At 34.4% G+C, this 72,089-nt stretch overlaps 1 pseudogene; it reads left to right on the top strand.

Annotated features, from left to right (window-relative positions):
- The first annotated feature begins 34,170 nt into the window (after positions 1-34,170).
- Positions 34,171-69,217, top strand: LOC139703113 (RNA-splicing ligase RtcB homolog; annotated as a pseudogene).
- The last annotated feature ends 2,872 nt before the right edge of the window (positions 69,218-72,089 follow it).

The following is a 72,089-nucleotide window of genomic DNA, read 5'->3' as shown; positions in this document are numbered from 1 at the left end:
CAATTTTATAAACTTTTTCCTACAGAAACCCCAGGTCTCACAGGACCAAGATTCCTGGGAAAGCTCCCAACCCCACCATGGCCTTAGGTTGGGATAGAAAGAGTTGCCATGGTTAAATCTACCTAGATCTCTTAGGGAACAAAGGGCTTAATCTCTCAGAGGTTTGAAATTGTCAGCCTGCAGCAATTCAACCTGGGTGAAGGAAAATGTGCACTGCCACAGTTTGTCTTTGTCATTTAAGAAAAAAAATAAACAAATATACAAGGAAGATGACCTCCAGAATGACTACTGGGGCCTTTACAAATATTTCTGTGGTAGAAATATTTGTAAAGGCCACATTTCCTGAGGCACAGGCCCACAAGGCACTACAGAGACTCAGACTTAATCATAAGCTAGGAGAAAGCTTCTCTTCCCCCATACCCTACCATTATTATAATAATAAGCCTCAGGAACAGGAACAGTACTTTCTGGCCTTGAGAGCAGCAAGATACAGACTTTATGGAGTAGTATAAAGAAATGCCCCAAAGCTGAGAAGGAAAACCAATAAAATGACATTAGCGGAATTTAAAATTTGTTATACCCATACCCACAACCAATATCAAACACAACTGCTAGCTAAATTAAAAGGTGCCCTTGGACTAAAGGTATATTTAACTCATTATTTAGCACTATATATAACAAATCTGGCTTTAAGCAAAAGTAGAAAAAATATACCAAAAATCAAAAAGAAATTTAAACATAAAACAAACAGATCCAAATTCAGGTATGCCATCAATGTTGTAATGATCAGACTGCATTTAAATAATTATTATTAACATAGTAACTCTATGAATAGTTGGGCAAGAAATTGGTCTACTTCATTTAAGTTACTGAATTTATGGATATAGGATTATTCATAATAGTCTCTTATTATCCTTAATGTTCTAGAATTAGTAGTGATGACCCCTCCTTTATTTCTGATATTGACACTTCGTATTGTTCTTTTTGACCTTGATTCTAAAGTTTAATCAATTTTATTCATCCTTTCTCTGGATGTTTTAAACTTTTTATTTTTCAGTGCGTTTGCTGCAATTTGAATATTATATGGCTGTGCATGTGTATGTGTGTGTGATTTATCCTGCTCACTGTCCTTTGAGCTTCTTGACCTTTGGTTTGATGTTCTCTTTGCATTGTAGGTTGAGAAATTTATGCCACCTATCTTCAAGGTCACTGTTACCCTCCTTACTATGGTCAGGTCTATTCAAGAGAATTTCTGAAAGGAATTTTTCTTGTATGTGACTATGGCTGTTTATTTATTTATTTTTAGCTTTTTTCTGCTTTTTACAATTTCCCTTTGTTACTTTCTCATGGTTACTATCTCCTTCTGATACTAGCCATCTGGCTTGGCATTATGCCCAACTCTACACAGTAAAATCTCATGGAGATATGGGTTAGCAATTCCAACTGGAAATTGAACAAACAAGTAAATGGAGGCAGATAATAAAAGCTAGGTTTCTCACAAAGTAGGAAGTCATAGGTCAGCAAAAAGGGAAGCCAGAATGAGCCATGTTGTTTTGAAGTAGAGCTGGAGACATCAGTATTAATTCATGTTTAACTTAATCCAGATGCAAATTAATAGATAAAGAAATACTTTCAGATATATATACATATATATACATATATTCATACAATGTGTATATATATGTGTGTGTGTGTGTGTGTGTGTAGCCAAGAAATAATGACACCCTAATAGCAACTAATATAACCAGTACCCATATTTTGGTTTCTAATATCACTTTCCAGTTTTGTTGTTGTTGTCTAAAAAAAGATTCTTAAAGAAATTGCTAATTGTAAGGCAGAGGTATAAAATATACCACCCAAGATAAGCCTGGGACTTATTGTAGTGCCAGAAGGTAAGAAAAGACTTATAAATCAAAAGTATTAGATATGCCATAGGGATACAGGAGCTAACTGAAAGAGTACCCAATGACAAAAACTAGAAAATCCTTTTTAAAAAAATACTTTTAGTTGTAGATGGACACAATACCTTGATTTTGTTTATTTAGTTTTTTTTATATGGTGCTAGGGATTGAACCCAGTGCCTCATGCATGCTAGGCAAGCACTGTACCACAACCCCCACCCAAAAAACTAGAAAATCTTGATCAGCTACAGAAATAAATTGGTATCTAGGCATGCTAGAGTAAAACTATAATCCCTGCAACTTGAGAGGCAAAGACAGGAAAATCACAAATTCAAGACCAGTCTTTGAAACTTGGTAAGCCCCTGTCTCAAAAAGGTCTGGGGATGTAGTTCAGTTGTAGAACACCACTGGGTTAGATCCCCAATACCACAAAGAAGAAGAAAGAGAAGGATGGGTAGAGGAGGTAAAGGAAAAAAAGAAATGTTTTAGTCAGCTTTTCTGTTGCTGCAACTAAAAGATCTGAACAAAACAATATTAGGGGAAAAAAGTTAATTTGGGGACTCACGGTTTCAGAGGTCTCAATACTTACAGAGCACTCTCCATTCCTTGGGGCTTGAAGTGAAGTAGTACATCATGGTGGAAGAGTGTGGTGGAGGAAAGCAGCTCGCTTGATGATCAGGAAGCAGAGTGAGAGAGACTCCACTCTCCAGATGCTAAATATCTACTCCATACCCACATCCCCAATTGACCACTTCCTCCAGCCATATCCCACCTGCCTCCAGTCATCACCCAGTTAATCCCATCAGGGATAAATTCACTGATTAAGTTAAGGCTATAGCCCAATCATTTTTTCTCCAAACTTTCTTGCATTGTCTCTTCTTGTGAGCTTTTGGGGGACACCTCACATACAAACCATAATAAGAAAGCAAAGGAAAAGAGATATTGGATTGTAACCCAAAGCATAAGTTCCATAATATCCATAAATTCATATTGATATGAATAAATTATGAAATATGTAAATAAATGGTAGATATACACAATTCACCCATCTAGAAGACTTCTAAATAGTTTATGTAAATACTTTGCCCTCAAAGGTGATGTACCATAACTCCCTATTGTTTTATGTTTGGGCTCTTTCCTTCCAAACAGTACAGTATAAGAAGAAAGAAAAGGACTAACTTTATGGTAAAGAAATCTGACAAAACTACCTACACCCCAGTAATAAGGTCAACATCAACAGTGACAAATCATGTCAACAGTGTGTTTCCTTGGTATGAGGTGAACAAAATGGCACTTTACCTCCACGGGTTTTCTCCCCTAAACTCAAAACCCCTATATAACCATGATAAAAATATCAGAAAAGCCTAAATTGAGTGAATTTCTACAAACTATCTGACAAGCATTTTTCAAAACTGACAAGGTCATAACAAAACAAAGAAATTCTAATAAAATGTCATAAACCAGAGGAGACTAAAGATACATGAAAAAATATAATGTGGTATCCTAGATAAGATCCTGGAATAGTCAAAGGACATTAGGAAAAAAATACTAATGAAACATACATACACTGTGGAGTATATTCAATAGTAATTTTAAATTATTAGTTATAACAGATATAAGATTGTTAACATAGGGGAAACTGGGTGTGGGATATATGAAAACTCTCTGTACTATCTTGGCAACTTATCTGTAAACCAAAGCCTATTATAAAATGAAAAGTTTACTTAACTAAAAAATTAGATAAGTGCTTTAGAGAGAAATAAGTACAGAAATAAGAATGGGGAGTTTAGGATAAGGAATGGTTTGGAAGTTGAGTATGGGTTTCACTTATAAAGTGGCATTTAAGACAACACTTGAAGGGGATGAGAGAATAAGTCTTAGATATTTCTGAGGAAGAGTGCCACAAGCACCATCTGATAGGAAGAATCAATGCAAAGGCCTAAGGCAGGAATGTATCTGGTATTTTTAAAGAATAGCAGGAAAGTCGATTGTAAGTGCAGCCTAGGGACCAAGGAAAGGAGCTGAGCAGGAGAGTAAAATAAGAAGCTAGAAAGGTAATTTGTTATCTTAGTCTGTTTTTCATTACTATAATGAAATACATTAGGCAGGCTAATTTATAAAGAAAAGAAGTTTATTTTGGCTGATGGTTCTGGGGGTGCAAGTTCTAGGGCCTCATCTGCTGATGGCCTTCTTGATGACAGAGCTCCGAAGCAGCATAGAGCATCACATGGAAAGACAAAGGGAATGTGTGCCTCTTTGTCTCTTATAGTCTTTCTTTTATAAAGCTACCATGATTGAATTCTGTGATCTCCACTCAAATGATCTCGTCTAATCTTGCTTACTTTCCAAAGACCCTACTTCTAAAAACTATAATAGGACCAAGTTTCTACTTTTTTGCAGCTCTTGGCAGGGGTGGGTGGAATTAAATTTCTACACATGAAGTCATGAGAGACACTCAAACTCTATCCAAACCATCACAATTGTGGAGGCACAAATGATGTAGTAAGATAGGTCAGTATATGATGGTGGCTTTTACTCTTGTGTGATACTGAGACATTGTTGAGTTATGACAGAGGTAGAAAAATCTGAGTAGTCTTTAATAAAGTTAGTTAATAGAAATGTATCAACATTAACTTCTTAGTGTTGATAAATGTAACATGGATGGATATGTAATATGCTAATATTTTAGAAAACTGAAGACATGGTATGTGGGAACTGTCTTATTATATTTTTTATCTTTATTTATTTATTTATATTTATGTGATACTGAGGCTTGAACCCAGTGCCTCACATGTGCTAGGCAAATGCTCTATGACTGAGTCATAACCCCAGCCCCTGCCTTTCTATCTTTGCAACATTTCTGTAAATGTAAAAATTATTCCAAAATAGGTTTCTTAAGAACACAAATTACATATCAAGAAAGGAGAGAATGATTGTTCCAACCAGAGACTTGGAACCATGACACTTCAGTCCTTAACACACCAAAACACAGGTTTCATATCTCACTGAAGTATGGCCAGAGTCTCATTCTTACAAAATTGTTTTCTGGTCAGCAGTAGAGAGGATCTCTCCTGATAACTCAGATCAAGAGATTTCTAATAATTAGCAGACAGGAGAATTGAATTGTGTCAATCATAAATCAAAATTTTTCAAAAGAGTATTTGAAAGGGAACCAATAACATACATGTGCAAAACTCCTGGCACATGTCTAGGAAGACTTTAGGATCTATCAATGGGGAATGCTTGCCCAGGGGAGAGAAACTTCAAATGCTCTAAGTTAGTTGATACATCATTGCATTTCTTTACTGAATTCATATTCTCTCTAAACATGAAAGGGATGATTTCTCATCACTTGGCATTCCAACCCCTTCATTTGTGGCTATGGAACCCTAACTACATCTTAATTTACATAAGTTGCCTTATATAGAATACTGGGATAATATTGTACTATTTAGTCCAAAGGCAAGAATTTAACATAGATGGTAATTGACAGTTCTTCCAGAATTTCATCCCCTCCATGTCTCAGAAGCATGATTAAGTTGTCATATGGTTGAGGTGTCAAGCTTTTCTGCATTCATTCTGGGCACATTTTCCCCTTAAGGAAGGGCAATTTCCTCTCATGGAATCTCTTCTTTCTTTGCTACATTGGTTAAGTTTTTTATTACTCACCATTTAACATTAACCAAATAAAATAATGCCATTTGCACTAATACATAATTGATACCTATATGTGGAGTATGGGGGAAGAGATATTTTGATCAGAAAAAAAAATCAGATTGCTTCTGTTATGCTTCAATGCCATTCTCATTCCTAGCAGTAAAAAACTTTTTCTGAGAAGATAACTCATCCCACCGAACTCAGTCACATGTAGAATATCATGCAGAAGAGAAGAATTGATTGGTCACTGCATTTTTTTCTACATATTATATCCCTATTAATTTGTCTGGGGGCAAAAATAAATTATCCTAACTTAGAAGTGATGGTTTATGAAGACTGCATGCATTACTTTTATATACTTTTTATGAAAAGGGATACTTATCTTAGAAATATATTCATTTATCCCCCATGTACCTCAAAGGCCCTAAAAGATCTGAATGGTCTTCATATTACTGTCATTGTTTTTTTCAACCTCTATTAATAATTCAAAGTAGCTAAGGGGTGTTTCAGAGACACAGCAATGTATTTCAATAGATACTTCCAAATACCTTATATGGTTGTTTAATATTAATGATGCTTCTACATTGTGTTCTCACCTTTATAAGATGTAATGACCCTGGATCTCTTCCATGGAACATCATTTACTTCATAATAAATGAATGGATGTGAAGCTGGACTAAGTAACCTACATTTTAGATCATCCAATTCATCTTTTATAAGATTAATTTCTTGAAGCAATTTGTAGAATAGAGAAAAATCTAGTATTAATAAAAATAGCCCCTTATATTTTTAATTATATATGATGTTTTCATAAATTAATTTGTCTGAACCTTACAAGAACTCTGAGACACAGTTAAAACAGGTGTGCTATCTCCATTTCCTAGATGAGTCCATTAAGAGAAATGTCCTAAGTACAAACATTAAAAAGGAAGGTAGGAATAACGACAACAAAAAAAAATTGTTGACATTTGATCCAATGATCAATATCAGGCTATAGCACTTTGAAAAGAATTACCCATCCTAACTTTAAAATTGTATCATTTCCTCCTCTCCTAAGGGACACTAGAACAGGATGTAAGATAATTTTGGAATAATGCATCTTCCTATCTCTGTATTAGAAATTACTTTCAATCACATTCACTTGCTTTCATATTTAAAAAGAATTAGAGCCAGGCACAGTGTGGTTTGTGCATATAATTGCAGCTACTAGGGAGGCTGAGGCAAGAGCATTACTTAAGCCCAGGCTGGCATGGTCAACATAGTAATATTTTGTCAAAGAAAGAAAAGAAAGAGAGAAGAAAGAGAAAAATGAACGAACACATAAAACTCACTGTGAAAGTTGATAATACCTTAAAGGATGGACAATTGTCTCCCCATATTACTGTGTTTAGAAGTTATATCCACACAGATACATATATTTTAAATGCCTACAGGGGTCTAGTAGATGATCTAACATTAATATACCTGGAAATTTTGGTGTACTTTGTGTATGCTAAAGAGTACATCACACTTATAAATAATATAGAGGTGAAAATGGGAGATAAGAAGAGGAAGGAGACTCAAAGTGGTGCTCTTTTCCAGGTAGGGTAACTACATACGTAATTGATAATGGAGGATAAAAAGAGGAAGATTAGAAGGAGTACAATACAGAGTCTTTAGTTACATTTCTTTAACTATCTTACTAATCAATTTTTATCTTTCACTATTTAATTTATCCAGCTGTCTCTCCAATCTTGAGTAGAAAACAGGCTTTACCCTATATTTTATACATCCAGGACAAATGACTTCTATATTTAGATTAGCCTGAATAGCTTAAATTTAGTTGTAGAAACCTAACATGCAACAAGTGACAGTGATTCAAATAATTGAACATAAAAAGTCTTGTCATGATCTCTAAATACCACCTTTAAAATAATATGACAGATCCTATTGCTCATCTATTATATATAAAGAATAGTCCTATGCACAATAATAATTATCATCATTGTTGATTTTCAACAATGTTAATTATCAACAGAAAAAGTATAAATTCCTAGTTATTATATCAAGGTTTATAATTAACTGTGCAGAATGAAGTTAAGGTTTATCATCTAACATTTGAAACAGCTAAATCTTAATTTTTGCTATGATATTTGATATGGCTTTAATTTGTACCTACAAGGCAGGGAAAATTCTTATTTTTAATCAACAATAATTGTACATTATAGTGAAAAAAAGGCAACAATCCAAGTAGTTATGGTGATCATTGTAATTTTGTAGCCTTACACGTGAACCAGCGGGAGTGTTATTTAATTAGCTGTATCTGAAATTCCGTTAATGAAAATACTGCTGAAAGATCTGTGAATTTTCATGATAAACGCCCAGTGCAGTTTTAAAAAAAACATTAGGAACAAATGCCTGATCAAAAAAGGCATACATCATTTCCCAAAGTTAAATTAAGGGACATAATATTTCTTAGTAACTGTTGCACTAAAGATAGATTTTAGAGACATCAATAATATTGATTGTCCTTGTAGAAAACCAGTCTGTCTCTACCCATCCCAGAGAACATTACTCAGAACTCTTCTCTGTCCACAGTTCAGAAAAATTCTGTCAAATTTAATAATGGTTCACATTAAGCAATCTTAATCTAGATGTGATATTTATCCAGTTAGTATTTTTTACTTCTTTCAATACAACCTTAAACAATGTCATCTTATGTTTGCCATCTGAATATCATGTATAACTTTCACTGCTTTGGGGATTTGATAATATTTCCAATTACACTCATTGCTGGGCATTCCCTTGAAAACAAATGTTCTCTTCCATGTATTGCTCACTTTTTATTTTCCTCTTCACAGAATATATTTTTGGAAAAATTCTGGATGTTCTTCCTGGTATTCCTCAGTGATTTGTTCATCAAAGGGGGATTTTTTCCTTGTTGCTAAATCCAGCATTTTCATCTCTCTTTCTTAATGTATTTCTCAGCAGCAGTCAGCATCATTAACTACTCTCTTCTTGAAACACTTCCTTGTCTACTCTTCATTACATTACACTTCTTCCTGCTGCCAATGCTATTCCCACTCACACTATTTATGCTAGCTTCTCTGTGTGGTCTCGAACATTCAATCAGTAACCTTCTGTTTTTCTATCTCTAATTAGGCACATCTTATATATTTGAATATTGTTTATGTACTTTTAACTCCTAAAATTGGGTGTCTGTGTTACAGACCTGTTGGTAGGTCACACCCATTTATGAACCTACCAATTTGATATTTCCACTTTGGCAAGCATGCCGCAGGTCATTTCATAAAACAACTGTTGACTTTGCCCTCTACTATACCTGTTTCTCCCTGAGACACTTGAATTTTACTAAATAAATTTTGATACAGAAAAAGGAAATATTACTGTACCAAAGTCCTTGAGTAGGCAGAAAGAGATGAGACTGAAAGTTCACACCTGGGAAGGTTCATCTTTACCAAGACAGCAGTTAGTTTGCAGTGATTCAAAAGAAAACAGAATGTGTGAATAGACATGCAAGTACTGGTAATGGTAGTTAGTGAAAATTATCTTCTTCCACATTCACTAAAATGAGAAGCCAGGTCTTTAACTGAGAGCATGTATGGAGGAAGAGTTGAATATGGTACCAAACACACATCAAGTTCCTGTCCAAACTAGTGAACTTCCTGTGTGGTGATGAGGCATCCTTTCTGGAAACAAAGCATTAATGTAGCACTGTTACTTGTCACATGCAATATTTTTAAATGAATTTTACTGAGGAGCTAAAACACAATACTCCCCAAACCAAAACTTCTTGGAAAGTGTTAGTCTATCAATATATATATATATAAAAAAGATTTGTTGCAAAGACATTCAGCAAGGTTAAAACATATTCCTTTAGGAGATGAATGTTAGGAATCTAGCTCAATAGCTGCAGTTGGAGACCTCACTTAAGATATAGAGGACAGCTGGGCATGGTGGTGCATGCCTGTAATCCCAGTGGCTCTGGAGATTGAAGTGGGAGGATTGCAAATTTAAGCCCCAGCAACTTAGCAAGGCCCAAGAAACTCATGAAGACCCTGCCTTTAAATAAAAATATTTTTAAAAAATGGGCTGGGAATGTGGCTCAGTGGCTAAATTACATTAGGCTCAATCTCCAGTACAAAAAAAAAAGAGGACAAAGGAAATTTGTAGGAAAGCACACAGGCAAATAGCAAGGAATTGTTGAATGACATGAGGAATGGATTCTCAGGGAGTAGAATATTAAGATAGGTGATATTTTCATTGATCAAATAAAAGGCTGTGCTAGCTAGAAAATAAAATCATCAATTGTCAAGCAACAGAGGTATATACTTGATTTGACTTAAAATAGAAGTCCAATAAATTATTCTTGGTTTACTACTGATTGCTCATAAGATTAGCTCAGCATTGTCACAGACTCAACAATCAGATAAAAAATGCACAAAGGTCCTTGGAAATTTCTTCTCAATCTGGGAAGTGTCACTTTTGACAGCTAACTATGGACACTACAAGAAAATTTCCTGTGAGAAGGCAGGTAATCTACCTGCAGTAGCAGTGTGGTTTAGTGGTTAAAATGCCTGTTTTCTATAACTAGACCATGTGGATACAAACTATATTCCATTACTTGCTAGCTATGTAAACTTGGGCAAGTTTAAATTTCCTGTGCTTCAGTTCCTCATCAGGGAAAATGACAATAATAGTATCAACTAAAAGGATTATTTTGATGATTCCATGAGTTAGTATAGGTCATATCTCTGCAGAAAATTTCTGTAATATCATCAGAAATGTGTTCATTATACTTTTTTAAAATATGTGTGTGCATGTGTGTGTGTGTGTGTGTGTGTGTATATATATATATATATATATATATATATATATATATATATATATATCTTATTTCTTTAACCCATTGTACCTAGTTTTGAATCTGAAGCAACTTAAAATGCCTCCTCCCTCATATGATCCTCTATCACTTTTTAGGGGTACATTTTTATTGAATTTATATAACTATACTATGAATTATAACTATTCCCTATATTTAAAAAATAATAATATCCCCTTCCTATTCACTGTTGCTTCCTTCTGGATCCCACATTCAATGCCTGCTGTGGGATATTTGGTCAAGAACTGTGTAATGAATAACTTGTAAAACGTCCTATTTTTAAAAACAATACATGTTTTTCATGTGTTCTGAACTCCAAGCAAAACATTTCCAAAAATTTCATTTATTCTTCTTGTGTCATCATTTCAACCACTCACTGAGTTTCCTTTGAACATATTCCAGTCTTTCTCCCAAAATGTGGTACCCATAACTGAACCCAGCATGCCACATATGGCCTGACAAACACTAAGTATTCTAGAATTATCAATTCCCTTAATGTGGACATTATTCTTCCACAAATGTGACAAAGAATAAAATATATTCCAAAGAATAGCTGATGTGTTAGTATTCCATCACTAATGCATTCTCCCAACAGATGTAGTTTATGTGGAAAAGTATTCATCATTGACACTCAAAATGTGCCACACAACTTCTTTTTTGTTTTAACAAAACCCAAGTCTGACTTGATTTCTAAATATCTACATGCTTTTAATCCACCTTCATAAGGTCACCTAAAGAATGATACAATTGTGATTAACTATTTTGGGGGGAGTGTTGGGGTTTGAATTCAGGGGCACCCAACCACTGAGCCAATTCCCAGCCCAATTTCGTATTTTATTCAGAGACAGGGTCTCACTGAGTTGCTTAGCACCTCTCCATTGCTGAGGCTAGTTTTGAAATCTCGATCCTCCTGGCTCAGCCTCCCAAGTCGCTGGGATTACAGGTGTGAACCACCATTCCCACTGTGTTTAACTATTAAGGTGTCTAAATCTATGAGCTATACCTTTCTTGGGGTTATTTTTTGTAAATAAACACTCAGATAACAATAGCCATATCCCCAGCACTTTTTAGGTATTCATTGAAGCAATTGAACAGCTCATGAGATACACTGGCTAAGATACAACCAATTTTTGTATCAATGTTTATTCTTATGAAACAATTTGACTGAATTTACTTTGGATAAATAGTGTTTGGGTTTTTTTCTTTTTAACATCCCAACATATTTTAAAAGTCAATGAGCATGGAAAGCCTACCCCCAGGTTTCCTTTATAAAATGTGAGAGCCTGGACCAGCAAAAATGAGGCCAAAAAATGTCCTTAGGAGAGTACTAAGTGCAGGCTGAAATAATGCTTTCATAATATAGACAATTTTCTATTAGTATAATTTTGTCACTATTGGAATATTTCCATTGTTTGGTTAAAAGATAGAAAATATTTATATATGACTTGCATGTGTATTTAGATATATACATTTACATATATATATATATATATATATATATATATATATATATATATAAATCAATTTTTATCTGTAAAGAACAAACTCAAAATGTCTTTGAGACTGTCATCTATAATAACAAACCAATTATAATAGAAATCACATTACTTTTCAAACAGGTTTATGAGGCTATTACTGGAATGAAGCCTTAGTGTTAAATTTCCTCTGGACTGAGAAAAATGAAATGACATTACATTCATGAACATTAAGCCAGAATTTTTAAAAGTAGGCATTATAGAAAAAAATATAAAAGAAAATTAAACTATCAATGCCTTTAGCATCCATTTAGGACACTATTCACAGAAAAGTATGATTTTATAATGATTTCGATCATTGTTATGTATGATGCCCTCAAATAAAATGACAGCATTTCCCTTCATATTACTGATGAAGTGATTTGAGCTGCATTTTAGCAACCTTACTTCAACAGGCAGAAAAAAACAAGGTAGGCTGATTCTGGTAATGTGTCATAATGAATGGCACTGACCCCTCTAAATTCAAGAACATGAAAATCCTCAACAAGTGTTAATTTGCAGATTATCTTCATATTAAGAAAAACATAACCCCATTTTCCATAAGTGGAAAAGCAAGTCAAAACCATAATGTAAGCTACAGCTTAACACCATGTTGCTTTAAGATGACATCAGACTCTAAAAACAGGCCCTGGTAGTACAAGGCTCTGTGATAATGTGCACAAAATGAGAGAGGGTGTGGTCTCATGTCTGATATCAATTTCAATTCCTTTAGGCATATACCCAGAATTGGGATTTCTGGATGTGATAATTCCATTTTTATTTCTTTGAAGAACATCCATATATTTTTTCTAAAATGTCTGTACTAGTTCACATTCTCACTAACAGTGTACCAGAGTTTCCTTTTCTCTACATTCATGCCAAAATTTGTTCTCATTCACCCATTTTTTTCCAGTACTAGGAATGGAATCCAGGGACATTATACCACTGAACCATACCCCCAGCCTTGTTTATTTATTTATTTATTTATTTATTTATTTTGAGACAGGGTCTTGCTAAGTTTTCCAGGCTGACCTCAAACTTGCAATCCTCCTGAGTCAATGTGATGATAGGCATGCACAAATGTGCTCAGCTTCATCTTTGTGGTGATAGTCATTTTAATACATGTGAAGTGGTATTTCATTGTGGTTTTAATTTGCATTTCCCATACAGTTAGAAATGTTGAGCATTTATAAACCTATTAGCCATTTGTATATATTTAATCAGGTTGTTTCTTGCTATTAAGTTGAATTATTGCCCAGACCAATATCATGGAGAATTTGTCCTGTTGTCTTATAGTAGCTTTAAAGTTTCAGCATATGTATTTAAGTCTTTAATGCATCTTGATTGTTTTATTTGATGTTTGTATACAGTATGGGATAAGGGTCAAAATTCATTCTTCTGTAAGCGAATTTCAGTTTTCCCAACATTTAATGAAGAGATTGTCCTTTCCCCATTGTGTGTTTTTGACACTTTTGTCAAAAACCAATTGACTGTAAATGTGAATTCAGTTTTCTCTTTCTGTCCCATTTCATCAGTCGATGTGTATGTTTTGATGCCAGTATCATGTTGTTTGTATTATGTAACTTTTTAATATATTTTTAAATCAGAGATTGTTATATCTCTGGCTTTGTTTTTTGTTCAAGATCGTCTATACTACTTGGGATCTTTTGCAATTCCATACATATTGTAGGATTTTTTTTTCTAATTCTGTGAAAAATGCCATTATAATATTCATATAGATGACAATGGATCTGAAGATCACTTTGTGTTAGTATAAGCATATTAACGATATTTATTCTCCCAAGCTATGAAGGCAAAGATCTAAACAAAGATCTATCATATTTTTTAAAAGCTATAATAGTTATAAAAAAGTAGTTAAAATAAATTTAACAAAAGTTATGCAAGGTCCTTTTAGAAGACTTTTACAAAGGTCCTCTAAATTACAAAGCTTATTATTAAAATAATTAAAAAGTTTATTAAAGAAAATCTAAATGAGTAGACTGAATATATTAACTATCCCCACATTATTTTATATTTTTAATTTAATTTCCATCAAAATTTCATCTGGTATGAAAGAATGGTGCAATATTTATTCATCTTATCAATGTTATTTCACCATTCCCATATAAAATGTAAGAATATGTTTAAGGTGTGAATTTAACAATCAATCAGTCAGTACCACCACTTACAGTGAAATTTCAATAAAGTTGTCTAATCTCTCTGTACTTCAATTTAATTATTTATAAAATGAATATATTTATCTCATAAGGTTATTGGGAAGATTGAGATAGCACATATAAATTACTTACAAGAGTGCTGTCCTACTTCAGATAAAGCATTAATTTCCAGGATATATAAAGAATTTTTAAAATTAACACACACACAAAAAAAAATAACCCAATCAATAAATAGGCTAAGGAACTGAACAGACACTTCATAGAAGAAATGCAAATGGTCAACTAATATATGAAAAACTGCTTAACATCTCTAGCAAATAGAGAAATGCAGACCAAAACTATTTCACTCCAGTCAAAATGGCTGAATACAAGAATACAAGCAATAATAAATGTTGGTGAGGATGTAGGGGAAAAGGTTCACTTATACATTGCTGGTGGGACTGCAAATTGGTGCAACCACTAAGGAATGCAGGATGGAGATTCCTCAGAAAACATGGAATGGAACCACCATTTCACCCAGTTATCCCACTTCTAGGTTTATACCCAAAGGACTTAAAATCAGCATACTACAGTGACATTGGCCACATCAATGTTTATATCAGCTCAATTCACAATAGCTAAACTGTGGAACCCAAACTAGGTGCCCTTCAATAGATGAATGGAGAAAGAAAATGTGGTACATATACACAATGAAATATTACTCAGCCCTAAAGTAGAATGAAATTGTGGCATGTGCCAGTAAATGTATGGAGCTGGAGAATATAATGCTAAACAAAATAAGTCAATCCTAAAGAACCAAAGGTCAAATGTTTTCTCTGATATGTGGATGCTAATTCACAATAAGGTAGGGGATGGGGAATAGAGGTACTTTGGATTATTCAGAATGGAGTGAATGGAGGGGAGGGCCTAAGTATAGTAGAATGAATTGGACATTATTACTCTATGTGCATACATGATTACATGACCAGTGTAACTCTACACCATGTACAACCAGAAGAATGAGAAATTATACTCCATTTACATGTGATGTGTCAAAATGCATTCTACTGGGCTGGGGTTGTGGCTCAGCAGTAGAGCACTTGCCTAGCACACGCAAGGCCCTGGATTCTATCCTCAGCACCACATAAAAATAAATAAGTAAAATAAAGGTATTGTGTCCAACTACAACTAAAAAATAAATATTAAAAAAATGTAGGCTGAGGCTGTAGCTCAGTGGTAAAGTGCTTGCCTTGCATGTGTGAGGCACTGGGTTCAATTCTCAGCACCACATAAAAATAAATAAAGATACTTTGTATTCATCTACCACTAAGTAAATATTTTTTAAAAATGCATTCTACTGTCATGTATAACCAATTAGAACAGGTTTTTAAAATTAAAAAATAAATAGGAAGAGTGCTGTCCTACAAATCTTCTGTTTGCTCCCCAGATCTGCTTTGTATCCTTTTATATCCTTCTTTGTATCCCAGGAAGCTATTCTTTATGGACTGAATTCATAGCCTTCCCAGTCCTCAGGCTTTAAGCTGGGTTCAGTAAATGAGAGGCATTAGCGAGAGACTGGAGAAGAGAAGAAACATAACAAGAGAATACTGATTTCCCTGGCTCCTCATCCTCAGTACCTACCCCTATCCTTCAAAGACTCCCATAGATTTCTTGCCTCCATCCATGGGAACACACAGATCTGTTCCAAAAAAAGTGTATCCAGACCTTTCAGGCCCTGAGGGATAATAGATCCCTACTGTTTCTAGCTCAAAGCAATTGCACTATCAGAAGTTTTTTTTTTTTTGCCCAAAGTATGTCCATACCTTGCAATCACCCCTTTTCCAAAGCAATAGAAAATGTATATAACAGACAATATTTTTTAAAATATCATTGACAATATTTAAATGGAACTTAGGAAGAAATCTAATAAAAAATATCAGACCAAATGTAGAAGTTAATAAAAGTGCATTTATATAGACACCAGAGGAGCTAATACTTTTAGATAGATATATTAAGCATAGATATATTAAGTATAGGTATATTAAATGCATATATGGAAAGACCATGTGTTTTAAATATGTCCAACTTTCCAGAATTAATCTAACTTCAATGCATTTCTACAAAAATTATTTTGCAGGAATTGAGAAATTCATCCAAAAATGCATATGGAAATTTAAAGTTGCCATAATAGCAAAATAATTTTGGAAAATATCTAGGAATACATTGTACTAGATGATAAGATGTGTAAGTATATAATATTGTTTTTAGTTTACACATAAAAACTATGCCTATTTATGGAGTACTATGTTATGATTTGATACATTTATATGTTGTGTGATGTTCAAAGCAGGTTAATCATATCTAACCCCTCAAACATTTTTTATTCTTTTGTGGCAAAAAAGTATATAATAATTTTTTTAAATCTGAGGTTGACAGTAACTTAGGGACAATCAATATAATAATGGCATGAAATAGATTTTATAAGTAAATATTCATGCATTGCCACATATGCATACACACTGATATCTTATTAGAAGGGAGGGTATATTACAGATGCATGGGGGGAAGAATATGCTACTCAATTTTAGGAAGGACACCAATGCATTCAGCCAGTCATATGGAAGACATTTTTTTACTGTGTGTACTACACTGATCAAATATGGATTGAGAGCTGGTACGAAAAACAACTTAAAATATTAGAAGAAAATATAGAAAACACATTAATGACTTGGGATTAGTAGAAGACAAAACAAAGAAATTGAGAATAAAAAATTATAAATTTATGTTCAGCAAAATTAAAATCTTACTCCAAAAGATGCTATAAAGTTAAAATATAAGCCTTGGAATATGGAGTGATACTAGTTCTAACGAATTTAGTATTTATATACAGAATGAAGACATATACATTTATACATATATACATATGTACATGTGTATATGCATTATTATTTTTAAAATAGCATTGACAATATTTAAACACACACACACACACACACACACATAGTTTGCTCTCTATAGTCATGGATTCCATATCCATAGGTTCTGTATCTTTAGATTCAGTTGACTGCAGATTAATAATTTGAGAAAAAAATTAGTCTGTACCTATAATATGCAGATTTCTTTCTTGTCCTATTCTCTAAACAACACAGTAAAATGACTATTCTTTTAGATATTATATGTAATCTAAAGAAAATTTAAAGTATACAGAAGGATGTGCATAAGTTATAAGCAAATACCCACACTATTTTGTATTAGGGACTTGAACATCTGAAGATTTTGGTATCTATGTGGGGTCTTGTAACAAATCCCTCATGGATACCAAGGATTAGCTGTATACAGCATACTGAAAATATATATGAAAGACTTGGTATCATTATATACCCATTTGATCCAAATCTACTTAAAGAATCTGATTTTAACAAGTGTTGCCAGGAAAACACCATAATAGAAATTTCCATACACTATTGGTGAGAATATAAAATAGTTGTTCCATAAAATTTATGGTTCAAATGTGGGGAAGATCTTTTTTCTCTCTGCTGAGCCATAAAGCAAAGACTAAGTTCTTATGGGCAATAAATAAAAGTTTCATAATTCCAAGATGTAGAAATAAATCAGAAATGTTTATACATAAATTTTTTGTAAGTTGTTGCTCAAGATAATATTAGGTCTCATCTGCTCCAGCATTTCAGCCTTCTTTTTATAAGGTTTCTTCCCTTTAGTTGTTTTAAAAGTGTAAGTGTGAATAGTAGAGTTAAGATTTCACTTTAAAAATTATATCACCTGACTCATACATTTAATGAGGCAAAAACATAAAGTCCCATTAAATGTTGTGGACACATACAATTTAAAATAGTAATACACAAGTCAGATGAGAATGTAATTAGGTCCTAAAACAAGATAATTCCTTAAACCTGCTTTCTATCTACAAAATTATTCTGCCTCTCAACATTGATATGATGGTAGTAATTTTATAAGCCTGATTGAAAAACCAATCTGAATTTTAAAGAAATGTCCATTACTTTTCTTTTAGCTCCAAAGTATAGTACATAAATTGAAAATATTCACTTGTCAAAGATACCATTTCCCATTTTCAGTTTTTTTTCTAAATTCAATCCTGAAAGTCATTCTCTGTGTGGGATATCATAGCAGGCCTGATAGTGTGCAGCCTCTGTCATCCACAGAAATAAAAGATTTCAAACTTGACAAAGCAACTCACTGGCACAGAAGGCATTTCCCCAAACTCTAAGACTCTCCCATAAATAGTATCATTTAAATACTATTTTAAATAAATTTCAATATCTAGCACTCTAGGATAATATTTTCACCTGCTTTTATTTCCCTATGCTCAGTAACAAATTACTGAAAAGCAATAAAATCAATGAAATCCACTGTATTCCACTTACCCAGCTTGAACAAATTCATAAGTCAGTAAGAGATTTTCAGATGTCAAGTGGTTTGGCAAAGCTTTTAAAAAGTTCAAACAGAACAGGGGAAGATAGAGTAAAAATGTAAAATCACTCTTTACTCTTCACAGTAACAACTTTTAGCATCTCAGTCAAATATTTAAGATAGTCAAGAGTTTTGCAATGAACATCATTAAAATCACCTATGCATCATTAAGTACACTGCTAGTGAGTGATTTTTAAGGTGGATATTCAGAATTGGAATTGCTAGATCAATACATACACATTTAAAACTTTAGGGAATTTTACCAACATCCCCTACAAGTGCTGTACCAACATAAAACAACAGTGTGTGATAATCAGCACATCCTTGCCTCTTTGGCCACATTGCCAATCTTTAATAATTCATCACTGTGTAACAAGCAAACGTGAATATGCATTCCTGGTCTTACCTGTGATCCTGAACATCTTTCTAGAGGAGTGTAGGTCCTTTAAGATCTTCTGCTGATCTCTTCCTGCTCATATTCTGAAACATATTTATCATTAATCCCTATGGAATTGATTTGAATTGGATTATATTCAGTGTAATTGAACACATTTCTCAATATATTGCAACTATCTTTATTAAATATGTTGCAAATATTTTCCACTTTACAAGTAATTTTTAACTTGCTATTTGCTTATATTGTCATATTTTAGATATTAACACCTTAACAGAGATAAGATTTTCTCCCATTCAATAAGGTGTCCTTCATTTTGCTGTTTCAAAGGAAACAAACCTTTTTAGTTTGATGTAATCCCATTTATTTATTTTTGACTTTTTATTGCTAATGTTTTTGGTGTTCTATCCACAAAAATCATTGCCAAGACCAATATCAAGGATCTTACTCCCTGTTACTTCAAGGAGTTTTATAAGTTTCAGGTTGCACATTGAAGTCTTCTAGACTAGTTGCTTGTATATTCAGCTTTCCCATCACTTTGACCTATGTTTGAATGATTTATTTTATCTCAGAAAAAAAAATATTTTATCTAAGTTTTCACATCTTGTTGTAGTAGAAAATTATAATACCTCCTTTATATTTCACCATGAGTCATTTTTCATCCTGGGTGCTTGTGTGCTCGCTCTCTCTCTCTCTCTCTCTCTCTCTCTCTCTCTCTCTCTCCCCTCCCTCCCTCCCTCTCTCCCTCTCTCTCCTTTCCATCTCTGCTCTCAAAATAAGTGTAAATTAACTATTCTAACAATCTTTCTGAAACTTCTAGAGGAAGAAAATCTTGGTTCCCTTATCAATTTTTATTTCAATAATGGACTTATTTATCTTCCCACTATTTGATTTTTCCTTTTCTTTCTGCTTCATATGTTTTTATATATTTGGAATATATTTTAATATGTGTTTGTATATCTTTAAAAATGCATGTATCTGAGGCCGTTTTCCCTCTTTGATTTATTCCAAAGTTTTGACACGAATTATTCCACTTTTCCTCATTTTCACATGGTTTATTGCTTCAATTATCATTAATTTTAACTCTTATCATTTACTTTATCATTCTTTTCACTATTATTATTAACCTTTATAAAGGATAGTTTAGAGTTTAGAAACATCCTATTTTCATTTTTATTGTATTACATTTAGTGAACATAACTTACAGAGGTTTTTCTTTTTCCTTTTTTATAGTATATTCTTAAATTGTTTTGAGTTATTCATATAGAGTTGATTTTTCCAAGCATGTTTGAAAACATTTTATTCCCAGCACTCATCCTTCCTACTCATACTATTCAAACTTCCCACACTGTTAGTTATTATGGTGTATTTTCTCTGTTGTTTTAAAATACATGTTGATATCCTACTAAGATGGTACATTGGTTAATTTATCCTTAAAATGATTATTCATATTTTGCCTTAAGTATTTTAAAGACAAATTATTAGGGATGAAACAATTCAAAGAATTTTTATCAACAAATAATTGTGTCTACTTAATGCATTCATCATGAATTCTATCTTGCCTAAGATCAATATTATACTTATTCATCTTTTTGTAAGAAATTGTAAATATTGTGATTCTTTTATATTTTCTAAATTTAATTTTTTCTGTTTTAAGTTCTCTGTGTCAAAATTCTTATATTCTATTTTCTTTTTCTAGTACTCATTTATAAAATTCCTTGTAATTTTTTGCGGGGAGGGGTACCAGGGATTGAACCCAGGGGTGCTTAACCTTTGAGTCATGCCCCCTGATCTTTTTATTTTGAGACAGGGTGTTGCTAAGTTGTTCTTACGTTTTAGATATTAGGTATCCCCAAAATCTCATGTGTGAGACAATGCAAGAAGGTTTAGAGGTAAAATGATTGGATTATGAGAACCTTAACCCAATCAGTGAATCAATTCCCTGATAGGGATTAACTGAGTGACAACTGAAGGCAGATAATTGTGGCTGGAGGAGGTGGGTCAATAGGGGCAGGCCTTTGGGGTATATATTTTGTATCTGGCGAGTGGAGCCTCTTTCTGCTTTCTGATCATCATGTGAGCTGCTTTCCTCCACCACACTCTTCTGCCATGATTTTGCCTCACGTTGAGCCCCCCAGGAATGGATCCAGCTGTCTATAATCTGAGACCTCTTAAATCATGAGCCCACAAATAAACTTTTCCTCCTCTAAAATGTTCTGTTCAGGTATTTTAGTCACAGCTGAGAAAAGCTGACTAAAACAGTTGCTTAGCGTCTTACTATGTTGCTGAGGCTGACTTTGAACTCATGATCCTCCTGCCTTGGACTTCTGAGCCTCTGGGATTACAGGCACATGCCACCACTTCTGGTTCATTGTAATTTTTACATTAACATTTTCATTTTAAATTATTAAAGATTTAAATATATAGGGAATTAAATACTAGATTACTATGTGCCTACCAATTCAAGAAACATTAACATGCTTAAAATTTTCTGTATCATTACTTCAAACTAATATCCAAACTCCCATTGTATTTCCAATGTCAAGATAAAATTAATAGCTATATTTTCCTTCTGAAAACAACAGTAGTCATAACATATTCTCACTCTCTCTAATTTCCTCACAAGCAATTCTTATTATTTTTCACAAAGGATTTTTTCCTGATTGTCATTTTTAAACATTATGTATTAATAATTGTTTAACTACAGTGTATATCACACCACTGTTTCATTTTCTATAATTTTGTTCTTTTGGTGAATTTTTTTGAGTTTTGAGTTAGTTCTTACAGAAAAGCTGTACAGATATTAACATTTTTAATATTTATCAAATAAAAATATATATAGAAAAATTGATATATAATTCTGGGTACCAAATCATTTTTTTATTTCTTACATACATGACAATAGTGGAATGCATTACAATCATATTTATCCATTCACAACACCATTTTTTTTTTATCTTAGACTTTGAAAAGTTTGGATCACTGATTTCTAGTTTCTATTGTTAGTGATGAGAAGTCTGATCCAAACTGATATTCACAATTTTACAGGTAGGATTTTACTGTCCCCAACCCTGTTCATGGTTTTGGAATCCTTTTTTTTTCTTAAAGTTCTAAAATTTTTCTAGATTATGTCACTAGTAGTGGTCATTTGTATATTCAACCTTTGACTTTTAAACCATGAAGTTAATTTTCTTTTTTTTCCAGAAATTATGTGTTTGTTTTATTTATTAATATTGTTTCTTGTTTATTTCTGTTTTTTCTTGTTGACAATTGGGTTAGTTTTGCTTTCTGGAATTTATTTTAGTTATATTCCAGAAGTCAAAGGATGATTCTTCATATCTATTTACTTTTTGCCACTGCATTTTTTCATATTTTATGTCTCTTCCTTTTTTCTCATATCATGATGTTTTGGTTTTTACCTTCATATTACTAAATCATTTTCAGTTGTGTCCATTGTATTGATCAGATTCAATCATATTATAATATACATGCACACATGAGAACCTCCTTGACATTTATCCACTTTTTATTGCAGCTTGTTCTTGTATCAATTTCATAAACAAATTTCTCTCAGAACACTAATTGGAAGCTTAAAATTTTTATTCATTTTTTAGAATTTTTATTCTAATTTAAAAATTTTTGTTTGTTTGTTTAGGATCAAGGTCATCTTTTCCTCTTCTTTTATTTCTTTTTTTTTCCCCCAAGCTCCTTATTTTTAATGCTATTGCTTTTCCTCCATACCCAGTGAATCTTGATTTTTCAGTTACTTTTTATGAAGTAAAGGTTAGGTTGGTTGGGGCTGGGGCTGTAGCTCAGTGGTAGAGTGCCTGCCTCTCACATGTGAGGCACTGGGTTTGATCCTCAGCACCACATAAAAATAAATAAATAAAAATATTTTAAAAAAATATTAGGCTGGTAATAGGAGACAACTGATGTGGTTATCCTTTTTGCTGCATAGTTCTGCTTCCCCACCTGTAGTGCTCACTCTAAGGCTGGTGTGCAGAGGCAGAAAATGTAAATAATCAGGTTAAGTTTCTACAGGAGAGGAAGAATAGAGAGCCTCATTTACTAAACCAAGGAGATTTTTTTCCTATGATGTATAAGGTATTTAGTGTATTTACTTCCTGAGAAGTCTTCCATTCCATTTGCTACTTCTCTGTAAGTTTTTTGGGGAGATTCTGTATTATCTCTTTCCCTGCTCTTCTCTTTCAAATTCTACCTAGTAAAGGTCTTCTCTAGAAAATCAATTGATTCTCTTTAGTTCAGTACCTCTCAACTTTGACTCCATATAAGTTAACTAGAAAAATTTAAGGACATTCTAATGCTTAGACATCAATTCAAAACAACTAACTCAGAGTTCTTGGAGAAAAACCCAGGAATCAGTGTCTTTTTAAAATTGAGTGTTTCTAATGAGAAAAAAAAAAAAAAGGTTTAGAATATGAACTAAACTGCTGTACAAGATGAAATAAAAAGGTTTCAATCTATTCCTATTCAGTATGCAATTCTTTAATTTCATAGATATGTGTCCTGGAGAAGTTTCTCCATTATTTTATTTTTAATTTTAATTTTGTATTTTAAAGTATTTATTCTTATTTATATGATTTTTTTTACCCACAGTACCAATTTTAGTATAAAACTCCCTTTTTCATCAATCAATTGCCTCCTTTTTTCCAACTTGTAAGATTTTCTCTAACTTTATGAGCCATGTATCCCACCAGTTTGTGTTTAGTAGCATTCTGTAAGTTTCTGCCACTTTTTTGGTCATTTTTTAAGAAATACTGCATAGGGCTGGGGATGTGGCTCAAGCGGTAGCATGCTCGCCTGGCATGCGTGCGGCCTGGGTTCGATCCTCAGCACCACATACAAACAAAGATGTTGTGTCAGCCGAAAACTAAAAAATAAATATTAAAAAAAATTCTCTCTCTCTCTCTCTCTCTCTCTCTCTCTCTCTCTCTCTCTCTCTCTCTTTAAGAAAAAAAAAAGAAAGAAATACTGCATAGGTTGGGAAGTGTGTGGATATTATAGTTTGCCAAAGTTATCTAATCTCCAATGTTGGCACATTTTATAATTCTTTGTGCATTCTCTGTGCTACCATGAAAATTAAACTATTTTGAAAGTCATCTTCATTTCTAACCTTACAATTGAATTAATTATTCACAAACATATTTGATCTTATTAATAGTTTTGTTATGGAAAAAAATTGTTACCATAACTTATCCACATGGTAAAGGCAGACTTGAATTCAAGAATATAATTTTGACATTTTAAATATTTATTCAAGTTGTCAAGAATTATGCATGCAATTCCTCAATTATGAAGATAACTGAAAAAAAATACAAAAACGTACAGTAAGTCTTCTACTATTTTCAAGTCTTGAAATCTGCCTCTTCTGATGTCCCTTATTTCAAAGGACAGCCCCATGAACCACTCCACTACCAGAGATCTGTGTATCCTTCTCAATAAAAAGTCCCATGATTTCCATAAATAAATTTCAACAAATCCATGATTCTGATTTCTCAAATACTTCTTTTTATTATGGTAAAATATATGTAAGATAAACTTTACCATTTTAACTATTTTTAAGTATACAGTTCAGTTATGTTATCTAAATATTCTTGAATGAAGTTTTGCATCCCAACTACAATGAACCTCTTGTGATGACTTCAAAATCATCTTATTATTCTCTTGCCTGCTTCTTGTTTCCCCATTATTTGTGTGTCACATTGGAACAATACTGTCTTTCATAAAATAATCATCTGATAGAACTTTATTACTCAAATTTCTCCATGTCTCCCCATTTCTTTGGGATTGAGTCAAAAATTTTTAATTTGATTTGCCTGACTTTTCATGATCTGGCTTTACTTACCAGCCTCATCTCTCACTATTTTATAAAACAAACACGATCCAGTTATACTAAATTTCTTTCAGTTACTTGAATTGCCACATTCTTTCTCTTTGGGGTCTTAGCACCACATTCTCATTCTCTTGCCTATCCGCTCTGCTCCTGTCACCATATTTTCTAGCTAAATATTACTCCACCAGGTTTCAGATTATATGTCACTTTTTCAGAGAAATCATTTCTGAGATACTTAAACCAATTCTATATGCTTCTACAGATTTAAATTTTCTCAAGAAGTATTATGGCAGCTAATTTATCTTGAACCCATATTAAAATGTCAATTCTACTAAAGCAGAACCTATTTAGATTATTTAATCTGACAATTACCAGCATCCAATATAGTATTGACACTTAGTAAGGATTCCATAAATATTTCTAGAATGATCAAAAGAATGAGTTAAATGAAGACTAAGATATGTATTGAGCATACCTAATGAGAATTTTTTCTCATTATTTTCATCAAAGGAATAAAACAACTTGCTGAATGTTTTTCATTCTTAGGGACTCTTTAAACCATATCATTAACCTCTAGATAAGGTTAATCGACTTATAGGAAGTTAAAAACATTTTTTTTGTCTTTTTCTTATCTATTTTGTTTCCATTTATCTTAGGATTCTTACTAAATAGCCTATATTTTCTATTTTATCAGGTCCCCTAAAAATTGTGACAGATGTTCCTTTTTGAATAGGGCCATCTCAATATATGTCTGATATCCCACTGTAATTAATCATCTCCCCACTTACTGACAAAATTATCCAAGATTTTATAAATTATATGATTACTTTGCCTATAGAATATTCACATTCTTCTCTTAAATTCTTTCAAAAGAATTGTATTTATATCTCCTGATAGACAACCAAAATTTACATTTTAATGAATACACATTCTGCCCTCTTCTGGGTCTACCCAGAACACCTGCACACAATTTACATATATTTACAGGAAAGAAAATGACCCATCTCAGAAGGTTGGAAAGTAAGGAGATTAATGAAGGTGATTTCTCAGAACTAGTGCATACATAAATTGTTGGAGGTGTTCATCAGTGAAAATTCAATTATAGCCACCACTTCAAAAGGGTCATCTTAGCGTCACCTTCTTGCTTGTCATTGTCTATCATGTTTCTGCTCTGCAGAAAGTTGGTTATATGTTTGTATCACCATTATGACAATATTTTGTCTTTTTAAATCAGTATGCACATATTGGATGCAAAGAAAGTAACAATTTTTCCACCTAAAGAGTTTTGACTTTATAATTTGTTTAATGAAATTGTACATAGAAAAATGAAAACATTGAACCAAACACCTAGTTTGAACTTGTTGATTGCCAATTCATTAGTAACCATGGAAGCTGACCAATGACATGGTTTGTGGAAAACATGCAATGGCTTGGTTTATGCTGCATTCAGTCAACTAGCTGAAAATAGGAACTCTCCCAAGAGGAATTTCTTTTTTACTATGAAGAGTAACTTTAGAAATACAACAAATGCCCACTGACATATAGTTTTTAAGTGGGAACAACCAAACTGATAACTCATGATATCAGATAGTAATAAAATATGGTTTAGGATACAGCCAACCAGATTTACCTCTATTGCAAAGATATGATTTCTCTGCCTAATTTCAACTCCCATTTACCAGAGTATTGAAAACTGTATAGGAGAAAGTGCTCTTTTCACATTGAGCCCATTTTTGTCTTCCACATGTTCATATGATTCAGCTATCCCACTCCTAGGTACATATTCAGAGGAAATTCAATCATGATATCAAAGAGAAACTTGCATTCCTGTGTTGATTGTGGCACTATTTAAAATAGCTAAAATAAGATATCAGTCTGGGAGTCATTCAGCAGATGAATGGATAAAGAAAATAAGCTATCCATACATAAGAGAGTATTATTCAGCCATAAAGAATGAGATCTTGTCATTTGCAACAAAATGGATGGAAATGATGGACATTATGTCAACTGAAATAAATCAAAGAACAACAATCACTACATGTTCTCTGTCATATGTGGAAACTAAAAAATGTTGACCAGAATGCACAATAGTGATTAATAGAGTTTGTACTGAATATAGGAGGAGGGTGGATAAAGAGAGGTGGATTGAACAATGCATGCTAAATGCATGTGTGGAAATATCATACTGAATCTCACTAATAAGTTTTAATACATATTAATCAACAAGAAAATGAAATAATTATCAAGATACTGCACATCCATAAAATGGAATACTATTCAGCTGTAAAAATAACCAATTTCTGATCTACACAGGATAATGAATCTCAAGTGCATTGTGTTAAATGGAAGATACTAGACTGAAAACATAAACATACTTTATAATTCCATTATATAGTAGTTTAGAAAAGAGAAATATTTTCAGATATTTTAAAACACATTTTAAAAGTCAAAAAAGTTTGCAAGGGGTTAGAGGGGGATTGATTGTTTAGTCAGCATATAAGAACTTGTGGGATTGATGGAACTCTTGTATTTTGTTTCTGGTTATTGTTACTCAAATGTATGTATTTTGTCTAATTCTCAGAAATTCACTACAACTATAATTTCTGTTGGCTACAAAACTTAAAAGTGAATAAAATTTAAAAATACACACAAGTTGGTAAAATATTCCAAAGCAAACTGAGCAAAATCTTTCAAAATTCCTTTTCACTAGTTTTTGCTTTCTTATTGGGGAAATTGAAGCAAACACACAAATGTTGAAAAGAAGGCAAAGAAAGCAACTTTATGATAGTTTTTTTTTTTTAAAGGAAAAAATGCACAAGCAGAAATAATGACTGAAATCCCTTATATCCTTTGCCAGCTCTATTTTATTGTGGGGAATCTTCCACTCCAGCATCATTTCCTCTGCACACAGTGGGGAATGACCACCTGTTTATTGTGGACCTCTAGCCCCATCTGTTTCCAGTCTGTCTTTGGGTTCCTCCAAGTTCTGAGTAAACGCCTTCCCTACCCAGTCATGACAATCCCCTTCATCTTCATGTCTTTCTTTGGATGAATTATCCCAACTAGAAGTGGCCCAGCCATGGCTCTGGGAATCAGCTGTTCCTTCCCATCTAACAGGCATGAGAAAGTTCTTTGATCCCCATATAGTCCCTTTGGTAACCTCAGCAGCTGGAGGATGAAGTTTTGGATTAAAAATCAGAGCTTCAGCCCCAGTGCTCCCTCACTGGAGCAGTGGACAGAGACTAAAAGTGCCAGCTTAAGCCTTGGGAAGATGAAATAACAAGCAGACATATTATTCTTTTTTAAAAGAGCAAGAAACTTCTTTCTTTAGTGATCAAATACACATTATTTTCACTTTGAAAATGCTCTTATTGTTTTAAAATATAATTCTACAGAATTTTCTAGGTGGTATTCAAAATGAAGAAAAAATTTAGGTCAGAATCACGTAGACTGAATTTTGCCCAAGATCCCTTCAATAGAAGTTTTTCTTCTGCTGCCCTACTGCTGTCTGGCCACATTGCCTTAATGACAGGAGTGCAAATGAGACACCTGTGATCTGTACCCATCCTGAAATTACTATGTGATGCTCTAAGAGAAGAAATGGTCCTGGCTCTGTCAAATTTTCCCTTCTTTTCTTCTCCCTCGGATTTTTATTGAATGTTAACTCCAGAGGTGAACAGCACTGTGTAATATGGGGTGGGAGGCTGAGTCATATTTTAGTCATACTTCAAAGGACTGAGAAATCACACTACAGTTGCCTTTTCATGTTATGCTTTTGCTTTTGATGAAAGCATTAACCAGTTCCTTTGTGGATAGATTGTATCAATTCATAAATGTAAATTTTTGATTATCAAATTCAGCTCAGTAAAATACTAAGCTTATTTTCTGTCTATAAGGTTCCTTACTTGGAAAAATCTACAACTTTTTGATAGGTAAAGTGAAATAAGGGTTAGCTGAGAATGTGGAAAGTATCTGAGTAGCAACAGAGAGATCATCAATAGTTTTGCATAATATTCCCATTTTGCAATTTTCTTCCACATTTTTTTCAATAGGAAAAATACGGGAAGAAGACTTTCTATCGTGGAAAAGCATGATATTGTTACCATATGTGGAACACTTAAAATTTATGTCTCATCTGGTAAAACATGGCTGAAACATGAATAATGGAAGTGCTTGGAAGAGTTCATGCAAGGAAAGAATGATGGGTTTGTAAATTATGGCCCCACCATCATTTCCCAATTATAAAGATATAGGTAGCCAGGTTTTGGTCTAGGGATCTCTAATATTAATGCCACTCCATATGCTTTTGATGTACATGAAATTTATGAGGAAAAATATCATGTAAACCTTAAATTTTTCATCTCTTCCTCTGCCTAAATTCCATACAGCACCAAGTCTACCAAAAAATGACATGCCAGAAAGACAAGTTATAATCTTGTTATAATGTTAAAACAAGGTATAAACTCTGCTGCACAAATCAGCTATGTAATAATCACCAACAGTTTTTTCAGAACTATGACAATAAGAGCACCCTGCATTTGAATAATAACATCCATATTGGAGGAAAAATGACCCAAAGCTCTTTATTTATAAACCAAACCCATTCCCTGATGTCCATATATATTGACTAATATTAAGAGTTATTAGACCAATCTGGATTCTTCTTTTTTATTGTTCAAGGGGAAAAATAATAGGAAAGAAAATCAGGAATGATTGGAAGCTATTGAAAATTGGTGGCTGCAGTGGGGCGTGTCCTGTGCTTGATGTTTGACATTTCCAAGAAGCACATAATTTTGCAATGGAAGTCTCATGCTTGCCCTCATCCCCACAGTTCTGTGTGTTCATGTGAGATGATGCCACATCTGGCAAGTCCAAATCTTCTCTCCTCGACTAACTGCTGTTTTATTCTGGCTATTTGGAAATATGTTCTTGTTGCTGCAGTGATCTCAGTACGAGTCCTGGAATGTTGATTTTTTTTAGCGTGTGTTCTTTCAAACTGGCCATTTCTTTGGCAGTCTATTTCAGTTAATGTGGTGAGAACGAATTGTGTTATCCAAACAGAGGGAAATAAAATCACAGCTGGGCGTTACCTCAGCAGCAGGCATCTTGTTGTGAGCACCCCCATATTGTCTGGCTGATTGTTCCCTAAATTGCCTAAATGCCTAGAAACTTCTGTCACCAGACATCACTGTGAATTTGGAACTAGTCTGTGACCTCAGAGGTATTTAGAGAGTGGTCTCCACACAGCCCTAAGAGCCTCTGTCCTTGAACTTAACCTTGCCCAGAGCTTCACTTGGTGGAAGAGTTACCTTTATTCTCTTCCCTTAAGAAACAGCGACATTCTCCTCCCTTGCTATTGCAAAAGCACAGATGTGTTGAGTTGTACTTGATTCCTGTGTGTCAGTCATATATACAGCCCTGCAGCCTTGCAGGCGGATTGTGCTGCCTGTGATGAAAGTTTAGTAGCAGAACACCTTGAACCTGGCTTAGGACTTCAGCTTGCCAAGTGCAGTGGAAACAAGTGAAAATCTGGATGGAGTAGGCATGACAGAAAGAAGGGCAGTTCGTCTTGCTAGGGTGGCAAGCCCACTCGTATAACTGATATTTCTATTTTCAAATGTCACCCACCCTCACTCTGGCATATCTTGCTCTGTAACTTGTGCTCCTATTCAAAATGTGTGATGCTCTTGCTCTTCCCTCCCCAGCAAGGGAATGTGCTTGCCATTTAGTCAGCTCACTTACACTGCAGTTATGGAGGGAAAATCTCATGACTTTGACATTGCCACTTTATGCTCTGAAGCTATGTTACCGCATTTCATTCATTAGGGTAAAATAAAATTAAGATATTATTTCAGTGAAGAAAATTCTCCCTATGCATCTCTCTAGATAATAAAAGATTTTTTTTTCAAATCATTTTCTGCAGAAGTATCTGATCACAGAGAATTCTAGATTTTGACTACTTAGAAGAATTCAGGGGCTTCCTGAAGTGACCAATGGTCACTTCCCATTGCCTCTATTTATCCACATTTTTCTAGCCTCCCATATGCCTGGGGCCCAGGATGAGAATAAGAAACGAAGAAGCACTACTTCTTCCCCATCCATTTGGACTCATTTAAAAGAGAACACAAAACCTATATTATTTGAAACGTGTTATGTCCTTCCTTCCCTCTGAGCCCTGTGACCCTCACATCAAAGGAGAAGACAGCTACCCTTCAACCCGCCCTTCTCCTCCTCGTAAGCTTAGAGTGGTTGCCAATCACTTATGTTAGAGTCTGTAAACAAGTCTGGATGGTGCCTGGCATTTTGCCAGAGGGAGTGGTTTGTGAAGTAACTCCAGCGAGCCATTAAGTGTGGAGATTCCTTATTGGTTGACTGCTATATCTAGTTTATGTTAATTGATAAGCTGTGTGGAATGTATAAATACCCTTCCTGTCCTACAATAAATGGCTCCCACTCCTGCTGTATCAATCTACACAAGTTGTTCGTCACCCCCCGGTTATTTTGCTGCAGCCGGACTGCGACAGAGAGTTAAGTCAAGGTTTCTCGGGATCTTTAAACTTTCCAAACCATAATTTTCACTGCTCAACTTTCTTTCTCCTTCTGGAAAGTATTCAGCTTTCTATATTTTATCATTATTGTTCTCCACACATATTTCATGATGTCTGACTTACCTGGAACAGATATCTTTAGCCATTGGTATTCCTGCCAGATCATCCTTCCTTAATTACATCTCTTACAGATGTCAAGGTCTAGCTCAGGTTGACTTTTTATTTCCCCTCATAGTTTAATGAACTACATGATTATTCTAGATACCATGAAGCATCCTCACTGAGAACTCAATGCCACAATGCTCGCTTTTGCTGTTGAATCATTTATTGTTGTCTAAACATTTCATAAACACATACACACACACACACACACACACACACTTTATCTTATTTCCAAAATACATTCTCCACTCATTCATTATTAAAAAAAAAAAAAAAAACAAACTTGTTACACTTCTTCCATGAGTCAGATACTGTGCTAAGAACTAGACACCATACAAAATGCAAAAGGCAGGGTCTTTGATTTTAAGATCAGAAACTAGAAGCAAAAAGTGGGCACAAGGAAAAATAACAGGCGGTCGAAAGTGCTGTGCCAATATGAGTAAGTGTAGAGGCACATGTCATTTCTTAAATTTTTTAACACCAGGGGCTGGGGCTGGGGCTCAGCGGTAGCGCACTTGCCTGGCATATGTGAGGCACTGGGTTTGATTCTCAGCACTACATAAATAAATAAAATAAAGGTCTATCAACAACTAAAAAAAATTTAACACCATTCCATGATGATTACATTTGTTACAAAATTGTAGGCAATCCTTAATTTAAATAATTGCTAATTTTATATGCCACAACTTCTTCAAAATTCATAGCAAATTACATCAAAATTGTTATTCCAAAGTTGTTAGCCTCATTTTTATATCAACCTTTTTTGAACATTCAGATAAATCAATTTTAACACTTCCTCCTCCCATAGAAATGGTCTTTTAGTTTGGTTTTATTCTCAGAGTGGTCCTCAAATTTACTATGCAGCATTATTACCTGGGGAAATTAATAAAGCTAATCTTGAATTTATTAAGGCCATAATGATGAAATCAAGTAATTTTTCTAGTAAGTGAAATCCCTATCTGAAATATTTCTTTCATCACTTTCCTTCATAAAATAATATAATAAACTATTGTAAAACCTGAGCCTCTTTTCCTGAATCATATAGACATGAGTCTGAGAAGCTTAAAGCCAGATTTTAGAACAGTAAATATGACCCTAAAACTAATAACATGAAAATGCAAAACATTTCAGACCTCAGCCAACTAGTAATAGATTCTTATTTTGATAAATTCTGGAACAATGAAAGATGTTTATACATTCTGTTGTTAGTATGAGTAAGATTTTTATGATTTCTCAGTTCAAATCTTCAGCTTTTGAAATATAAGCATGTATTCATTCATGAAGTCTTCATATAATATTTAAACTGAAGTTTTATAAAGGCAAACAAGACTGAAAATTGTCCAGTGCTAGAAATGCCATGTATTAACCATGATGTGCATATATAAACAATAATAAGTAGAATCACTGATTATGGTGCCCTGTTGAGAATGGTATCAGATAACTTTCTAGCAGAAAGCAAATTCCATACCCAGAGTAGGTTAATTGAACAGAGTTAGTGTTATGTTTTGCATGTGAGGTGTCCCCCAAAAGCTCAGGTGTGAGACAATGCAAGAAGGTTCAGAAGAGAATTGATTGGGTTGTGAGAGTCTTAGCATAATCAGTGAATTAATTCCCTCATAGATATTAACTGAGTGGTAACTGAAATGGTAGAGTGTGGCTGGAGGAGGTGGGAATTGGGATATGGCATTTGTATATATATCTGTATCTGGCAAGTGGAGACCTCCCTCCTTGCCCCTTCACCCCCTCCCTCTCCTTCACCCCCTCTTTCTCTTCTTTCTGATCATCATTTGAGCTGGTTCTCTCTACCAACCTCTTCCACCATGATGTCCTGCCTGACCTTGAACCCCTAGGAATGGATCTTGCTATGTATGGATTGAGAACTCTGAAACCATGAGCCTATAAATAAACTTTTCTTCTCTACAGTTGATCTGGTCAAGTCTTTTAGTGGTAGCAGCAAACAAAGTTGACTAAAAAACAGTTAGTGAGCAGAATATATGAGTAGGTTTAAGGAACAAGGAGCATAGTGCTCGTAACAAGGGAGCATAAATAGCAACTAGGTCTGGAGATTCCCAAGTAGTTAGCCACTGGTACCCTAAGAAAACTAATATCTATAGAGAGGGAAAACCCAAAAAGGAACTGAAATCCATAATGGAGGAAAGCAGACATTGCCGAATTTTGACTGGAAGGGAGAGGATCACGGCAATCAATACTGTGATCTCTTATACTAATAAGTATCTCACTTTGCCAGAGAGCAATGGGACCCTATTGATGCAGTTCATTGAGATTATCCTCCCAAAGCATATAACATATTGGAAAAAGAAGGAGAATGGATCTGAAGGAAGAAATGAGGAATATCTAGCATGGTAGCAAACATAAATAAGGTAGTCTTATACACTGCTGCTGGGACTGCTAATTGGTATAACCACTATGAAAAGAAGTATGGAGATTCCTCAGAAAACTTAGACTGGAACCACCATTACACCCAGCTATCCCAGTCCCAGGTTTATACCCAAAGGACTTAAAATCAGTATACTACAGTGACACAACCACATCAATGTTTATAACAGCTCAATCACAATAGCTAAACTATGGAACCAACCTAGGTGCCCTTTGACATATGAGTGGATAAAGAAAATGTGGTGAGGATTCCAAGATGGCGGGCCAGAGGGAAACATCATCCTGTGTCACTCGTGACCCAGATTTCACCTAGTCGGAATACTGCATCTCAGAGAGTATAAGAGGACTCCTATACAGCTGATTTCCATAGAAACCACCAGCACTGTGACCACTGCACAGGACTCAGAGCCTCAGTGTTCAAGTAGAACTCTGGACCCTTGATTCCCGAAACCCTAGCCCACACTAAGGCTTGCAAATGGCTTAGCAGAATCACCTATCAGCACCTCTGCAGAACTCCAGACTGCTCTCCGCTACCATGCAGGTCACTCACCTATGACCTACCCACAGCACAATGCCATCTCCCGGCTCCCCCCACCTCACCAGACACCCTGACAGTGGAACCAGACCAACTCCATCTTGAATAACCTTTCTCACCATATTTGGTGTGGGCAGCTCTCAGATTGGATCTCCATCTGGCCAGGTACCAGGTATCCAACTCCTACCCCCATCCCCCAGCAGCGATAACTGCACAGTGACTGCTCAACACAAAAACTGCTCCACCTGGTGTGAGCCTGGGTGTGAGAGGTCCCGCAGGTGGGAACTGCTAAGTGAGAGGGAATGGGACTAAAATTTGGAACCTAACAGAGTGACCAGGAGCTGGGAAATCTCCAGACAAGAGAGAGAGAGACAATACCAGGCGCTCAAGTCACACGAGTGGTCCCAAAAAAGAGACCTGTGAGGTGGAATCTCCCTGCAGGTACTGGCGGGTGGCACTCCCCACTTCCAGACACTGTACAACAGGACCAGTCTTCCCATCCTGGTTACCTACACCATCCAGAGGGCAGAAACACCAGCTTAAAACAGACAACGCCACCTATTAGATGAGAAGAGAAACAGAAAAGATACAGATCTCTAAAACTAGCAACAACCCTGGATTCTTCTTTGGAGTATTTATTTTTTTCTCTTTCTTTTCTGCCTCTCTATCCTTTGGCCTTCACATCCCCAACATATGTAAAACCGAGAACTTTGCATAAAATAGGATTTTGATGACTGAGTCATCTGAATAATATAATATAGAAGTGTTGTATATGCCCCCCTTTTTCTATTTTTTCTTCTTTTATTTTTCTTTCCCCTTCCAAAGTTTACTATTTTAACATCCTGTACTTTTCTAAATACATATGTGTGTTTGTTTTATGTACTCTACTGCCTTCCCACATTCTTGTCTACCCTAAATTACTTCCTGTCTATTCTCTTGCTACTAACCCTCTTCATTAGATTTCTCTTTCACACTTCCTAAGATTTATTAACTCTATATCCTCACATCCTACCTCCTCAGCATATCGTTCTACACCCCACCCCCAGTTCATTGTCCACCATCAGAAACTGTAAACGATTTTATGAAACTACTGATTATATTTCAGATAATAATTGAATCCAACATCTCTGTACATTGAGACTAAACTGTAAACATCTTAATAAAAACAAATTGTTCATAGGTGGTATATTGTTGATATTGGTATCAGTTAGCATTGTCCTTCCCCACAAAGGAGTGACCTTGGAACCCAAAAAGAGCACTAAAAACCTATAGGGTAGAAACAATAACACCCCAGACCCACAGAGCTGGAAAGGAAGACACACGACACATGAGCAATATGAAAAGACAAGGGAAGAAAGTGCCCCAAACAAAAGAAGACACCATATCGTTAGAATCATTCGCAACCACAGCAGAAAAAATGACAGAGAAAGAATTTAGGATGTACATGGTTAAAATGTTCTGTGAACTCAAGGAAGATATAAGAGAGCAAATAGAGGCAGTGAAAGATCACTTTGACAGGGAGCTACATAAACAAATACAGGAAGCAAAAGATCACCTCAACAGGGAGATAGAGGTGCTAAAAAAGAAACCAGACAGAAATCTTTGAAATGAAAGAAACAACAAACCAGATTAAAAGCTCAAATGAAATCATCACCAACAGAGAAGACCACTTGAAAGATAGGACATCAGACAATGAAGACAAAATATATAATCTTAAAAAGAACATAGCCTACACAGTGATAAAGTTAAGAAATCACAAGCAGAATATTCAAGAAATATGAGATAAAATAAAAAGACCAAATTTAAGAGTTATTGGGATAGACAAAGGCATGGAGGCCCAAACAAAGGAATGAACAATCTATTCAATGAAATGATATCAGAAAACTTTCCAAACAGGAAGAAGGAATTGGAAACCCAAATTCAAGAAGCCTACTGGATGCCAAATATACAAAATCACAACAGATCCATACCACATCACATTATAATAAAAATGCCCAACATACAGAATAAGGAGAGAACTTTAAAAGTCATGAGAAAAAGGAATCAGATTACATATAGAGGAAAACCAATTAGGATAACAGCATATATTACAACAAAGACATTAAAAGCTAGAAGATCCTGGAATAACATATATCAAGCTCTGAAAGAAAATGGGTGCCAACCAAGAATCTTGTATCCAGCAAAATTAAGCTTTAGATTTGAAGATACAATAAAAACATTCCATGATAAACAAAAGTTAAAAGAATTTATAGATAGAAAACTGGCACTACAAAAGATTCTTGGCAAAACATTCCATGAAGAGGAAACAAAAAAACAACAATGAAAATCAGCAGAGGGAGATAGTACCCTAAAGGAAAAGCTAATCAAAGAAGAAAATCAAGTTTAGTTAAATAACAAAAATAAACAAATATGGCTGGAAATACAAACCATGTCTCAATAATAATGCTGAATGTTAATGCCTTAAGTTCACCAACCAAAAGACATAGGCTAGCAGACTGGATTAAAAACAACAGCAATAACAGCAACAATATGCTGCCTACAGGAGACTCATCTGATAGGAAAAGACATACACAGACTGAAGGTGAAAGGTTGGGAAAATCATACCATTCACATGGACTGTGGAAGCAAGCAGGGGTTTCCATCCTCACATCAAATAAAGTAGATTTCAAGCCAAAGTTAATCAAAAGGGATAAAGATAGATATTGCATACTGCTCAAGGGAACCATACACTAACAAGACATAACAATTATACATATATATGCCCCAAACAATGATGTAGCTATGTTCATCAAACAAACTTCTCAAGTCCAGAATCAAATTGACCACAACAAAGTAATCTTTGGTGACTTTAACACACCTCTCTCACCACTGGATAGATCTTCCAAACAAAAGTTGAATAAAGAAACTACAGAGCTCAAAAACACAATTAATAACTTAGACTTAACTGACATATATAGAATTTTCAACTGGCATCAAGTGGATACACTATCTTCTCAGCAGCACATGGATCCTACTCTAAAATAGACCATATACAAAGCAACTCTTAGCAAATACAAAAACATAGAGATGCTACCATGTATTTTATCAGATCATAAAGGAATGAAATTGGAAATCAATGACAAAATAATAAATAAAAATTTCTCCATCACCTGGAATATAAACAATACGCTAATGAATGAACAATGGGTTACAGAAAACATCAAGAAGGAGATTTAAAAATTCTTAGAGGTAAATGAGAACATAGACACAACATATCGAAATCTCTGGGACAGTATAAAAGAAGTTCTAAGAGCAAAGTTCATTGCATGGAGTTCATTCCTTAAAAGAAGAAAAAGCCAACAAATCAATGACCTCACACTACATCTCAAAGCCCTAGAAAAAGAAGAAGAAATCAACAGCAAAACCAGTAGAAGGCAAGAAATAATTAAAATCAGATATGAAATCAAAACAAAAGAAACAATTGAAAAAATTGACAAAACTAAGAGTTGGTTCTTTAAAAAAGTAAATAAAATTGACAGACCCTTAGCTATACTTGCCACAGTCCGGCTGGGCAAAATAACCTGGAAGTGACAAGCAACTTGAAGGTTGAAGTGGGAACTGCTTTATTGCGGGGAAACTCAGCAGGAACTGAACGGGAACTCAAGGTAGCGGGCACCCAAGGTAGCAGGAGCTGCTTTATTGCGGGACAGCCGAGGTATATATACCTAACTGATTACATACAGCTTGACTCAATTAGCATCATCCAGATACGGCAATCAGCCAATAAGGAATCCCCATCATCTTAATGGCTCGGTGGCGTTGCCTCACAACCACTCCTCCTGGCAAACTGCCAGGTGCCATCTTGACTTGATTTGCGGTCCCCAACAACACTCATGAAGAGAAGGAGAGAAAAAACTTAAATTACCAGCATACATGATTAAAAAGGTAATATCACAACAGACACTACAAAAATACAGAGGTTAAATAGAAATTATTTTGAAAACTTATATTCTAATAAAATAGAAGACACTAAAGGCATAAACAAATTTCTTAAGTCATACAATTTGCCCAGATTGAATCAGGAAGATACACACAATTTAAACAGACCAATATCAAGTGATAAAATCAAAGATGCCAACAGAAGCTTACCAACCAAGGAAAGCCCAGGACTCGATGGATACACAGCTGAGTTCTACAAGACCTTTAAAGAAGAACTAATACCAATACTCTACAATTTATTTCAGGAAGTAGAAAAAAGGCAGAACTTCCAAACTCATTCTATGAGGCCAATATCACCCTGATTCCAATACCAGGCAAAGACACACCAAAGAAAGAAACTTTCAGACCAGTATCTCTAATGAACATAGATGAAAAAATTCTCAATAAAATTCTGGCAAATCAAATACAAAAGCATGTCTAAAAGATTGTGCACCATGATCAACTGGGATTCATTCCAGGGATGCAAGTTTGGTTCAACATACACAAATCAGTAAATGTAATTCACTACATAAATACAAATAAGAACAATAATTATATGAACTTCTTAATCAATGCAGAAGAATCCTTTGACAAAATCCAGCACTCATTTCTGCTAAAATCTCTGGAGAAACTAGGGATAGAAAGAACTTACCTCAACATTTTAAAGGCTACATACAACAAACCCAAGACCAACATCATACTGAATGGAGAAAACTAAAAGCATTTATTCTAAAGTAAGGAAACAAGATAAGGACATCTACTCTTACCACTCATATTCAGCATAGTCCCTAACAATCTAGACACAACAATAAAGCAAGAGAAGGAAATTAAAGGGAAATGAATAGGAAAAGAAGAAGTCAAATGATCTGTTTGCTGAAGACATGATCATATACTTAAATCACCAAAAAATTTCCCCCAGAAGACTCTGAGATCTGATAAACAAATTCAACAAAGTAGTAGCATAAAAGATTAACATGAATAAATCACTTCCCTATACTCCAATAATTAATCTACTAAAAAGAAAATTAGAAAAATGATTCCATTCATAATAACCTCACAAATAAAATATTTGGGAATAAATTTAACCAAGTATGTGGAAGATCTCTATAATGAAAATATAAAACAGTGAAGAAAGATATTGAAGAAGACCTTAGAAGATGGAAAAACCTCCTGTATTCTTGAATGGGCAGAATTAATGTTATCTAAGTGGCCATTTTACTAAAAGCATTATATAGATTCAATGCACTCTTCATCAAAATTTCAATGAAATTCTTCACAGAACAAGAGAAAAACAACTTTAGAATACATTTGAAATGATAAAAGATAAAGAATAGTTAAAGCAACCCAATCCTGGGCAATAAGAGTGATGCTGGAGTCATCAGAATACTGATTCTCAAATAATACTAAAGAACTACAGTGACAAAGATAACATAGTATTGATACCAAAACAGACATGAACATCAATAGAACAGAATAGAAGACACAGAGACAAATTCACATAGATAAAGTGATCTGATACTTGACAAAGATACCAAAAAATACATTGGAGAAAAAAATAGCATTTTCAACAAATTATACTGTGAAAACTGGATATCTGCATGTAGACTGAAACTAGATTTCTATCTTATACCTGACACAAAAGTCAACTCAAAATGTATCAAAGAGGGCTGGGGTTGTGGCTCAGTGGCAGAATGCTTACCTAGCATGTGTAAGGCACTGGGTTCAATTCTCAGCACTGCATACAAATAAATAAAAATAAAAGTCAATTGACAACTAAAACAAATGGATCAAAGATCTAGCAACTAGACCAGAAACACTGCAACTACTAGAAGAAAACATAGGCTCAACATTCCAACATATTGGCATAGGCAATGACTTCCTTAACAAGATACCTAAAGTGCAAGAAATTAAAACAAGAATCAGTAAGTGAGATGACATCAAATTAAAAAGATTCTGCACAGCAAAGGAAACAATTAAGAGTATGACTAGAGAGCCTAAAGAATGGAAGCTTATTGTTGCCAGCTACTCTTCCAACAGGGATTAATATCCAGAATACCTAAGGAACTCAAAGAACTTAAAACCAAAAAAAAAAAAATCCTATGTGGGCAAAGAACTAAATAGACATTTCTCAAAAGAAGAAACACAAATGGTCAACAAATATATAAAAATGTGTTCAATATACCTAGCAATCAGAGAAATGTAAATCAAAAACCACTGAGATTTCATCTAACTCCAGTTAGAATGGTGATCACCAAGACCGCAAAGATGTGAGGAAAAAGGTACACTCATACATTCTTGGTAGAATGGCAAATTAGGAAAACCATTCTGGAAATCTGTATGAGGACTCCTCAAAAGACTAGTAATAGAACAACCATATGACTCAGCTATCCCACTCCTTGGTATTTATCAAAAAGAACTAAAATCAGCATACAATAGTAATACAGGCTCATCAATGTTTATAACAGTGCAATTCACAATAGCCAAGTTATGGAACCAGCCCAGGTACCCATTAAGAGATGAATGCATAAAGAAATATCACATATGTAAACAATGGAGTTATATTCAGTCATAAAGAAGAATGAAATCAAGGCATTTGCTGGTAAATGGATGGAACTGGAGAACATCATGTAAGTGAAATAAGTCAGACTCAGAAATTCAAAGATTGAATATTTTCTCCTATATGCAGAATCTAGACCAAAATAAGAAAAGTTGGGGCAGTGTCCCATGAAAGTTGAAGGGAGATCAGTAGACTAGAGGAAGGGAATTAAGCAGGAAGGAGGAGGAACAAGAATAGGTAGAAAAGGTGGAATGAAATTGACCAAACTGTTTATATGAATATACCAAAGTGAATTTCACCTGTATGTATGTATGTATGTGTATGTGTGTGTATCTATATGTATGTGTGTGTATATATATATATATATATATATATATATATATAAACACTAACTTAAAAATCTATAAATAAATGTAAATATGACAAGTAAAGCAAAAGGGGAAAACGGGGAAGGAGTATTGGAGGGAAAGTGTAAGTACTAGGGACTGAAGTGGAGCAAATTATTTTCCATGCATATATAATTATATCAGAAATAAACCACGATTATGTATAACTATAATGCACTAATAAAATATAAAAATACATAAAGCACTTTTAAATAAATCAGTTGTCTTCTTTCTATCTTTATGGGCTCTAGCTGAAGCTTCATTTTGGGGGGATGATGTTTACTAAGTTTACCAAATTATTTACCAAAACTGCTATAGCACTCATTATAGAATGTGCTGAACTTGAATAACTTGCCAAAGTTACTGCTGCTCCAACTTAAAGGTGATTTTCTGTTCCCTCAGGTTCAGTCCTATCCAAATAAATCTCAAAAATCACCTAGATTTCCAGCCCAGCTTCCAAAGAAACTCTTACCTCCCCTTTCATTGACATTAAATTTTCCTAATGGGCATTGACATTGCAAAGTGCTTTAGAATGAAATTTATTAATCATGTCATACAGGGTTATTAAGCCATTCCCAAGTCACTATTAGTGCCTGGTAGAATGAAGACTAATGGTATTTTTTTCTGGTCTTGTGATGGTCCAAATACATAAAGGTCCTTACCACACCTGCTCCAACAAAAATGAACATGTATACACCCTCCCAGAGGATAGTAAGTTCACAGGTGAATTTGACATTGGGTTTGGGCTATCGAAGAGGTCTTGATCCTCAAGTAGCTTTAGACACTACTTGTTTTATAAAAAGAATTTTAGGACTTAGGTTGGATTTGAAAACCCATTACTACCTTATAAGGTAGAAACATAATTTTTATTCAATGCCACCCATGCTTATATTCCTGAGAATTAGCCAAATTTGGTATCTGTCTCCAGGAACAATAGAAAGATAAAGGGCTATCACATCAATGGTCTCTGAACTCATTTGAAAGAGAACATGTCACTATGATAAATGGTTCTTTTATTATGGCCTCTCCTTGATCTTACCATTACTAGCCCAATTAGTCCTCAGGCACTAGAGTGTTAATGAGCAAAAAATCTAGCTTAAAAGCTTGGCTTTAAATCCCTCTTGGAAATTCATTTCTGTTTAAGGCTTACTGTCCATTTAAAACTCTTAGTTGAAGAGAAAGAGAAAACAAGAATATACACAAGATGTGCTCAAAAAATATGTTGATGTTAGTCATAAAAACTTTGAATTCTAAATATTCCCTCTGGTTCAGAAAACCCAGATGCTAGGTCTTCTCATGATTTTCTGAATTTCTTGGAATCTTTGCATGTCTTTAATAATAATACTAATGCAAGATAACACTATTCAAAGCAAGGCTATAACATTGCTATGTTTTGGGCATCTGGACATTTAGAATAACCTAGAAATCAGAAAATGACTCTTATCTGATGACTTATAGTTGTTTCTGAGTGGGAAGGGGGATGGTGGTTTCATTGCATCTCTCTGTGTGGAATACTATGTGCCTTGTAGGGTTCACACTACAGTAGTTCATTGTTTTAGTCAGGTTTTGCATCACTGTGACCAAAATACCGGACAAGAACAACTTCAATGAGGAAAAGTTTGTTTGGGGCTCATAGCTTCAGAGGTCTCAGTCCATAGATGGCCAACTCTATTGCTCTGGGTGCAACATGAGGGAACACATCATGAGGAAGGGCCCAGGAAAGGAAAGCTTCTCATCTTATAGCAGGGTCAGGAAGCAGAGAGGAAGAGCCCACAGGGAAGATGTACCTTTCGAGAGCATACCCCTAGTGACCCATCTCCTCTGTCATGCCCTGCCTGCCTACGGTTACCATTCAGTCAGTCCATTCAACCTAAGGTGGACTTATTAGGTTATAGATATCAGAATCTTGTCACTTCATCTCTAAATCTTCCTGCATTAACAGGAAGCTTTGGGGGAGACACCTAATATCCAAACCATAACACCTATCAAGAGGCCTCCAAATTCCTTTTTATGTTTCACTCCTTCAAAATTAAGGATTTGAAGGAAACCAAAATCGTCATTGAGGGCCCCCTAGAGAGAGTTAAATGATGCAGTATAGTAAAAGTAAAATAATTGTATAATTCAGCATCAGAAAACTGCCATTTTTAGAGACTAAAGGTGTATTCTTGGAGAATTTATCTCCTTTTGCATCAATTTCCTCAAAAAGATTCAGTTAAAACTCTTTACATCTGTCAAAAAGTGATAATTAATAGTAGTAGTAGCCAGTCTAACATACCCTAGTAGTCTTGAGAATTACTACTTTCAAAGCACAGGCACTTGGGGGGAAGTTCTTAAATTATCTATATCTTTCATCCCTTATTTATTAGAGTAAAATACTAATACAAGTACCTTGTCAACTGTATTGAGGATTAAATAATAATGTATGTCATATAAACATATCTAATGGATACTAGATCTTAGGGTCATCGTTGTTATTTCTCTAAAGAACTGACCTAGTCTGGTTTCTGATTTCTTTGAGTAACTTTAGAGCTCAGAGCCTAATCATTAAAGAAAGAAAACTACACACCTGAAAGCAGCCCCAAGCTTCCTGACAAATTGTCAGTTAACATAGAGCCCCCCAGCATTATTACCACATTACCTTCTTTTCTGATCTGAGAGTCACTTTAGAGCTGAATTGCATAATTCTTTTACTGTACCACACTGGCTCAGTTAACTCCCTCTAGGAGGCCCTACACAGGACTATTTTGGTCTTCTCCAAATCCTTAACTTTGAAGGAGTGAAACATAAAAAAGAAAGTACTATTAGTGCTCAGCTATATATTTAAGAAAGGGAAAGGATATAAAGAGGAGCTAACATTAACAGCATCATTTTACAAGTCCCAGAGTCTTCTTGAGGAGTTTAATTCAGTTTATATCCTCTAAATCTGTAACAAGGCTTCAACATTTTTGATAAAACATTCTATTGACCAACTTAAAATAACAGAAAATTCAACATTTTCTTTTTTCAATTTTTAATTTTATTTTTTATTCTAAATTATTATATATGACAGCAGGATGCTGTCAATTACAATTCATATTACACAGAAAGAGCACAGTTTTTTATGTCTCTGGTTGTATACAAAGTATATTTGTACCAATTCGTGTCCTCATACATATACTTAGGGTAATGATGTCCATCTCATTCCACCATATTTTTTACACCCCTCACCCCCTCCTTTCCCCTCCCTCCCCTTTGCCCTATCTAGAGTTTTTCTAATCTTCCCATGCTTCCTCTCCCAACCCCACTATGAATCAGCCTCCTTAAATCAGAGAAAACATTCGGCATTTGTTTTGGGGGGATTGGCTAACATCACTTAGCATTATATTCTCCAACTTCATCCATTTACATGCAAATGTCATGATTTTATTCTCTTTTATTGCTGAGTAATATTCCATTGTGTATATATACCACATTTTTCTTATCCATTCATCTACTGAAGGGCATCTATGTTGGTTCCACAGTTTAGCTATTGTGAATTGTGCTGCAATAAACATTGATGTGGTTGTGTCCCTGTAGTATGCTGTTTCTAAGTCCTTTGGGTGTAGACCAAGGAGTGGGACAGCTGAGTCAAATGGTGGTTCCATTCCAAGTTTTCCAAGAAATCTCCTTACTGCTTTCCATATTGGCTGTACCAATTTGCAGTCCCACCAGCAGTGTATGAGTGTACCTTTTTCCCGCAACCTTGCCAACACTTATTGTTGTTTGTATGCAAAATAGCTGTCATTCTGATTGGAGTGAGATGATATCTTAGAGTAGTTTTGATTTGCATTTCTCTAATTGCTAGTGATGATGAACATTTTTTCATATATTTGTTTATTGATTGTATATCATCTTCTGAGAGGTATATGTTCAGGTCCTTGGCCCATTAATTGATTGGGTTATTTGTTTTTTAGTGCTTAGCTTTTTGAGTTCTTTATATACCCTAAAGATTAATGCTCTATCTGATGTGTGAGGGGTAAAGATTTGCTCCCAAGATGTAGGCTCTCTATTCACCTCACAGATTGTTTCTTTTGCTGAAAAGAAGTTTTTTAGTTTGAATTCATACCATTTATTAATCCTTGATTTTAATGCTTGCACTATAGGTGTCTTATTAAGGAAGTAGCGGCCTAATCCGATATAAAGAAGATTGGGGCCTACTTTTTCTTCTATTAGACACAGGGTCTCTGGTTTAATTCCTAGTCCATGATCCACTTTGGAAAACTCATCATTTTCTATTGTTTTGTTGCCCTCTCTCCTGAAGATCTTGCCTTCTTTACCAATACAACTTGAGTATGAGAGAGCTTATCGTGGTAGATATGTGTTCTTTGATAGACCTGAAGACAGGTGCTTGAAGCAGAAAGAGGTGAAAGCTATATCAGAAAAGGATAATCTTTACCAGTAAATTACAATTTACATCTCATTGACCAGAACTGTGTCCAGTGGGCACCTCTTGTAGCTGCGCACATTGCTACATGGTACTAGTATTATACAATATTAAATATTGTCCTTTCTTTCATGCCAAAATGTTTTTTAACTTCACCCTCTACATTCCCATCCTCAGATGCATAATCAGCCATTTGTATAAAAAACCCCTAGTTTCATTTTTTAAAATCCCTATCAAAACATTAATAGTACAATTGATAGAATTCATTTTATTTTTTACATGTATGTATTGTGAATTAATCACCCTTTCTCTACCCTCTCCCACCTTCCCTCTCTTGCCCATTTGCATGATCCTTTCCCATTCCATCATAGTTCCTCTTCTACTTTCAGGTCACCTTTAAAAAAATTAGTGTCCACATATGAGAGTAAACAAGTGCTACATATCTTTCTGTGTCTGGCTTATTTTACTTATCTTGATGCCTCCAGTTCCATCAATTCTCCTACAGATAGTATTACTCCATTACTATTTGTGAATGAATAATACTCTGTTGTGTTTGTGTCTGTATATGTATATGATATTTTCTTTATCCATTCCTCTGTTGATGAACATCTAGGCTGGTTCCATATCTTTGCTACTGTGTAAATAATGCCACGATAAACATAGATATGCAGGTATTTCTTTTGTATGCTGACTTTATTCCCTTCAATATATACCAAGGAGAATTACACAGTAGTTCTAGTTTTAGTTTTTTAAAAAAAATTCCATACAGTTTTTATATATTAGTTGTGATTGGACACAATACCTTTATTTTATTTATTTATTGCTATGTGGTGCTGAGTATCAAACTTAGCACCTCGCACATGCTAGGTGAGCACTCTACTGCTGAGCCAAACCCCAGCCCCCCCATACAGTTTTTTATAGTAGTACTAATTTGCATTCCCTCCAACAATGTACAAGTGTTCTTTTTCCTTACCAATATTTGGTGGGTTTTTTTTTTTTTTTTGTCATTTTGACAATAGCCCTTATAATTGGAATGAAACATTAAAACTATCAAAATAGTTTTGATTTGCATGTACCTCATGATTAAAGCTATTGAGCATTTTATCATATATTTATCAGTCATTTATATTTTTTTGAGAAATATCTATTCAGATAATTGGCCCAAATCTTTATTGCATTATACATTCTTTTAAGTTTTCTGAGCTCTTTGTATGTTCTGGACCTTAACCCTCTGCCAAATCAATATTTGACAAATATATTCTCCCATTCTGTCAGTTGTCTTTTCACTCTGATGATGGTTTCTTTTGTTGTGCAGAAGTTTTTTTTTTTAATTTGATTTAATCCCAGTTTTGACTCTTGATTTTGTGCTTTGGGAGCCTTATGCAGGAAATCATTGCCTGTGTCAATATCATCAGGTTTGTTTTCTTCTAGTGGTTTCAGAGTTTCTGGTCTTAGATTAAGGTCTTTGATCAATTTGAGTTGATTTTTGTACAGGGTAAGAGATAGGATTCTAGATTCAACCTTCTACATGTGGATATATAGTTTTTCCATCAGCATTTTTTGGAGAGGATGTCCTTTCTTCAGTATGCACTTTTCACAATTTTATTAAAAATCAGTTGGATGAAAATATATGGATTTATTTCTGGGTCCTCTATTCTGTTCCCTTGGTCTACATGTCTGTTTTAATACCAATACTACGTTGTTTTTTCTTACTATATCTCTGTAAGTTTTGTTTGTTTGTTTGTTTGTTTGTTTTTGCAATCAAGTACTTGGGATATAGCTCAGTTGGAAGAACGCTTGCTTCACATGCATAAAGTCCTGGGATCAATCCCCAGTACTGCAACCAAAACAAACAAACAAACAAACAAAAAAAACTGCAGAAAGAAAAATGGTTAAAATGAAATCAAGTACTGCAATGCCTACAGCATTGCTATTTTTACTAAGGATTGCTTTGATTGTCCAAAGCCTTTTGTACGTTTACATACATTTTAGAATTGTTTTTTCTTGTTCTGTAAAGACAGTCATTGGTAGTTTGATAGGGCATGCACCAGAACTAGATTGCTTTGGGAAGTTTAGCCATTTTTACAATGTTAATTCTCTCAATTCTTAAACTTGAGAGGTCATTCCACCTTTTAGTGTCTTATTCAATTTCTTTCATCAGTGTTTATAATTGTCTGCATTGTAGAGGTATTTTACTACCTTAGTTAGGTTTATTCCTAGGTATTTTATTTGGGGGGCTATTGTGAATGGGATTTCTTTCCATATTTCTTAGTGAGTTCATTTTATATACATATATTCCACTATATTATATTATGTATATTAATTTCATATCATGCTATTTTCCTGAATTTGTTTATAAGTTCTAATTGTCTTTTAGTAAAGTCCTTAGGATTTTATCTACAGAGAGAATAATATCTGCAAACAGGGACAATTTGACTTCCTCCTTTCCTGTTTGTATACTTTATTTCCTTCTCTTACTTAATTGCTCTGGCAAAATTTCAAGCACTATATTGATTAAGACTGGAGAAAGTAGACACCCTTGTCTTGTTCTTGACCTTGGGAGAAATGCTTTCACTACTTCCCAATTCAGTATGATGTTGAGTAGGAGTTTGTCTTATATAATATTATCATATTGAGATATGAATCCTCTTTTTTTTGGTACCAGGATCAAACCCAAGGGTGAAGCCACATCCCCAGTCCATTTTTTTTTTTTTTTTTTGAGACAGGATCTCTTTAAGTTGCTCAGAACCTCACTAACTTGTTGGGTCTGGCTTTGAACTTGGAATCTTCCTGACTCAGCCTCCCAAGCCACTAGGATTACAGACATGCATCAGCACTCCATGCTGAGGTATGACTCTTCTATATATAATTTATTTATGGATAGAAATGAATTTTATCAGAGATTTTTCTACTTCTGTTGAGAGATAATGGAATTGTTCTTAATTATATTATGCACTGTATTACATTCATTTTGTATGTTGAACTATCCTTGCATCCCTGGAATGAAACCAACTTCATCATGACATATGATCTTTTTAATGTACTGTAGAATTCAGTTTGCATAGTTTAATTTTCAATTTTTTTTAAGGATATTTGCACTGATGTTCATCAGGGATATTGGTCTATAGTTTCCTTTTGTTGTGGTTGTCATTGTGTCCTTGTCAGGGTTTGGTAGCAGGGTAATGATGACTTCTTACAATGAGTTTGGAAGGGTTCCTTACCTTTATATTTTATTCAGTAATTTGAGGAGCACTGGAATAAGTTCTTCAAAAGTTGAATAAATTCAGGGCTGGGGATGTGGCTCAATTGGTAACGTGCTCACCTGGCATGCTCAGGGCACTGGGTTAGATCCTCAGCACCACATAAAAATAAAATAAAGACGTTGTGTCCACCGAAAACTAAAAAATAAATATTAAAAAATTCTCTCTCTCTCTCTCTCTCTCTCTCAAAAAAAAAAAGTTGAATAAATCCAGCAGTAAATTTATCTGACCTAATATTTTCTTTGTTGGGATACATTACATTATTAAGTCAAACTCATTACTTGGTATTGGTCTAAGTAGTTTTTTATACTCACTAGGTTCAATATTTGTACAGATATTGTTCTAATTTTTCTCTATTTTCCAGTTTATTGGCAAATAGTTTTTCAGAATATTCTGTAATGATCCTTTGAATTTCTGTGGTATCACTTGTAATGTCTCATTTGTCAACTCCAATTTTATTTTGTTCTTTTCTCTCTTCTTTTGGTTAGTTTAGCTAAGGATTTGTCAATTTTGTTTATATTTCAAAGAGTCGATTCTTTGTTTTACTGATTCTTTGTATTATTTTTTTAGTATCTATTTCATTTATTTCTGCTCTGATCTTTATAATTTTTTTCTGCTGTTTTTGTGTTTTATTTGTCCTTGTTTTGTAACACCCTGTGATGCATGAATAATGTTATTTATTTTAAATCTATTTATTTGATGTAGGCATTCATTGCTACAAACTTTCTTTTTGATACTACTTTTGCTGTATTCTAATGGTATTTGTATGATGTATTTTTATTTTCATTTGATTCAAAGAATTTTTAAAATTCCCCCTCTGATTTCTTCAGTAATCAACTGCTCTTTCAAAAACCTATTGTTTGGGGATTGGGATATAGTTCAGTTGGTAGAGTGCTTGCCTTGCATGCACAAGGCTCTGGGTTTAGTCCCTAGCACCAGGGAAAAAAAAAACTGTTGTTCAATTTCCATTCGTTTGTATAAATTGTGCAGTTCCTCCTGCCATTGGTTTCTAGTTTGATTCTATTATGATCAGAAACAATCAGTTGGGGAGGGATACTATTTTAAAATCTGTTACAACATGCTCTATGGCCTAATATATGATCCATTCTAGAAAATTTTGCATGTTCTGATGGAAAGAATGTGTATTCTGCAGATGTTGAATGGAATATTTTGTAGGTGTCTGCTAAGACAATTTGATATGTAGTGTAATTCACTTCTGTTTTATTGTTGATTTTTTTGCCTGGATGATTTATCTATTGGCAAGCACATGATATCAAAGTCACCTACTATTATTTTATTATTTCCTATCTCTCTTTTTTGTCTAGTAGTATCTGTGTTATAAAACTAGGTGTTCCACTCCAATATTAGGTGCATATATATTTATAATTGTTATATCTTCTTGATGATTTTTTTCCTTGACCTTTATATAGTTACTTCTTTGTCACTTCTAACTGATATTGTTACATATAAAGATAGCCACTCTTGCTTTTCACATACTTAGAATATCATTTTCTAGACTTTCACTTTCAGTTGTGTACATGTTTTCAGATGAAGTAATTTTCTTGTTGACAGCATATTTTTGGGCCTTGTTTTTTAATTCATTCAGCCAGTTTGTGTCTTTGAATTTGAAAATTAAGGCCATTTATATTCATAGTTGTTATTGAAAGTTATGTACTTATTCCTGTCACTCTGATGCTTTTCTTCTGGCTGTTTTGAATGTTTCTTGTTCATTTTTTCCTCTCTCAATCATATTTGAAGATTATTTGTTTACAATATTCATCATGTTTGATTTTTTTCTATTTATCCTTTTATGTGCTCTTCCTTTTCTGGGTTATTATTCCCTTAGGCATCTTTTGCAATGCTGGTCATGAATTTCCTTAGTTTATGCTTATCTTGGAAGAATTTTATTTCTTTTTTGATTGTGAAGTATAGCTTTGCTGGGTGCATTAAACTCTGTTAGCAGTTATTTTCTTTCAAGGCTTGAAATTCAACATTTCATGCCCTCCTGTCCTATAGGGTTTCTTATGAGAAATCTCCTGTTAGCCTAATGGGTTTGGTTTTAAATTTGATTTGGTGCTTCTCTCTCAGAGATTTTAATATTCTTTATTTTTCCTATACATTTAGCAATTTAATTTTAATGTGCAGTGGAGAGTTTCTTTCCTGATTATGTTTATTTTGAGTTCTGAATACCTTCTTTATGAGGATGTTCATGTCTTTCCCAAAATTTGGGAAACTTTTATTATTTCATTGAGTAGGTTTTCTATGTCTTCAACCTGTAGCTCTTATCTCTTGCATTTGCTGGTAAGCTGGATTTTTGATCTTTTAATGGTGTCCCAGAGATTTTGTATGTTCTTTCATTTTTTTCTGTATTGCTGTTTGAATGCAATATTTTGAAAGACTTATCTTCAAGTTCTGATATTCTTTTTTCTCCTTGATATAGTCTGTTGATGAGGCTTTGAACTATTTTTGTCTGACTTATTGAGCTTTACATTTCCAGGATTTCTATTTGGTTCTTTTTCAAAATCTGTTTCTTTACTGAACTTCTCAATTATATCCCACATTGTTTCATTTAATTAATTCAACTTTAATCTGTATTCTCCTGAATTTTTTTGAGCTTTCTAAAGATTATTCTTTAAAGTCTTTATCTGGCATTTCATCCACTTTGATATCTTAGCAATGTGTTACTAGAGAAGTATGAATTTTAGAAGGAGTCATGTTACCTTTTTTATTATTATTATTCTGTCTCTATATTGAAATTGGTATATATTTTGGAATGGATGTTTTACCCACTTTTATGTGATAACTTTCTTGATATGCAGCTTTTTCAGGATGATATGCCTTGGGGTATGAGTTTATTATTTTATAATACATTTTTTCCAACTGGAAACCATAGTGTAATCTTTCTATGGCTTCTTTTGTAGTGATTCATGGGCTCAAGCACAAAGAATACTGTATTAGAGTCAGAGAGACCTGCCTTCTCTCTAGGTCTTGAAACAGTAGGAAAACCTGGTATTTCAGGCAGATGTTGTGTAGGCACTAGGGGATGTGATTACTCCTATAACAGAAGTGATAGCCCCTATTAGGTGATGGGGATTTCCACAGGCATTGTTGATTTTAACTGTGTTACATCAAAGTAATTCTGATATTGGCTGCATCAGTTGTGGTGAGGGGTACTAAAATTCTTGTTCTGTGATTAGACACTGGGGCAAATGTAGATGCTTCATGAGAAGATGCCAGGGTCAGAGTCTCCTCAGTGGGACTCATCTCCAGTCTTATCAGTCCTACACGATATAAAAAAGGATGATGGCTGCAATTGATATAGAGTACCCAAGTATAGATGTAATATCAATAACCATTGTGTTATTTTTTCTTTTCTGCAGCTACTGTGGACGTGTACATCTAGGAACAGGACCCAATTCTCTCTAATTGTGTCCAATTGGGGTCAGGTCAGCAGGTGGGAATGTATGAATCCCCTATTCTTTAAGAAACATACACAAGGTTCAAATAGGACTGGATTGTGGTTGCAGTATTCTCAGCTGGGTTGAGAATTTAGGTCAGAGGCAAAACACCTATCCAATCCCTGTTACGTCCTAATCTCAATCCCCAGCACAAAGAAAGAAGAAGAAAAAGTAATAAGGTAATATAAAATAAAGAATTAAAAGTTAAAAACACATTAAAAGGAGAGAACATATTCTAAAATAATAAAAAATAATTTTATAAAATTTAATACAATAAAATAAAAATGTAAAAGTAAGAAAATTATATAATAAAAATATTAAAAAGAAACAAATACCCCCTAGCCAGGGCGCTTAGAAATCCAAATCAGGGTGAATGATTCATGAGTTGTGCTGACCTAAGCTTCAATCTGGGTCTTTTTAGGTTGTGCATATTGGAGGCAATGAGTTGTCTCAGGGTTTTTTTTTTTTATCCCATTTATTTCATTATTAGAACCCACCAGGTATGGGGTTTGTGGGTTGTGGCTATAGTTAGTTAAAATTTCTCTTAACTAGATTTATCCCTGAACAAGTTATGTATGTGAGCAGTGCCAGGCATTTCTTAATGATCAAGTTCAGGCAGAATGTGGGGTGTGCCTGTCTTCTGTTCTGCCTCAACTTTTTAGGCTGCAAGGCTGAGAACAGGGTATATGCAGAAATCATGGAAGGTCCTTCTTACCAGAGGGGTCAAGATGGAATTAAGCCTTGCCAGGCACAATATCTCCACAGTTTTTCAGGTTTTTCACGCTGGAGAGGAACAGATATCTAGGCCACAGGAGATACCGCCAACTGAACAACCTGGGGTATAATGCAAGAATACACCAGGCATATATTCATCTGGAGATTACTAGGCTGTGTCCCTGGAATGGGAAAGATGCCAAAGCCACAACAATTTTCTAGATACCTCCAAGAGCAGAGGCTTAAATGAACCACTTAGCTCTGCACTGTGGTGGGGTCACTGGAGAAACTGCACAATCTGCCACTCTCACACTCTCCAACCTTTTATCTTTAGTCCTGGGCCCCATATGAAACCACATGAGACCAGTCCTGGCCCCATATTTCAGAAGGAAGACTTGCAAAATTCCACAGGATGGTATTCTTTACTACTGTGCATCCAGCCAGTAGTATGCATAAAACTCTCAAGAGGATCTGTGTCAGTGTTTCCTGTGAGCCAAGACTGTCTTGTGGGGCTCACCACTACCCAGTCAATGTAGTGGAGTGTCATGGGGTCCCAGAGATGCTGGGATTTTTAATCCCCAGAGTAACTCAGTCTCACAATAAGATCCTTCTCAAGGTGGCTGCTGGCTATAGCACCTTGAGATTTCACTGAGAAACACCATGAATCCTTCTCTACAATTTATTTGCTTTGGAGACTTCAAGTTTCTCATTTATTTATTCTGTATGTCTCCAGGGTGCTGCCTTTAAACCAAGCTGTGACACTCTTTCACCTTTTATTGCCTTGGGGGTGATAATCCCCCTCCTCCTGGCAGTGCTGTTGGGCACCAGATGCTAGGGTATTTTGTTTTTCTTGCTATGTTTTAATCCTTGTTCTCTGATTTTCACCAGGTCTTGTTGCTGTTGAACTTGTTGCTCACCCACATCTACTCACCTCCACATGCAGTTACCTGTTGTTTTGGTTCTATCTTACGGAAGAGCAGATCCATGGTGGGTGCCTCTGTTTTGCCATGGTTTTACATTTATTTTTTAATTTATTTCTATGCTTCTGTTTCCATACACTGTTTTCTATTTATTTCCTCTCTACCTCTTGCTGTGCTTTCTGTGGCGGCTGTTCTTCAAATTTAGAAGAACATTATAATTAGTCTTCATTTTAGAATTTTGTTTTTCTATGTATTCAGTGAGTTAGGTTGATTCATATTGTATGTCTTCCTGTTTTCAAGCTAACACTTACTGTGTTCTCCTCACATTTTCTTGAGTTCTTCCATTGTGTTCTGTATTGTTCATGCATAACAATAGTTGCTCTTTTAAGAGTTTGTTTCTATTAGTTTTCTATTGGCTTAGTTCTTTTGTAATGTTAAGTTACAGTTTTCATCTGCTTTGTGTAAACCATTTCCAGATGGGTTTTCCTATTATACATCAGAATGTTGCTTCCCTTCATCGTTTATTCTATAGTATACTCATGTTTAGGCAGAGCTTCCTCATTTCCTAATAGTTGCATTTAAATAGAATGGGTTCTTCTGGATTCCTAGTAGGAAGTTGGGGTAGATAATACAGGGTGTGCCAAGACAGCATTCCAAGCTTCAAAGCTCACAGCTCCCTCCTCTGTCTGTATGGTAAACATCTTAAAATATGTCCCTATCTGTAGACTGCTGTGTTCTATCTCTCAGAGCCCAGCCTGGATCAGATAAGATTCCCCTGCCAGCCTGTATCACCTAGATCTCTTCACTTCACAGCCTTTTCTTTCACTGTGATGCATTCTTAGAAGCTGTTTCTTGCTGGCACATTTTGTGATCAGTTGCCTATGTGTTTCTGAAGACTTTTCAAGTCTTGTGACTCTCTTTCTTCCACAGTGATCTTGAGGCGTTCAGCCTCAATTATACTCACAGTGGTTCTTTATCAGATGAGATGCTGTCATTTTGAAGGCAACTATTTGCTGGAGGATACATGAGATCTGTCAGTCATTTAGAACTCCTCTACCTTCCATAGTCCCTTACAAATTCTTCTATGGCTTCACATTTGATGAAATGCTTATGCAACTGGGAGTCTGTTAATATTTTTGATCTTCTAGTTTTACTGAAAAAATATAATTTGAAGTTTTGTTTTTCTTTTATTTCTCCTTTTTTCTTCATATGATCTATGGGAGAAGGGATATATTACAAAATTAGTCACTTTGTTAAAAAAAGAAAACTTTTGACTATAAACTGCTTGGTTATAAAGTCTTATTTCTAAACTTTTGTTAGAAGAATAGGTATCTTTTGCTAAGGACTGCTAAGTGTCAGGTTTAGTGCCATGAACTGTGGATATACTGACTCAATATAACAAACCTGAGGGCTAATTGCTACCATTTTCTCATTTTCACATAGAGTAACTGAGGTCCAGGAAGGTTAATAATTTGCTTAACCTTAAACACAAATGATAAGTAGAAGACATGGGATTAAAAATCAATGTGTTCTATATCCAGAGTCCAAACGTTGATCCCATGAGATGACTTGCCATTTTTTCTACAGAGTCTACTGTTCCAGGATGAAAACTATTTATATAACTTTCCCACTCTGTATACAGTAGGGCATCCGGTCCCAGTTTAACATGCACCAAACATGAACATGATTTATAAACTGTATTGAGTGTGGTACCCTGAGCTTCACATTGAAAATGGAAATCCAATCTCCACTTTTAAATAAGAAGTGATAAATATGTACTAAATTGCAGCAACACTTATAAAAATAAAAGTGAACTCTTTAATATTTTCTTTAAAACTTGACAAAAATGCTAAGCTAAAGGTAAACTTTACAGCAAGTAAGAAAATATTTTGTATATATTTGGCATGTTGAAGTCCTAAGATACTATATTAATTTACATATGGTGTCTACCTTGATAATTTTTACATTTTCATGTGTCAAAATCTTCATAAATTTGTAAGAACATACTGTATTCCAAACAGTTTCATGATTATATGTTTGCATGAATTAAAGACAAAGTGTAGAACTAGCATGTAACAAACATTCAAATATGGCAGATATTTCTAAATTATACATACACATGAAGATGAAGTGTAAAACTGACACTTAAGAAGAACATACATAATTTGTATTAGACACTATTTGCATTTGCTATTGCAAATGCACATATTATTTATATAATGTATTAAAATTACATACAACTATGTTATTTTATGTTTGTGACAGCTGGTTCTTAATCTTCATTTTATAGACAAACATGCTGAGGTTCAAAGGGTTTGAGAAATTTTTGAGAAGTCTTTTATGTCTCAGTGTCAGGATTGGAGATAGAATGCAGGGCTTCCTAATTTGCAGAGTCCTTTCAAATTATTGGGCTGCATTAAAGGCTTAACATTTAAAAGAAATAGAAATTCAATCTTAAAAAAATACAAAATAAAACAAAACAAGGAAAAGTAAATTTGAAGCTAGTTTATACTGAGAAGTTTAACTATCCAGTGAATTCTGAACTTGTGAAAACTAGATTATCATTTTTTTAAACAAAAGCATTTATATGTATTTAGGAAATAGTCACACTGTTCTAAATAATATCCCATCTTTCTCATAATGAGAAACTACAAAAACTACAGGCAGAACTATAATCACACAGTAGTCATACACTGAACATTAATTAAAGTAATGTGCATTGAACACTAATATGTCATAATAGTAAATAATTCACATGATGTATGGAATTATTTTGTATTCTAGCTAATGTATCATTTAAACATGATCAGTACATCAAAATGGCAACACACATTGGTTTTTATTTTCCTTCATGCTATTCAGTGGACTTCAGTGAAGACACTTGAGGTAAGGAAGGTAATCTCCAGCTAACTCTTCTATAGATGTATGATGATAGGTTTTATGGGGCTCTAAGCAATATACAGGATCAAGAACCATTTTATTTTTCCCATTAGTTTAAGAATATAGAACTCCTATTGTTATCACATGGAAGGGAATTGCATTTCTACTGGGGCATTTATGACACCCAGCAGCCTGACTGACTGTTAGCATAGCAGTTCAGAATATACACTACTGCTTTTAAAGTTAATTCACATACAAAAACACCTATTTAAAAGACATTGGGTAGAAAAAAATTAGACTTATATGAAAATATTAAAATTCAGTAGCTTTTTAAAAGTGAATATGTAGGAGAATGGAGGAAAGATGATAGAATAGAAGAGGAACAGAGGAGGTCACATTCCTGGCTGCTCTGTGGCATGAAACCGAGAAAGAAGATAGGCAACTTCTCAGCAAGGTAGATGAACAAAAACAGATGGGGGGACTCTACTGGAATTTAAAACTGGACATTCAAAGCAGATTGGGGACTCAAAAGGTTGACTATAATAAAATAAGGCAGAAATTCCCAGCAACACAGTTGTTGCTGTGGCCAGGCAAGAAGTGCCAGTCAGAGCAGTCCCTCTGTGAGCAAAGTGGAGGGATAAGAGAATTAAAGGAACAAGCATTTTTAGGAGGCCTAAGGTATGTCTAGGTAGAGAGCATGTAGAGATCAAGGACATTGCCCCACTAAACTGAAAGGTGCATTGCACAATATCCTTGTGTGGGAAAGAAGCCACCATCTCTCTGGGCAGCATGCAGAAGACAAAGGAAGGAACCATTTTGCAGCTGTGGCATGGAGGCCAACAACTGAGGGAGCTGATTCCTGGTAAACCTGAGTTGGGCTCAAATTGTAGTCCCAGTAAACACACAGTGGTTAAGTAAACAGAAGAAAATCAAATGTGGAGGGAGGTTTACACAGGGAACAACTAGTCATGGAAATCCAACTAGTCGTAGAAATCTACCTCATCCCCTCAAATCTGGCTGCTTGCAGGACCGACTGGTAGAGACACATCTGGCTGGGAATTTGGAAGGGCAGGGTTGGGAAAGATTGAGTTTGGAGACTGAACCCAAGACCAGGAAGTGTGGGGTCCTCAGTGGCACAGGGAATAAGAATTGGCTTCATCACCACATGAGTAGAACTCAGGGGAAATCCTGGTGTATAGTTTTCCAGCTTGGACTGACAATTACTGGGCCCTGAGGGTGCACTGATTTAGAATCTCCAAATTGGCATTCAGTGAAGAGCCTGGAGCCCACAAAAGCCTAAACCCTGCCTTGAGGAATTCTGCCTATAGGATTACCTTTCTCACTCCAGTAATCCAGAGGGTGGAACATCATGCTCCAGATGACCCCACTTAAACTGCTGAGAAGAGAAGCTGAGAATCATTCAAATACCAGTGAAAATAATTCTTTAACTTTTCATTGAGTTATTCTTCCTTTTATTTTCTCTGTTTAATTGTGACCTTAATGATACTTGGACATTTATACATATTCATATTTTTCCTCTTTTCTAGCATTTTTGAAGCCAGTTATTTTTCATGGATAAGTTTTTGAGGACTAGGATGTTTGACTAAAATATTTTAGTTTCATTTTGTTTTCTTTTAATTTTTAATTTTTTAAAATTTATACTTTATATGTTTTTTCCTCTTCCCTATTTCTCTTAATTCTCTTCCTCTTTTATTCTGCGAAGAGCCAATCACTATTGTTCTCTTTCACTCTTCCTTTAACTTTTTATTTCTATCTTCTCTCCTCCTCCCTCATAATCATCACATCCTATATCACTTCTGATATTTCCCTGTCCACCATTTGAAACTGTAAACCCTTTTGCAAACTTGCTTTTTTTATTGTAGGCAATAACTGATCATATCATTTGTTTATTGATAATTACATTGTAGACATCATAGTAGGAACTATTTGGTTTAATGCTATATATTGTTTGCATTGGTTATTGTTATTATTTGATAAGTCCACAGGATAGAAACTCTACTGCCTCAGATCTATAATGTTAGATGGGTAGACACACATACACACAAAAAAATAAAACATGAAAAAGAAAGGGAGCAAATCACACCAAACAAACCAAGATACTCCAATAACTGAATCCACTGAAGGAGCTTAGAATGTACATAGTTAAACTAATCTGCAAAGTAAAGAACAATATAAAGAGTGAAATCAGAGAAAAAATACAGAAAGTAAGAGATCATTTCAATAAAGAGATAGAGGTTCTTAAAAAAAACAAGCATAAATACTCAAAATGAAGAAATCAATAAACCAAATTAAAAATTTATTTGAAAGCATCACCAACAGACTAGATCACTTGGAAGACAAAATTTCAAGCAATGAAGACAAAATATATAATTATGAAAACAAAATTGACTGTGGAGAAAAGATATTAAGAGACCACAAACAGAAATATGGGATAACCTGAAAAGAACAAATTTAAGATTTATTGGGATAGATAAAGCTTAGAGATACAAGTGAAAGAAATGCACTATATTTCCAATGAAATAATATCAAAAAATTTCCAAACATAAATAATTAATTGGAAAATCAAATATGGGAGGCTTACAGGACCCCAAATATACAAAATTACAACAGCCCACACCAAGGCACATCATTGTGAAAATGCCCAACATACAGAATATGGATTGAATTTTAAAGGCTGCCAGAGAAAAAGAACAGGTAACATTTAGAAGGAAACCAATCTGATCTCAGCTGATCTCTCAACCCAAACTCTACAAACTAGGAGGTCTTGGAATAATATATAACGAGCTCTGAAAAAAAAAAAAAAAAAAAAGAATGTCAGCCAAGAATACTACACCCAACAAAATTAAGCTTAATATTTGAAGGTAAAATAAAAAACCTTCCATGATAAACAAAAGTGAAAAGAATTCACAACTAGAAGCCTACACTATAAAACATATTCAATAAAATATTTCATAAAGAAGGAATGAAAAATAAAAGAGAAAACCAGCAAAGGGAAGAACTACACTAAAAGAACAGTGAATCGATTGAGAAATTAATTCAAATTAAAAACCAGAAATAATTCAAAATGACAGGAAATAAAAAATCATATCTCAATAATAACATTGAATGTAAATGACTTAAACTCATCAATCAAAAGACACGGACTGAATTAAAAAACAAGACGCAACAATATGCTGTCTCCAAGAGACTCACCATGTAGGTAGGCAAGGACATCAATGGACTGAAGGTAAAAGGATGAGAAAAAAAACTATCATTCAGATGAATCTCATAAACAAGCAGGGGTTTCTATCATCATATCAGATAAAGTAGACTTTGAGACAAAGTTAATGAGAAGGGACAAAGAAGGACATTGCATACTGCTTAAGGGAATTATACATAAACAAGACATAACAACAATAAATATTTATGCCCCAAACAATGGAGTATCTACATACATCAAACAAACCTTTCTCAATTTCAAGCAAATAGACCACAACACAAATAATACTGGGTGACTTTAACACAACTCTATCACCACTGGATAGATCCTCCAAACAAAAACTACATAAAGAAGCTATAGAAATAAAGAAACACAATTAATAATTTAGACTTAACATACATATATGGAATATTTCATCCATCAGTGACTGAATACACTTTCTTCTCAGTAGCACATGGATTCTTCTCTAACATAAACCATATCTTAGGCTACAAAACAACTCTTAACTAATACAAAAAATAGAGAAAATACCTTGAATCCTATTAGATTATAATGAAATGAAATTAGAAATTGATGATAAAATAAAAAATAGAAGCTACTCTAACACCCGGAGACTAAATAATATGCTATCAAATGATAAATGGAAAACAGATGAAATTAAAAAAAATACTTAGAGGTAAACAAGAATAGCAACACAACATATCAAAATCTCTGGGACCCTATGAAGGCAATGCCTAGAGAAAAGTTCATTGCAGTTAGCTCATTCATTAAAACAATAGAAAGTCAAAAATAAATAACCTAACATTATATCTCAAAGCCCTAGATAAAGAAGAATGAATCAACACCAAAAGTAGTACAAAACAAGAAAAAATTAAACTGATACCATGTGACCCAGCAGTCACACTCTTTGGAATTTTCTCAAAGGAGTTGTAAACATGTGTACACAAAATCCTGCATATTAATGCTCATAGCAACTTTATTCATAATTACCAAAATTGAGAATTAAACAATATGTCCTTCAGTAGGTGACTGAGGAAATAACCAAGGTGTAGATAATGGAATATCATTCAGCACTAAAAAAGAAATGAATTATAAAGTCATGGAGAAACATGGAGTTACCTTAATGCATATTATTGAGTGAAAGAAGCCAATCTGAAAAGGGTATATGCTGCACAGTTCCAACTATGAGATATTCTGGAAAAGTCAAAACTGTGGATGCAGCAAAAAAGATCAGTGCTTGCCAGGAATTAGGGAGAGGGAGCGATGAATAGAGAAGAGAACAGAGAATTTTAGGGCAGTAAAGTTATTCTGTATGCTACTATAATGGTAGATACATGTAACTACACATCCATCAAAAACTGTAGAATGTATACCACCAGGAATGGACCCAAATGCAAACTATAGTCCTCAAGTGATAATGATATATCAACATATATTCATGAATTATAATAAATGTCCCTCTCTGTTGGGGGCTGTTGATAGTTGTGCATATGTGAGGTATAGGGAACATGTAGAAACCCTATACTTTCTGCTAATTTTGCTGTTAATCTAAATCTGCTCTAGAAACTAAAGTCTATTTTTAAAAATTCATTTTCAGCTCTGATACCTGTGGGGAAATAGTCTTTTCATTAATAGGCTAAAATTTTAGAGTTTAACACTCTGCTTCTACTGGAAAACTAACTCTAGGATACAAAATACTATTTCAGTCTTTGTCTTAATGAAGAGTGAAATACATATCTGAAATTTTCTAGCCATATATAACTACAGATGGTAATAAATAAATGTGAACTGAAAAGTTGTTAAGGCATATATATGAATAAATTGGTACACATGTCAATACCAAGATTCCAATTCAGCATGTTTGGATGAGGTCTGAGATTCTGCATATCAAACAATCTACCAGGTAATACAAATACTGCTGGTTCATTGCAGCACAGCTTATGAGGCAAAGATTTTTTCACAAAATTGTATGTCTCCAAAGACCTGCTTAATACTAGTTAGAAAACAAAAGACTTCTATAGTAAAATTGGTTTGGAAAATGATGAAACATGTTCACATTCTTGGAGACCCTGATATACATAGAGATTTTAAAGGCTCAGAATAAGGCAAACGAAATGAACTTTGTGTAATTTGTCATTCTCCAATCACATATGACCTTACCTTCCTAAGCAAAAGTGAAAAATCATGATAGTATCCATTTCATATTTGTACAAGATAAGAAAAAAATCACCCAATTTTAGCATAAGGATACATTAATTTCTGTGAAGATATTTGAAGTCTAAATTATCCAGCATCATTTCTATGATTCCCTTTAAGAAACTGACAACCATGATTGTCAGGTGGAACATACATAAAAGTGACTTCACTTACCTACACATCAGGAAAATAAGCTGGGAAAAAAGGAGATGTCAGATGTTCAGACAGTGCGATTGTTGCAGAATGCTAAAGACACAGTATCTCAGATTAGGTGGCTAGATGCATGTCAGAGATGATTGGTGAAGGAAAGAAAGGGACAAACTCCTTATTTTCTTGAGCATAGAGTGTCAGGTAAAAGAGAATAAGACTATATGCTTCTACAGGCTCATAAATGTTCTTTTCCATATATGTCTTCATTTCCAAGTGAAGTTACCTATATATATGTTATTCAAGGTTATAAGTCAAAGACATATTGTTGTCTAGCTCTACCCTTCCTTCATTTTGATTGCAGGTATATCTAGCTCTACCCTTCCTTCATTTTGATTGCAGGTAGAACATAGTTATGGTTTTCTGTGTATATCCAAAAAATATCTATGCAATTACATTAGCTTACCCACTATGAACTAATAATATTTTCAGATCACATTGTCTGATGTTACATTACATTAACATGTCACCTTCTCTTATAAGGCCAAAAGGAAAAATCTGTTGTAAAATTAGCCCTCAAAACTGATTCCAATAGATCACAACCATGATAACTGTTGGTCTCCACAGCTCTATGTAGTCATTTGAGAAAAATGAAATGAATTTTAAAATATTGAAGTAAATTAAATTCTGAAAAGATAGAAAAATATGGGGTAGCACACCTCATTTTTAAAATAAAATGTGTGCTTACTTATAAAATACAGCATGGGTCTGTAAATCAAAAGTGATAAAAAAAGAGGCAAGAAAGGTCATTATACAATGATAAATTGGTCAATTCACCAAGAGAAAATAATGATTCTAAATATATATGCAGTATTGGGAACACCCAAATATATAAAGCAAGTATTAATAGATATGAAGGGAGAGATAGACTCCAATACAATAATAGTTGGAGATTTAACTCCATTTTGGCAATGGACATATCATCCAGGAATAAAATCAACAAAGAAATATCAGTGTTAAACTCATCATAGACCAAAGAGACCTAAGAAACATTTACAAGACAGTTCATAAAAAAGCTATCAGATACACATTTTTCTCTTAAGCACATGGAGCAATTTCCAAGATAGATCTCATGATAGGCCACAAAACAAGTCTCAACAATTTTTAAAAAATTGAAATTATATCAAACAACTTTTCTGACCACAATACAATAAAACTAGAATTCAAAAACTTTGGAAGCTATACAAACATTTGAAAATTAAACAACCTATTTTTGAAAAATCAATAGATCAAAGAAGAAATCAAGAAGAAAATTTAATTTTTTTAACTAAAGACAAAACACACCAAAATCTATGAAATACACAAAAGCATAGTTGGAGGGAAGTTTACGGCTATCTATGCCTACATTAAAATGTACAAAGATCTCAGATAAATAACTTACTCTGCATCTCAAAGAACTATATAAACAAGAACAAACTAAATCCAAAGATAGTAGAAGGAACAAAATAATAAATATCAAAGAAGAAATAAATAAAATGGAATAACAAAACACAAGAGATCAATGAAACAGAAGTGTTTCTTTGAAAAGAAAAACAAAATAGACAAACCCTCAGCTAGACTAACAAAGAAAAGGAGAGAGATCATGCAAATAAATGAAATCAGAGATAAAAAGGGAAACATCACACCTGATGCCACAGAAATACAATCATCAGCAATTGTGGGGAGAAATTTGACAATACAGAAGAAATAAACAAATTTTTAGATACATACATTTTACTCAGGCTGGATCATGTGGAAACAGAAATCTTATACAGGCCAATAACAAGTGACAGGATTGAATCAGAAATAAAAAGCCTCCCATCGAATAAAAGCTCAAAAATGCAAGTAATAATAACGTTGGTGAGGATGTGGGGGAAAAGACACACTCACACTTTGTTGGTGGAACTCCAAATTAATAAAACTACTTTGGAAAGCAGCCCTCAAAAGACTCGGAATGGGCCCAAAATGTGATCAAGCTCTCCCACTCCTTGATATTTCTACAAAAGAACTAAAATCAGTATACTATAGTGATACATGCATACCAAGGTTTACATCAGCATAATTCACAACAGCCAAGTTATGGAACCAGCTTATGTATACCTCAATTGATGACTGGATAAAGAAAATGTGAGAACAATATATAAATGGAGTTGTACTCAGCCATAAAGAAGAACAAAATTATGGTATTTACTGGTAAATAGATGGAACTGGAGAATATCATGAAAAATTAAGTAGGCCAGATGCAGAAAGTCAAGGGTAAAATGTTTTCTCTTATATACAGAAGGTAAAGAGAAATAAAGAATTTAAAAACTGGGAGAGATATGATGAAAATAGAAAGGAGAACTATGGGGTAGAGGACAGGGAATGAGAGGAAGGGAAGAGGGATGGGAAAGGGGAGAAACAGCCAAATTGACCAAACTGTGTTCTGTTCATGTATGAACATATCAGAATGAATTCTACTTTTGTATATAATTATGATGCATAAATTTAAAATTTTTAATCAATAAAAAAGAAAAGATCAGGAACAGATGGTGTCACTGCTAAATTCTTCCCAATATTTAAAGAACCAAGGCTACATATTCCAAAAAATAGAAGAGGAACAAATTCTTCCATACACATTCTATAAGACCAGCATTCCCTTGATACTAAAACCAGATTAGGGTATGATATAGAATATAGATGCCAAAATCCTCAACAAAATAATGCCAACCTTAATCCAAAAACACATTAAAAAGATCCTCAACATGATAATGTAGGATACATCCTAGTGATGCAAGGATGTTTCAGTATATACAACCAAAACACATGATACACAATATCAACAGAATAAAGGACACAAACCATACAGGCATCTCAATTGATACAAAAAAGACAATCAATAAAATTCAACATCTCTTCATGATAAAAAAAAACATTGAATAAATTATGCAAACAAGGAATGTATCTCAACATAATAAAATCCATTTCTAATAAACCAACAGCTAACTTTGCATTGAATGTTTGCCATTTCAAGCTTTTCCTCTAAGATCTGCAACAGGAGAAAGATACTCATTTTCAACACTTTTATTGAACAAAATCCTGGAAGTCCTAGCCAGAGAAATTAAGCAAGCAAATGAAATAAAGGGCATTCAGTGGGGTATGGTGGCACACTGCTATAAATCCCAATAACTCAGGAGGCTGAGGCAGGAGGATTGCAAGTTCAAAGCCAGCCTCATCATCTTAGTAAGGATCTCAGCAATTTTGTAAGATCCTTTCTCAAAATAAAAATTAAAAAGGGCTAGGGAAGCAGTGGCAAAGCACTGCTGGATTCAATTCCCAGTACCTCCCCCCCACCAAAAGGCATTTAAATTTGAAAAAGACAATGTCAATTGTCATTGTTTGCAGATGAAATGATGCTATATATTGAAAACCTCAATATCTTCACCAAAAAACATAAAAAAACTAATAAATGCATTCAGCAAAGTTTCAAGATTCAAATTCAGCATACCAAAATAATTAGCATAGCTATAGGCCAGTAGCAAATTATCTGAAATAAATATCAAGAAAGAAATCCCAGCTGGGCATGGTGCGTACCTGTAATTTCAGTGATTCGGGAAGCTTGGGCAGGAGAATCACAAGTTCTAAGGCAGGTTCGGCAGCTTAATGAGTCCTTAAGCAACTTAACAAGAACCTGTCTAAAATAAAAAATTTTTAAAGTGGACTGGGGATGTGATTCAGTGGTTTAGCACCCCTGGGCCCAATCCTCAGTACCAATAAATAAATAGACAAATAAACAAATGGAAATTCCATTTATAATAGCCACAAAAAATAAAATACCTGGAAATATATTTAACCAAAGAAGTGAAAGATCTTTACAATAAAAATTATAAAACATTGATGGAAGGAATTGAAGAAAACAAAAAAGTGGAAAGATAATCAATGTTCACACAGTATTGAAATAATCAATATTGTTAAAATGTCCACAGTACCCAAAGCACTTTAATTTTCAATACAAACCCTATCAAATACCAATGGCATTCTTCACAGAACTAGGAAAACATTTCTAAAATGTATGCGGAATCACACACACACACACACACACACACACACACACACACACACACTTGATTTTGTGTGTACAAATAGCCAAGGTCAGTTTCACCAAATAGAAAAGAAGAAGAAGAAGGAGAAGGAGAAGGAGAAGAAGAAGAAGAAGGAGAAGAGGAGGAGGAGGAGGAGGAGGAGGAGGAGGAGGAGGAGGAGGAGGAGGAGGAGGAGGAGGAGGAGGAGGAGGAATTATACTACCTAACTTCAAGACATATTACAAAGCTGTAGTAATCAAAACTATATGGTATTGGCATAAAAGCATACACATTGACCATAGGAACAAAATAAAGAGCCAAGAAGTAAACCTAATCTATAGCCAACTAATTTTTGACAAAGTACTAAGACATGCACTAGAGAAAAGACAGTGCTCTCAAAAATTTTATGGGAAAATTGAATATCCACATACAGAAGGATGAATCTAAACTTTGATCACTCACTTGTTATAAAAGGCCAATTCAAAATGGATTAAAAATTTAGATGTAAGTCCTGAAATTGTAAAAATGCTATAAGAAAACATAGCAGAAAAGCTTCAGGACACTGGAATGGGTATGAATTTTTTGAACTTGACCTCAAAAACAGGAAATGGAAGCATAAAAATGACAAAATGGATCACATAAAACAAAAAATTTTCCCAACAGGAAACACTCAATAGAGTCAAGAGATAACCTTCAGGATGAGAGAAAATATTTGTAATGTTTCCTTGTCCCTGGCAAGAAGTTGGTATCCATAATATATAAATAATCTCAAAATCTCAATATCAAAAAAGAAAATCTGATTTCTAAAAACAGGTAATAGATTTCTAAATACACATTTATCAAAAGACAACACACAAATGGTCAACAGGTATGTGAAAAAAAATGCTCCACATTACTAGTCATCAGGTAAATGCAAATCAAAACAATGAGATATCACCTCATTCCAGTAATAATAAGAATCATTAAAAATATTAAAAGAGAAGGCGCACTCCACAGAAATGGACAGTGTAACAGCCTGTCTTCAGAGCTAGATGTAGAACCTGCACCACCACTGTCGCCACCATGTGCCATACTTATATGATGAGCTACAGTTCCTGGAAAAGGTTAATAAAAAACTAACTGAAAGTTCAAGTAGGGCTTCATGCCCAACATGCAGGTTGAAGGAGTTTTCTATATGAATGATGTTCTGGAGAAATTAATGTTTGATGTAATAAGGAATGCCTATTGAGGTGGGGTGTTTGTGGCTTCCTGCCAGCCATGAAACAGATTAGTGACATGGAAACCTTGCCTGGGATTGTTCATTCATCTATTGAGCTTCCTGATATGTCTTTGGGCTATGGGTTTGCTATTGGGAATATGGCTGCATTTGATATGAATTACTCTGAAGCAGTGGTATCCCCAGGTAGTGTCGAATTTGACATCAACTGTGGTTTGTCTGAGTTCTAAGAACCGATTTGGATGAGAGTGATGTTCAGCCTGTGAAGGAGCAACTCACCCAAGCTAGGTTTGACCACATTCCTGTTGGGGTGGGATCAAAAGGTGTGATCCCACTGAATGCCAAAGACTGGAAGGAGGCCTTGGAGATGGGTGTGGACTGGTCCCTAAGAAAAGGCCATGACTTGGCTGAAGACAAAGAGCACTGTGAAGAATATGGAAGGATACTGCAAACTGACCCCAACAAGGTCTCTGCAAGGCCAAGAAAAGAGGCTTTCCTCAGTTGGGGACCCTGGGAGCAGGCAGCCACTCTGCAGAAATTCAGGTTGTGGATGAGATTTTCAATGAGTGTGCTGCTAAGAAAATGGGCATTGACCATAATGGACAATTGTGTATAATGATCCATAGTGGAAGCAGAGACTGGGGATGCACTTAGCCAGGGATGCAAGTAGCCACAGATGCACTGGCAGCTATGAAAAAGGCCATGAAGAGACACAAGATCATAGTGAATGGCCATAAGTTAGCTTGCACTCAAATTGCTTCTGCAGAGGGTCAGGACTACCTAAAAGAAATGGCAGCAGCTGGGAACTATGCCTGGGTCAATGGCTCTTCTTAACCCATCAGGCTTCCACCAAAGTCTTCAATCAACCCCTAACAACTTGTACCTGCATGTGATCTATGATGTCTCACAATATTGCCAAAATAGAACAGCATGTGGTGGATGGAAAGGAACAGACACTCTGGGCACAGAGGAAGGGATCCACACACACTTTCCTTCCTCACTGCCCCCTCATTGCTATCGATTACCAACTCACTGGACAGCCAGTGCTCACCGGTGGCATCATGGGAAACTGTAGTTATGTTCTTACTGGCACTGAATAGGACATGACTGAGACCTTTGGAACAACTTTTCATGGAGCAGGTCATACATCATCCCAATCAAAACCTTGGTGTAATTTATATCTTCAGGATGTCTTAGACAAATTGGTAGATATGGGAACTACAGTCTATGTTGCCTCACCCATACTGTTCCTGAGTCCTAAAAGAACATTACAGATGTGGTAAATATACATGCCATGATTCTAGAATCAGCAAAATGGCCATTAACCGAGACCAATCGCTGTTATCAAAGAGTAGAACATTGATGAGTCCTCCAGATGTCACTGACCCTTAGGGAAGTGGCCATAGACTGAAAGAAACACTCTTCAGACATCAGACTTAAGACTTGGCAGGTTCCAAAGTGTACAGCTGAAACTATCCATGCCAAAATGGCTGATGGGGAGGCTGCTGCTTCCCAGAACCAGTGTTGTAAAATAACCTTCCAGAGGGGGCCATCTGGAAACGAATGAAAGTACTTCCTCCTCAGCCCTCTCATAGATTTTTAGGAAAATCTTTTAGGGGGTGAGTAGGTGTGAGAAAACTGCCTTTAATAATCAGAATGAACTTCTTCACATCAGATTCTGTTTATATCCCAATAAGTGTCATGAAGAACATTCTATTAAATATGTTTTTGGACTGTTAAAAAAGATTAAAGATAAGTTCTGGTAAGAATGCAGACAAAAGAGAAACTTGCACACTGTTAATAGAAACATAAATTAATACAGCTATTATGAAAAAAAGTATGGTGGTTCCTCAAAAAATTAAAACTGGAACTAAATATGATCTGGCAATCTACCACTGGGTATGTATCCAAAGAAAATCAAACCAATATGTTGAAGAAACATCTGCACTACCAAGTTCATTGAAGCTTTAATCACAATAGCCAAAAAATGGAAATGACCAAAGTATTCATCAACTGATGAATGAATAAAGAATACTCACACAGTCACACACACACACATGGAATAATATAATAATAATGATAAATGTCTAAGAATATAAATATGTTTAACCTGAGTTAAACACTAATCAGTGTATACATGTATCAAACATTACATGATACCACATCAATATGTTTGACTTTTATGTTATGTGTTAGTTAAAAACTTTTAAAAATTTAAAAGCTATATATAAAAATCTGTGAAATGTAAAATGTAGTCAGTTTTATCATTGTTTCTTTGAAAATAAAGCTATGTTCATTAAAAATAAATATTTACAAATAAAATAAAACACACCATAGAAACTGCTGATGAAAAGTTAAGCACAATGAACTGTGAAAGTTAACAGTATGTTTAAATTTTTTCATAATGAAATACTGTAAAAATAAGGCAGTCACAGTCGACAAATTAAACATAATTTCTAATTCTAATACACAGAAATAATCATAATTAATTAATATTTTTGTATGTTTCCATTCACTGATTATTTTTCTGCCTTACAGAAAAATAATTTTTATATAAATAGACTCCTTCTGTGTACATTACATTTTATAACTTGAATATTTTCTACATTATTCAATATTTATTTGGACCACAATTTTATGCCCATAGAATTTGCATATATAAACATGTGATATATATAAATATATACATATCACATGTTTATGTTTATTTAGCTATATATTACAGTTTTAACACAGGGTTTCATAAAATATCAAATCTTCCTCCAATGACCACAGGAATAAAAATTACTATTTTAATATCTTTCAACCTTGTAGCTACTTCATGCAGCAGAAAATTTTGTGACATGATGACAAAAATCAACAATAGGCCTATTAAATTGTATGTTTTTTAATCCGTCTTTTAAAATCATATTTGTATTTGGAAGAGAGAGAGTGAATTGTATCTATGAATTATAAATAGATCATGGTTTCATTTTTGGCTTTGCTACTTACTGAGTGACTTCAGGGAAGATGTTAATATGCATAGGTCTCAGTTTTCATGTCTGCAAATTCAGAACAATAATACTATATTCCCCATAGAGATGTTGGGCCAATAAAGTGGAATCTGGTTTTACTCAGGCCCCATTGTATTGTATAAGTGGTGCTGCTTACCAGATTTCAACAGTTTTTTCCTGAAGAATTCGGGCAAGGTTAATCTAGCTGAGTATGGATCTCTGCCAATATCTGGAGTGTTGCTTAAATAACAACTTTAAGATGATAAAAGCATTTATGGTTTTGATTGACTATAACTTGTTATGAGAATTAAGTAAATATAAAACTACTTACAAAAACATGTACAACCAGAAAAGACACATAAGTGTTTTCAATATCAACACCCACTTTCCCCTCTGTGAACACATTGCTAAATCTTAAGCCATGTGGAAATAAAGCAGTCTCTGTACTGCTGGCTAGGTTTCCCTTTTTCCATGTCCTGCTGACCTTTTTCTGTTTGTCCCATTTCCCTCAGGAATTACAGAAATTTTGCTGAAATGTTACCCTGATGGTTGAGGTTTCTACTTACTGTTTACACAAAGCCTTTTCCCTTTTCCATGTTAAGTGCCCATGACTTGGCCTATAAGTACTCTCTACCCTGCTTTCTCCCAAACTATGCTCCATCCAGGCAAAACATGCTTTGTCTCCTATCATCTGTTCAGCCAAGGGTAATTTTCAGCTGTACCTCTTAGTCCTGATTCCTCCTTGAGTTACCCTTATATCTAATGTCATTTTCTGCCTTACATAAAGGTGCATTTTATTTTTCTTTTGGTTAAACAATAAATACATAAATGAAATGAATATCATATTCTGACTGAAATGTGAATCTTCTTCATAAATAGCACAAAATTTTCTGTGTTCCTGCTCTGAACATCCCTTTTAGGCAGAAGCCACATCAGGAATGTTTCCATGGAAACAATCATGTTTAATATTACCTCAACTACATTAGTTCTATGTCTAGCCTCAGAATAAATCATATTTAGCTGAGGATAATCTACCTTAAATCCCATAAAATTAGAACTGCTTTTATTAATAATGTTAATATTTATAACATCTGACAATAACATTTGTAATTTTCTAACCTGATGAGCTATGATTTATATTAAAATGTAAAAGATAATTTTAGGTAGTTTAATAATTCCCCACTTACTAATGTCCTACTTATTTGATAATTTCTTGTTCTTTTAAATCATCTGT

This window comes from Marmota flaviventris, chromosome X, assembly GCF_047511675.1.
Source record: "Marmota flaviventris isolate mMarFla1 chromosome X, mMarFla1.hap1, whole genome shotgun sequence".
NCBI lineage: Eukaryota > Metazoa > Chordata > Mammalia > Rodentia > Sciuridae > Marmota > Marmota flaviventris.
Note: the sequence above shows the minus strand (reverse complement) of the source record. Positions and strands in the feature narration are given on the sequence as shown.